The 60,948-nt window shown below is 33.5% G+C and overlaps 3 protein-coding genes and 2 pseudogenes across 10 annotated transcripts; 2 read left to right on the top strand and 3 right to left on the bottom strand.

Annotated features, from left to right (window-relative positions):
- Positions 1-5,457: 5,457 nt before the first annotated feature.
- LOC145961342 (uncharacterized) lies at positions 5,458-19,976 on the bottom strand. Its single transcript, XM_083081436.1, has 3 exons — positions 17,491-19,976; positions 12,307-12,435; positions 5,458-10,969 (listed from the first exon to the last, which is right to left on the bottom strand). The coding sequence occupies exons 1-3, from the start codon at positions 18,299-18,301 to the stop codon at positions 7,452-7,454; spliced, it is 4,458 nt and encodes a 1,485-aa protein (XP_082937562.1). The 5' UTR covers positions 18,302-19,976; the 3' UTR covers positions 5,458-7,451.
- A 6,562-nt stretch (positions 19,977-26,538) lies between these two features.
- Positions 26,539-29,942, bottom strand: LOC145961449 (cdc42 homolog). Of its 7 annotated transcripts, none has more exons than XM_083081629.1 (5): positions 29,788-29,942; positions 28,414-28,603; positions 28,140-28,249; positions 27,867-28,064; positions 26,539-27,706 (listed from the first exon to the last, which is right to left on the bottom strand). In XM_083081629.1, exons 2-5 carry the CDS (start codon positions 28,589-28,591, stop codon positions 27,617-27,619), a joined length of 576 nt encoding a protein of 191 aa, XP_082937755.1. In that variant the 5' UTR covers positions 28,592-28,603; positions 29,788-29,942; the 3' UTR covers positions 26,539-27,616. The 7 variants fall into 7 exon arrangements, with proteins under 7 accessions (XP_082937755.1, XP_082937758.1, XP_082937753.1 ...); XM_083081632.1 differs by having other exon boundaries at positions 29,658-29,799; XM_083081627.1 differs by lacking the exon at positions 29,788-29,942 and adding an exon at positions 29,395-29,781.
- Positions 29,943-43,298: 13,356 nt separating this feature from the next.
- On the top strand, positions 43,299-44,072 carry LOC145961448 (cytochrome b pseudogene; annotated as a pseudogene).
- A 133-nt stretch (positions 44,073-44,205) lies between these two features.
- On the bottom strand, positions 44,206-45,420 carry LOC145962277 (NADH-ubiquinone oxidoreductase chain 1 pseudogene; annotated as a pseudogene).
- A 10,437-nt stretch (positions 45,421-55,857) lies between these two features.
- Positions 55,858-56,781, top strand: LOC145961171 (uncharacterized). Of its 2 annotated transcripts, XM_083081068.1 has the most exons (4): positions 55,858-55,979; positions 56,054-56,352; positions 56,422-56,558; positions 56,628-56,781. In XM_083081068.1, exons 2-4 carry the CDS (start codon positions 56,253-56,255, stop codon positions 56,688-56,690), a joined length of 300 nt encoding a protein of 99 aa, XP_082937194.1. In that variant the 5' UTR covers positions 55,858-55,979; positions 56,054-56,252; the 3' UTR covers positions 56,691-56,781. The 2 variants fall into 2 exon arrangements, with proteins under 2 accessions (XP_082937194.1, XP_082937193.1); XM_083081067.1 differs by having other exon boundaries at positions 56,422-56,781.
- Positions 56,782-60,948: the final 4,167 nt, after the last annotated feature.

The following is a 60,948-nucleotide window of genomic DNA, read 5'->3' as shown; positions in this document are numbered from 1 at the left end:
TGCCATAAGTGAGTATTTCTTATCTAGAAAGGCTGCTGTGATATAGGTACAGAATATGCGGGCCGATCGCTTTCTAGAGTTAAATATATATCTTAATTCTCCGTTATATATCATCAGACACACCCTCGCGCACAGATTGACAGGTTTTTCATACCCCCATTATGCAATATTGTAAAACAATATTTTCCACACGCATTTATAAATCTCGCAATTATAAATCTCGCGCTCGCTAATCAGTCTAAAGATAGAAATCTTACATCAAATCCCAACTATGTTCCGCTTCTCGCAAACGTGAGATGCAGATTGAATAAAATAGTTTTAAAATTGTAATAAGATGCATTGGTGGCAGGAAGGAAATATTTTTAACTCTTTAATACACTTCTGGAATGTTCGAACTTTAAGAGCTTCTTCATTTATTTCATTTGTATTTGAATTTAATCCTTTTGACAACTGTCTTCATATAACTACAAGAATCAATTTTGAAGCTTCTTCTAGAAAAGAGGTCTAAAAGAGAATAACTTTGAGAGGTATTAGAAGAAGATCTTTGAAAGAATTTTTCTTTAAATTAGATTAAAACTTCTAACGCATTAAAGAGTTAATAAACATTACCCGTCAAGCGAAGTGATTCGATGAAAATGATAGCGGATAAATTATAGCGGAAATGTCTCGGTTGTATTCCCTTTTCACATTATCGGCTGATTCCTCCTCTTATAATCGAGTAGAAAATATAATAGTTCTTCCAGTTTTTCATTCAGATATCCGTGCGTGATTATCGTGTTTACGCGGGAAAAAATTCAAGACCGCAAATTCATGCAATATCATATTTCGCGATACAATTTCTAGTATGTATATATATGTAATGCAACTCTGTGGTCTGTCTACATATGTGCTACTTTTCCAGCCAACCGCGAATTCCAATATCGGTCATCTCTCTCGCGCGCTTCTTGTTTTATTAATTAATTAAATACAGGAACAGTCGCGGCTCCAACAATGCGCTCGACGAATCTACCCGATAGATTGAAAACGGATAAAACGAAACTTTTGGCACTTTTTCTATTGCTTCTTGTACATTACAGAATCGCAGTGAACTCTAGTAATCGCTATAATAATGCCATGAGCGACGCGATCGGAGACACGATGAAAAACTTCGCCTTTGGGGATCTTTTAGTGAGTCATATACATGTATGTTCGCTTTACAAAATGTTAACCCTTAATGGTCTCTGCGTTTTATTATACGAAATTCTCCGCAGTCTCTTCGTATCTAAAGTAGCGAGATACTTACGCTTAGATTCTTTTGTGTCGCACAAATACCATTTACACTTTCCTTTACTTTGACGCTTTATTTCTTTGTCTCGCTCCAAAATCGCGCATTACGTTCGTTTCAGATGCATCGAAAGTGCAACGAGTGTTAAATGGACCGTTAAGGATTAAGAGTACTGGATACAAAATAGTAGCCGTTAACATCATCAAACTACGATCGTATAAACGACAGGACTTTTACAAATACGAGATGAAATGACATGGGTACGCCATTCTTCGGGTCTACCGATTATGAGTAGTAGAGAGACATTCAAGGTCTATATCTGTATGCGCTAAGGGGTGAGTTGACATGCATGTTCTTGTGAGTGTGCGCTACGAAAATGTAAATTGTATACTCGATTATGCACTTTTGAGAAAATAATAATCTCGATTTCACAGATTCGAGTTCTTCAGCACACATTCGCGCACTTACAGTTACATACTTAACAATCTTTCTTTGACATAAGAGAGCTAGAGTTTCTAAATAAGTGCCCCTCTCAAGGGCCGATTCATACCTCCGCGTGTATACAATGTTTTCGATAAAACGCTGAAACATCATTATCTTCCTCGTAACTGTGTAATTTCCTAATCAGTTAGTAGTCATTACGATTCCTTCACGTCGCTTTATGCAAAAAAGTGAAATTGTTAAGAATATTTTCAGATAAAATATATTCCGCGTATTGACGGAAATGCGTGCAGTTCTAAATTGTAGGGAGTACAATGATTATCAAATAGCTCGATACATAACACTTATAATTTACTGCTCGATCCATTATCGTATCTAGGGTACGTTTGCATTTGCTTCGAATCAGCTAGTATATAAATATCTGCAACATATCCAATTGTTGCACATACACATCCGGGAAACAAAGATTGTATTAAATATCTCCGTTGGGATTATACATTAAAAGCTATTCTTTGCATTACGCATCCAACATTCGTTATCAAACTCAGAATCGTGATACAAAGCCATCTTTATAAGGAATCGATGCCTTTAAGAGAGTATTACCGTAATATATATCATTTCGTGCGTAAATAGGCGTTCATTTACAGTAAATCTTATATCTTTATAAAATGTCAGAGAATATATATGTATAAATAAATATATATATATATATATATATATATATATAAAGGTCAACAGAGAATATATATAAAAATCTTTTTATAATTAAAGATCTTTAGAGTCAAGTTATAATACAAGTTATATAACAAGTAATAATAGGGTTGATGATAAGATACATTCTACATTCGATGAAACTAAAGCAAGATCTTTGGTGTCATGTCAAGATAAGATCATTGGGAAGAAGCAAGATTGAGAGAGGTATTTCGCGATTACCTGAGGGATTCTACAATATTTCCAGCCGAAAGATTTGATGGATTAAATGCGAGATGCGAAAGAATGATATCTCGAGGGATATTCCTTTGCGTCTTCTTCGCAAAGATTCATTTCGAAAAATTATTCGGAGTAGATAGTAAGCTATGGGGAATATTCTTTTTATTTACTAACACCAATGTAGTTATGACGATTCATAATAGGATTTGAAGAATTTTCTTCAATTCTAGAAAATATTTTTCGTTCAAATTTCTTTCCATGTCACTTGCGTGAAATTAATAATCAATATAAATGTCATAAATAATCGATATATTAAAAGAGCTTTGTTAAAAGAAAATTTATACATTCACTGATGAAAAAGTTGCAAAGAGAACGAAAGCGATGAAAATACAAATTGCAAATGGAAACTGATAATATATTTCTGTGATAGGAATATTTCGATATTTTGAAAAGCTAACTTTATATTCGCGATAGATGTTTCTCTATGAAATTATCCTCTGGAGCAGAACTCGTGACCTGTATTCTCAACTATACTTATCATATTGATTAGTACTCTAAAAGTAGTATTAATACGTAGTAAAAATATCAAGAGCATTAACATTCTAATAATAAGAATATCAAGAGCCGTGTGCCTCCGTATAGGTGTAATCTAAAATCATAAGAGACACGATTTTTTTTTTCTTCGCGACGAAACAAATCGAATTTGCGAGTGACAGAGTTAAAAAAAATATAAAGATAGAATACATTTTTTTTGATATGATTCAACTTTGGCATAAATGTGTAAAGCGTATTGTAGTCGCTATCACACATACAACAATTCATACCCTGTATATAACCCATAATTTAAGTAAAAAGGATCCAGGATTTTGATAAGGCATAGACATAAGACTTACGATAAATGAGCGTACTCGCTGCACACGTCGCATACTGCCTGTACGTCAAATGCTACTAAAAATGAAGTATCTTAATTAAGTAATCAGGTCGATTAATACGATTTATATTGCATTATCGACACGCAACATTTGTTTTACGCAGACACCTACCGTATAATTTATTTATATACCGCCAATGATGTAGAGAGGTCTTTAATACATTTACTCAACCTTTTCTCTCGCGAAAGGTCAGAGCTATTTTCTATAACCGTGAATTTAGTTAAAACGCGTAGAGAATTCATCGATGAAGATAGTTTTATACGTTAAGTCTCCTATATCAACAGAATCGCGATTCAATTTCGCATATCACTTTCCATTTGAATTCTGCGTTACACGAGAATTTTCAGCTGTGTCAACGCTATATTTTCTAACAGAATTAAATTTATTATGTATATATATATATATATATATATATATATATATAATATATATACAAATATACAATATACAGGGTGACCCATTTTAACTTAGGCAGCCAAATAACTCGAAAAATAAGCAAGATAGAGAAAAATGTTTTAGACAAAAGTTGTATGGTTTCGAGGGGGCCATAAGATGGTATCATTGGTTTGACCTTGAAGAGTCATTTGAAGGTCACGTGAAGGTCACTTCAATTTTTTTAAATGGAATACCCTATATATTTTTGTACATTCTTGTAGCTTATTTCGAGAGCTTTCCAAAACACTATAATTAAGTACCTTTCCGTTAAGTACTTTTTGAGTTATGATGCTTGAAATAATTTCTTAATTTTACATAAACCGTAAAATATCTTGTAAAATATTCATTTTTCGATTATCTTACCTTAATACTTTTATGTACAAAATAATGAGAGGAATCAATTGGTGTAAAGAAAACACATAGTTGTTTTTAAGAAAAAATATGTAATTTGCAATTAACAATTCCATATTTTTTCTTAAAAACAACTATGTGTTTTCTTTACACCAATTGATTCCTCTCATTATTTTGTACATAAAAGTATTAAGGTAAGATAATCGAAAAATGAATATTTTACAAGATATTTTACGGTTTATGTAAAATTAAGAAATTATTTCAAGCATCATAACTCAAAAAGTACTTAACGGAAAGGTACTTAATTATAGTGTTTTGGAAAGCTCTCGAAATAAGCTACAAGAATGTACAAAAATATATAGGGTATTCCATTTAAAAAAATTGAAGTGACCTTCACGTGACCTTCAAATGACTCTTCAAGGTCAAACCAATGATACCATCTTATGGCCCCCTCGAAACCATACAACTTTTGTCTAAAACATTTTTCTCTATCTTGCTTATTTTTCGAGTTATTTGGCTGCCTAAGTTAAAATGGGTCACCCTGTATATTATAGATATATCAATTATTATAAATAATAATATAATTTCTAATCTCTTGTGAGATATATTCGTCTTTCTCTTGTTTATCATGTTGCCGTGATAAATAGTCTTTAATTATTAGAATCACCATTTAAACAATACGCGTATTTAATACTCTCGCGCGAGAACAACGAGTCGAAAAGCGGTATCTTTCTTGTCATATCATAACGATCAATATCCTTTAGATGAGAAATTGTACATTGAATCGCACATTCGTCTCATTCCTTCAATGCGGTAGAAATGTTCGATTTGGTTCGTCTCTCCCGTTCTGATGAATTCAATTCCGTAATTGACTTTCAAACGCGTGTTTTACATCTTCAATCCCGTTACTTCAGCCCATTACATTGTAATACATCCCCTGCTTCATTGTGAGACTTTTTTTGGCACGAAGAAAATAAATAACTATCTATCTTGTTCCACAAGTGTGAACGGTATATAGGCCGTGCGATCTTATTTCTCGATCTTAGAGGTACTACTTTATGTATATAGGATATAGGTTTCTCGGAAGTAAATTAGCGAAAGTGGTTACGCTAAAAAATAGATTCGCGTGTCCTTATATATTGTCTATTCGAACTACATAAATGTCGAACTTCGATACGATAGGATGATTTATACGAACGCGCGAGACGGTTGTACTTTCAACGAGTTCTTGAGAGACGCTGACGAGTGTTGCTGAAGAATGAGCACAAATAACCGTAACAAATATTCTGTCTTCTAAACATCGCAGAGTATTTTGTACTTACTCCCTGTGTATATGTACGTCTATTTATAATATTTGCTGTCATTAAGAAATATCAAAGAATTGTTAAACATATTTGTCGCTTCTACTAACTGTAAATATAGATACGCTACGTAATTTTGGTTTCGGTTGACGCGCCGTGTTTGTTGGGATATTCCGTTATATGCGAGAAAGAATCTCGGGCGAACCCCGTCGACGACGCAAAGTGAAGAAATTAACTAATAAAAGTGAATTATATCTTATATTTTTTTTTATCTTTTCTATTCGACATGTATTCTTTTCGTGTGTATCTCTTACATCGTAGACTAATTTTATACTGACTAGAGGCATTGATACGTTTTAATTTGGCATGAAGCGTACAAGAGAAATTCAAGTGAATAGCATCTTCTAAGAGATGAGGTTTTACTACACAAAACACAGAATAAAGCGGAATTTTTTTCTCTCTCTTTTTCTGGAAATATATTCTGGAGTGTGACATATAGACGCTGCCGCGTTTTCTTTAGAAAAATTCTTACGATGTATTTTTCCGCAACGAGTCTTCTCTCTGTCGAGTTTTCCAATTTAATGTTAACGTTTCGCTCGCGTTTTATAAATTATCATCGTAATTCAAAACAAAAAATTAACAATTTCGTCAGATCATAAATGACGATAGTATCTAACAATGATCTACTATCGATCTCTGTCGCGATATCTACAATTCTAGATAAGGGGAATCAATCCTAAAATCACTGATCTTTACGTGAAAATATCTCTACAGTCCTGTAAAAAGTTTGTACAATATTACAACATCGCGACGATAACGAGCGTGTAAAATAATATATAATTTGAACTAACATATTGTATTATATTGCTACGATATCAATATCATGACAATCGATATATGTCAAATAACGTAACAGAAACAATATTGCAGAGCATTAATGCAAGTGCAATATAGCGCAACACATATACATATACATTTTCTCCAATAATATTTTTTTACTACGTTATATATATACATATATATTAGTGAAAAGTTTGCAACGAATATATTTTCGTGCCTAAAGAGCGTTTATGATTTCATTCAGTGTTCATTCTAATAATCCTACGCAGATCCTACATAGGTCTCATCTCACACACACAGTTGCACCTCTTTAAGAAAATATAATTCTTGTACTTCATAAAAGGAAATTAGGCTCTCTAAATGAAGCTCTTTTCGCGTTGTTTTTAATCGTGAAAAAAATGCAAAGGATAAAAGTTAAAAGTGGATAAAAGATAAAATAGAAAGAGAAAAAATAAAGAAAGCGAAATAGAAATCGAAAACCAAATCGAAAAGAAATAAGAAAAAAAATTTTACCCTTGATGAACGTCGCCGTCAAGATGAGTAACTTCCGCTACAATGCGTACAACCGATTGCAGAAGGAGGTGGGAAAAACGAGTCTCTCTCTCTCTCTAGATTATCGCGTATCTCTGTTACATGTAAGCCACTCGTCAAAATCACTCGAGACGTAGCAATGCGATACGAGCCTCTCAAAAGAAAAAACTGATCAATTCTACTTTTTTTTTGTACATTCCTTAATTTTAATACCAGAATTTTAACTCTAGCACACTCATGCTTCAGTACTAAAATTAAGAAATTTATAAAAAATAAAGTTGATCAGTTTGATTTTTAAAAGATTCATGTATAATATTTCTCAGGCGACGCATATTGTAACGACGCTCTAAATCTCCACGAAGTTCTTCAAGTGTCCTTCATCGGACGCATATTTACAATTTCTAGTAATTCCATCGTCGGTTGTCTTCAGACGTTCATGGCATAGTACACTGTGTTCGTATTACTGTTGGGAGTAGACATAAGACCCGAATTGGGATCGACGTAAGAATTGGACATCAGCAGGACGTGCGATGTCGGATTTGCCGAGCTGGACGATTGTTGAAAATCCCGGGTGGACAAGCTGGCGGCGCCCTCGGGAACCCCGCGTTCTGTCACCGCGCATGTGTTAACAGCCCGTGACAGTTGCATCGGCGTCATCGAGGATACGACCGTTGTCGTCGTTGACGTCGAACACATGGGCGGAGTGATATTGCCCGTAGCTGGTTGCGTGCCGTTGTAAGACGTTCCTAGGATCGATTGTTCGCAGCTCTTGTTAGTGATCCCGGTGCATTTGAGAGAAGCGAGGGTGGCCGAGGCGGTAGATGAAGACGACGATAATGCGGACGCCGAGGACGACGAGGACGAGGAGGAGGATGACGACGATGACGAAGAGGATGAGGAAGACGAGAACGATGATGCAGCTGAGACGGTGATCGTCTGCGTTTGTACATCCGCCGCAACGCCGGCGACAACGTTACCGCGTGCCAGATGCGCCGGATATAATGGATAGCCATCCTGATTACTCGCTGGCATGCATCTCGAAGGCGCGATTACCGTATACGAAGGTGGCGACTGTTGCGTCATTACCCGATATGACGCCATTTCACCATGGTGATGCTGATGTTGATGCTGATGATGATGAAATTGCATTGGATGATGCACCGCCGAATGCGGCACGGGGGAGAACGCCATGTTGGGCGATCGAAAGGCTTCCTCGGTCTGATGTGGGTGAATATGTAGGTGCAAAGCTTGTTGGCCGCCCTGCAAAGAGTTTGGACTCGAGACGGATGCAAGTGGCGGTGGTAGTGGAGGAGGGGGTGGTACAGGCGGTGATGTATTCAAATTGGAATGCGACGTGGCGGAACGATTTGCGTTGTAATACAACGCTTGTTGTTGCTGACTCGTCTTATTCAGACGGGGATACGGGTACCGTTCAATGTGGCTGGCATAATTTGGCGAGGAATGCGGCGGTAGGATACGCTGTAGATTCTGATACGTGGGATCCGACATGCCGTTGTATGGTACGAAGTACATAGTGCGATAACACTTGGTGGTGTTGGGCACGGTACCGCCGGGCAGTACGTTGCAATGATAGTTTGCAATCGTTACTGGAGGGTTGCGACGTTGCATCTTTGATAGAGTGTTGGTGTATATCGTGCCCGCGACATCGTCACCGCCGCCTGCGATACGCAACATGCGTGTGTTGGAAAGCTGCTGCTGCTCCTGGAAGTAATGATGACCATTCCTGTGCTCGCCGTACAGATGCGCGGTACCGTCACCGGACGGCGTTCTGATGACGAATTGTCGTGGTACTGCGTTCTCCAGATAGGTCGCATGCTCGGAGACCCCCTGAATGTTGGCCGTGACCGCCGTGCTCTCGGCGATAGTCTGATATATGTCATCGATCTGTCTCTGCATCGTGTTTATACGATTGATCGTGTTCGTGTCTCGCTCGAAGCTTCCCATCGTGGTATACGTGTCAGCGGACATGGAAATCGTTTCATCGGCGGCCAACAGCGATTTGGTGTCAATCTTGTCGCCATTCACGTCGCAATACATCGGCAAATACGTTGAAGTAGGTCTCGTGTCACTAAAGTTAGTGGCACCAACGCAAGATCGCGGCCGATGAGCAATGTCGTTGGTAGTATCATATTGCTGTTTGATGCCCGTCACCGACGGTCGTCGATTAAAACCGTAATCGTTGAGTTCATCGTCATCGTCGTCCTCTTGCTCGTTGTCCGCTTGAGCGTCATGGTTCTTTACGCTTTTGGCATCATAATTTTCGTTGGATGACGTATTCACGGCTTTGTCCTCGGAATGATAGCCGTTAATAAACGCGTAACGGTCTTCCGTCTCGTTATAGCGGCGTTTTATACGTTCCATCCTCGACTTGTCTTGTTCAACAAACGCGAGCAGCTCGTCAGTGGCGTTGTCACCAATATCGGGTCTGCTTCCTATCGGTGTGCACCTTGTCACATCTGGTTGACCGGCGTACTTTTTGTCCTCACCGTTCAAAACCGCCTCTATATCTTCTAAGCTATACGACGAGTCCGAGTTATAGTTTATCGTTTCGCGATTTGCCAGTATTCTGGATTCGTTTCTATAATAATCATCCTGATTATCGGAATTGTTGACGGCGACGCAAGAAAGCGGCGCCAGACTTGCCAACAACTGTTTTCGCACATCCGAGTTCATCTTCGTCAATGGATTCTTGGACTGACATTCCTTGGCGAGGAGACTTCTGCCACCGATCCCGAGATCGGGCAAATTCGGTTGGATATTCTTCTTGTGCGCAAACAGATCCGTGATCTTCCGATAAGTAGACGATTGAGGATTCGGCGGGTTGTCCGTCACTAGCATCGGCATCCCGAGCATCGAATTGTGTCCGTGAGTATTCACAGATGTTATCGTGTTCACCGCAGTCGTCGTCATTGCTGTCGTTGTCGTCATCGTCGTCAAGGAGCTCGATCTTGTCGGCACCATTGTTAAAGAGGCAGTGGTTTCCGTCGAGGCCACGCTCGCCGGCAGCGATTCGCACATAGGCCGTTCCTCGCCCAACGGTGATGTCCGTATCAAGAGATCTCCGCCCTGGTACTTGGCGTCGCCCGTACCTGAGTTGGTATTATCGGAGCTGTCCGTTGTGTCCGTCACGTTTTCATCGTCTTGATCGACGCACGTGAGCTGCCTGATTCGCTCCTCCAACGACAAATTCTTGGGTCGTAGATTCTTCTTGCGTGATATCGTGTTGTACTTGCCGATCAGACTCCGACGCAACGTGTTCCGCTCGATGGATCTCTTGATCGAGTTGGATTCGCATTCCGGCGACTCGTACGAGTCGCTGGGAATTGTTGACTTCACAGCATCGAATAACCGTAGACTTTCGGCGGTGATCAGAAACTTCTGCGCCTCCGCGTCCTGAGAATGTTCCGGGCAAGTCGCTTTGTTGGCAAGCACCGGCGGTGGTGAGATGAACTTTGGGTTAGGAAAAAGTTGTCTCACCGCGGAATTCGGCTTCAGGCTGTTACTGGCAAGGGACACGTTACCCAACTTGAACACGAGGGACAACTCTTTCGCGTCTGGCTCACGTGACTGCTCGCCCATCGCCATCGTCGTTTGATCGTTGATGCGTTCCGCTTCTACTATCGTCTCCCTTTTGTCGTTACCCGTAGGATTTTTAGCGTTCGCGTGTTCGATTTCACGATTCTCTGTGACATCCGAGTCATTACATCGCGGCGCGATCAACTGCTCCGCGTTCTCGTGAACGCCCGTTCCAGGACAAAGCGCCGGATTAAAACCGTTATCCTTCGGGACGTCGTTCTTTTCTTTATCCGTGTCGGATCTTCCATAGCAATCCTTTCGCTCCTCTTCACTAATTTCCCGCACGATACGCCGCTCCGTCACAGTTGTCATCGTTATTGTTTCCACGAGATAACGATGATGCAAATCTACGAACAGAATTACCGTATCGTTTAGATCAAGCAAGAAAAATAAAGAAGGGCGTCGCAAGTTAAAACTTGAAATATTTTCATCAAATATGCGAATAAACGTTACAAGATTTTTATTTCGAAAATTACACGTTGGAGACAGATAAATATATACATGTACGCCGTAATACATGGCTTTTATTTGCTCAAGTTTATTGCCTTCATAAAATAGATAAATAATCGTATTCGACATTTATTTATAATTGATCATTAATTATCATAATCAATAATTATCAAAATAACAAATTGTAACTGTAATTCAACATTATTCTTATTATATGTAATCAGTGTTTTCCATTATCTGGATAAAATTATCTAGATTTTCATCTAGATACGTTTATTATTTATTTTTTCTTTTATCTTTATAATTAAAGTATATATCTTTATCTGTATCTTAAATAAGAAAAGTAAGTATCTTTTATGAAATATCTAATAATAAGATAAAATCATGAAACATCTAAGATAAAATCAGTGCGCACTAAATACAATTTTTGTCAATATCGTTTTTATCAATATTCTCAATCATATACATATCATTACAGGCTAGATATTGTAACATTTGCGTAATCAGTGTAGCACAAGTTAAAAGAGAAGAATATTAACGTGAATCGAAAAATGATTTGAAACGTTCATGTTTAATGCATGTATTGTACCGAAAGCGATTATTTTAAAATATATAATATTTAAAAGAAAAAAGAAGATATTTTCTTTCTTGTCGCGCTTTGCCAATTTTTAATTCTTTAATTATTGTTATTTGAATCAAAGTTTTAATTTTAATTTTAAAATATTTTATACTTTAATATGACATAATTTTATATACAAACTATGACATATCTTGTAAAATATTCTTCTCTTTTAAATTATTTTAAATATTATCTTAAAAATATCTAGACACAAATTTAACTAATTCATCTTTTATCTAGATATAGAAACCGGATAATTTCAAAACCGGAATCATCTTTATCTAATCTGAAATACACGTACATATGTTTTAGCTATTTTATATCTAGATTATTTCAAGTTATTTAAGTGCAACACTGTATGTAATGTAGAAAATTTTTGCAATATGCAGAAATAAATTATTATAAATTATTATTAATTGCGTGAATGTATAATATATAATTAGAATATATAAAAAAGTCTAAGTTTTAAAATATTGTCTAATGATCTCTAATATTACCGAGAAGTAAAAGTGAAGAATAAGTCAATTTTCATTAAAAAATAGTTTGTACAAACAAGTGTTTCTGCAGTAAAGATTCAAATTTCAAGTCACTTTATAAAGTAAGAAAAAAATATACCAGGAAGAGATGTCCGATGCTGTTTATCCAATCTTTCTTGTAAATTTTCTTGACAATCGTCATGCACCATATCCTTGTTATCCTGTGTATCTGGCTTATTCCCATGATCTTTCGTTTGCGATTCGCACTCTAAAACATAAAAAGAAAGATTGCATTCGTATTTTCTAGTTCAAAATTTTCACGATTTTTAGTAAATTTGGGAAACAATATTTTCAATGAATATTTGTTTATATCTTTATTTATATTACAGAGTATGTGTATTGTATATGTATGTAATTATGTATTACAGTTATTAATATATAATTAATATTATATATTAATAGCTGTAATACATAATTATATTATATTAATATGTGTAATAGATAATTATAATAAATATACAGGGTGTCTCTAGTTTTTCCGGACAAACTTTGGGAGCTTATTCTAAATAAAATTCTTATTGAAAATCCATTGAAAATTTATGAAATAGGTAATCTTGAGTAAACACCAAGAGTGTTGTTTGGGACGATAACATGTTATTTGTAATAACTTCGTAATAAAGCGCTTTCAAACAAACTTCATATAACATTTTTTTCTTATTTCAACTTATAGAAGAAGCTCCCAAAGTTTGTCCGGAAAAACCCGGGATACCCTGTATAATTATTATTAGTAGAATAAGTTTTTAAATGGATATCTTATATGGACATTATAAGATTATTTATTAATCTCTATAAAATATATATTTAAAAATATATTTATTAATTTCTATAAAATAATGAATTGATATGTCAAATGTACGTTATCTAACTCACTGATAATCTTTGGGTAATACGTGATCTTCGCAGAATTCCTTACACTATCCGTTAAATCTACCATTTTATGATCATGGACAATGAAGTCGTAGCGTCTGCTACAAATGCCATTTCTGCAATATCTTGTTAAGATCTTAAAGCAGTAAAGTTAGAAACTTTATCTGTTGTTATCAGACATGTTGTATCACGATGTCTTAGTAGATACGCGAAAGAAATATATAGAGTGTGTAAAAAATTGTATATTTTCTGTTAAGAGTTGAAGAATTTGTAAAAAATCTCTTTTGTTTTACGAAAAATGTATTTTTATATTTAAGATCTAAATTAAAATTCATTACTATAAATTTGAAGTAATTTTATCGTGTTCCGAAATAATTCAAATGATCTATAAGTCAAGAAAAATTTGACATATTCAGTCTAACGCATTGCATAATGTAATATTGATCGTATTAATTGTAAACATTATAAGTTTATCAGAGAGTAAAATAATAAATAGTAAAAAATATCTAAAATATTAGATATAATAATATCTAAAAAAAAAAACGATTCTATAATTCTAAAATTCTAAAATTTTTCTAAAATTCTTTTTATTCTTTTTTCTCGATTGCTCAGCTCTCGTTAAAAAATTAAACACAGTTCCAACGGTACTTTTCATGATTAAATATGGCTACAGGGAAACTTTAATTTTTATTTTATATTTAAATTTGATGTACCTATAATATATATACATATAACGTGTTGTATTCTGTGTGTGTATTCTTAGGGTATGGCGACCAAAAGAGTATAAGAGTAATAAATGCAAACCTTAATACGAGAAAAAAAAATCTCCCAAAATTTAATAATAGGATTGTAGTATTTTAAAAGAAATTCTTGAATGTTCAAACTCGAAGACTGAGAATATTTCGATGGTTTTGCTTACGATTGTTTCAAACATGATGGCCATCGATATTAATGTACTTTCAAAGTCGCACTGTGAGCCATTGACAGCTTGCATAACTTGTGCAATTTCTAGTCGAGTACATACTTGCACTAATAATATGCTGACATATATTATCATCTATTGTCGTATTGTCTTCACGATATATCACATTCTTTACAGCAATGCAAGAAAATCAAACTGATTCGTTAAAATTATTAGAATAGATAATTAGATAATTTATTTTTATTCAATCATATCGCAATTTCGTGCATTAAAATTATATAAATAAAAAAAATTTTACATTTTGCTTCATGAATTTCAAACACGAATCATTTAAATTTATAAGAGTAATATTTGCAAACATAGATACAAGGTACTTTGTTCATAACTTTATATTGTAACAAAACGTGTTATGCATTTTGCGTGTTATGTAATTTGTTCTCTAGAATTTTATTACATCATTTTGTGATTTTTGTCACTTTAAAGTGAGGTACGACATGCAAAGAGTGGAAGTTACTCATGAAAACATCAAATAACTGTCTTTTATTTTTGCTTACACACATTCATATATAAACCGCAACCTGTTGCAAATTTAAAATATGAAAATAAAGACTCTTTTGTGCGAATTTTTATATGAGATATTTTACATGATTTTACGAATTTAATATTCATATTGAAATAATTTGTCCATATATCACATCTGTGTGTGATGGCCATGATACTGATGATCATATTTTATATTTTTGCTGAATTTTTTTGCTTTCTCTTGTACGATAATCGAAAAATTTGTAGAACTCAAATACTGTAACGTCTAATGGAAAATTTTGTTTCTCTAGCATAAAGCGCGAGTCGTTTGGTTAGAAATATAAATGCTCTTACCGAGTATCAGGGAAGTACCGGAGTTACGCTACGCCGCGCTTCCGGTGAACGTTGATACGCGAATAAGCCTATACTCTACATCTACATGCATTGGCATTTTGTGATTGCGTTCATAAATCTAATCAAGGCTTTTAATCAATAAATATATGAATTACGCATTTCATTTTATGCAGAATATACTACATAGTTTTGAATTATTTTTCCTTAAAGTTTTCAGATTGATAAAGTTTAGAGATGTCGTTTTTTCAATTAATATATATGGCCTTATTATTTTTTCCCTATTTATTTTTAAAAAATATGAATGTCGAGTAATTATTATTATATTATTATTATAATTATTATTATAATTATTATTATTATAAATTATTATTATTATAATTATCAAATTCAAATATAATGATGAATATTCATAAGTACAGATATTTTTCCTTTTGAAGAGCTCTCTTGATATTTGAAAGAATGCGCATAAAAAATTCTACTATGTTCTTAAATGGCTTACCGAGCGTGGCTAGATTCATGAAAAACAATACCATTATTATATACACATCCTGTGCGGAGGGATATCGTGGGACTGTTTCTCAGTTATGTGTGAGAAAAGAGTTGAACAACGATGCAATTCTCCTAATTTGCACCTTTCCATTAAAGCTGATAGATTTAACTCTTGATATGTGGCATCATAACTTTCATTATGTACAATAATGCAGTGTAAAACATATCATATATTATATATGAATTATATTAGTACATTATATTAAATATGCATATATTGAAATATAATAAGCAACGATACGTTATAGATGCAACGATACGTTATGACTTTGAAATTATTTTTTTTTTACAAATTATTTCACGTGCCTTTATGCTTTTTTCCAATTTTATTAAAAACAGAGATGGATACGACAATTGTTATATTTTTGGGGGTTAAACTGACATTAAAAGAAAAAATAAACATCTGTAATGTATCGAACGTTAAATTTAGTTTGAATTCTATACCATCAAATAACATGCTTTTTAAAACATATTATAATTGGACGATAAAAAAAAATATATTTTTAACCATATCATATATTATCAGTAAATATCAATAGTGATAAAATTATAAACAAGCATATATATTGTGTAAATTAATAGTACGAGTATTTTTAATAAATAATATTAAATTTTTTATTTCTAATATAATAATCATTATGATTTTATGACCAAGATAATTTTCAATAATCGATGAACCGAAAACTGAGGCGATAAAGTATTAAAACAATTCTTGCGCAGAAAATCCAGTTTAATAGGAACTTGGAATAATGTTGCCTGAAATTATTGTATGAATTTTTAATGAGCAGATGTATATAATTTTTACGTAAAATATAACGATACCTGTGATATAAAGGTCAATTGAAACAAAATGCATCTTATTGTTAAATTCGTTATAATTCAATATCAGAGAAAATTAATGTTACGAATATTTCTGGCGAATATTTTACACGGTTGTTAGATAATAACTGTAGAGTTGTTAGATAATAACATAGAGTTTTTTTCCTTCTCTAACTAACGATGTAAAATATGCATCAGAAGTTTTCTGGATATGAAAGTTTCAAATGCGCACTATGGTTTATTACATTATATCAAGCTTTGTACTATGTGACCAGTTACAAAACATTATGAAATTGTTTTTTTCTTTAGTGACAAAAAATATTTATACGTGCTTTTAACTAATAACAAGTTCGATAACTGTTGTATATATGTGATATAGCTGTTCTATATAAATTATTATTATTTTTATATATTATTATTTTAAATATTGTACATATATTACTTCTTTAATATAAAAAAATAAAATGTACAAAATTGACAAAACAAATAACATATTGTTACTTACGAAAAATTAATTATTGATTATAATGACTTAACTTATAATATATGATATGATATATAATATGTAATGATGGTGATTTAGTATATTTCTATTTAATTATTGGAGATAACACTTCCAATCTCCAACCATTCCCTCTTTCTCCGCCATACTTCATAATCTCTATAATCTATCTAAATGAGAATCTGATCGATAAGATCTACCAAACAAATTAGACTCTACGAGAGAAAAATCTACAAAGAATTATTAAAGAATCTATATTCCCATTTCATAGTTGCCTATAATTTTGTCAGTTTCTGCAATTATCCAATTAAAATTATTCTTTATATATAGTTCTTCTTTATATTAAGATATACATACAAAGTAGAATTAATTTAGATACATATATAAAATATATAAAATCTTTCTTTTCTTTAATATAAAAAAATAGAAATATTTTTTTAAATAATATTTATTTATTTATTATATACATATATATAATTTTTTTTCTATTCTATTCTGTTATCTTTAAAAATGAAATATATTTATTCTTGAATTTTACAATATAAAAAGGACAAAAATAGTGTAAGAATAAATATATTTCGTTTTTTAAAGATAACAGAATAGAATAGAAAAAAAATAATATATGGGAAGGAGAGGGGAAGATGCCTTTTCCATGTTTTATCAAGTATTAATCAAGAAAATAAATGAGTTTAAGTTTATTAGCAAGGCTGAGAAAGAACTCGACTCACCCGTTGCTTGTTGCTGATAATAATTGCACTCCGTGCACGTACGGCCATGCTGCTCCGTCTCGTTCGCGATCTCGCTGTTGGAGCACACGTCCTTGTAACCCTCTGGTGGGCTTAACGTTTCCTGTTGCTCGTGCCGCGGTGGCGGCGGTGGTGGCGGAACTACGGTTCCGCTCTCCTCCTGAGAATCCACGGTCTCCTTCGATCGGCGTCCCTTCATCCCATCCTCCGCGTCCGCATTCTTTCGTTCGCTCGCGTTCTTCCCTTCCACCGAGGTCGTCGCCGTCGACGTCGTTGTCATCCTCTCCGTCTTCCCATCAACCTTCTCGACCTCGTCCTCTTCCTCGTCCTCCCGCTCCTCTTCATCGTCCTCTTCCTCCTCGCCGTCATCCGCCTCCTCATCCTCCTCATCGTCGTCCTCCTGCGAGTCCTCACGACCCTGCTGATTCTTTCCGCGGGACCCGCCACGCGCGGCGTTCTCGCACAACGTCTGATCTACCCCTCTCGCCATCTCGCCGTATCTGCCGTTGCCGAGGCCGAAGTGCAGGTTCAATTCCGCCCGGCACTCCTTGCAATTGCCTAGCCGCATGAACTCGTGCTCCTGATAGCAACAGTCGCAGTCCTCCTCGTAATCGGCGCAACACTCCTCCTTGATTAATATGATGTAATCCGCCGCGAAGAACTCATTCAGCTTCTCGTTGATCACGACTCGATGCTTCTGCGACTTGGCTTTCGTCTGGCCCGGTTTCTTCAGTAACGACTTGAGCGTCTTCGTTGCCGGTTCCGCCGGATGTTTGTTTCCGTGTTCTTTCATTATTCGCGGTTTCGTGCGCGTCCGTTCTTTTTTCTCCTTTTAAATTCGTCTCCTTCTCACTCTTTCCTTTTTTTCTCTCTTTACGTATCATTTGCTACACTGGACATGTTATTCTCTTTCTCTCTTTCTATCTTCATGGTATACTTTTTTTTCACAGTCCTTACAGGGGCTCGGCCCTTCCTCTCCAGGACAATATAGTACACGGCTATTCTTCTCTCCTCTCTTTCACGGACTGTCTCTCTCTCTTTCTTTCTTTCTCTCCTCGCTATCCGTCCTTGCCACCGCCACCTGTGTGCCACGGCTTCCTACCTGTCCCTCACGCTTGCTGTTCCCACGGCGGCAGAGCGCGTATACTTTCTTGCGCGGTTAGCGATATCCACCTGTCTCTATACGCCGCCCTTATCGTTCATTGTCTGGCAACCTCGTCGTCGCGTCGACTATCGACGTTCGGCCGTCGTTAAGTGATCCTGCCGTCGAACGGTCGCAACATCCCTCTCCCTCAAGGTGATCGGCGTGTGATCGATGAAACCACCGTGGTAATCACATGCTTCGACCTTCTCCCCGGTTGCCTGGCGACGATCGAGTGACCGATCCAACCTGCCAACGTCGTCGTCGTCGTCGTCGATGCACGTGTTCCCCCGATGGCGAACGATGCTCGCTCGTGTTGCGTGCGCGAGGAAGTCAGTCCGGCGAAGGCCGTGCGCCTATCGATCGAGGTACGCTCGAGTTCCTCTTCATTTCGCGGATAATCGCGCCGTTTCGGTATTCAACGACGAATTGATACGAGGATGAGGACGATCGTTCTCAGCGGAAGCTAGTTACCTTGACAGTGTCGTCTCAAGGTTACTATGATACGTCGTCGTGCGACCGCGACATTCCATTGAGACGTCGCGCGTCGTCCGAGACGAAGGACGAAACCCGCGGGATCCCGTCGCAATTTTTGACAGGAAGATACAAACACGCGAATGAACGAATTAGCGTCGTGGTGCTGACGCGCGTTGTTGCTTTCCTCGACGTGTGAAGAGAAACGTCGTCGTGCGAATTTTTACACCGTCTCGAATCCGCCACGCTCGCTGTCACACTCTCGCAATTATCTTTCTCTTTCTCTCGCGAGGCCTCGTTTCGTACCTTTCACGAATCGTAACGTGCGCGCGTAAGCGCCCGTCCCTCTTTCTCTCTCTCCCTCTCTCTCTCTTTCTCTTTCGCGACGTCCCCGTTTATCGATTTCGCTTGACGAATGTCGAGAGGAGACCGACACGACTCCGCGGTATAGATAGGTGGTCCTTTGCGATCGTCGTTAGGCTACTAGCAATTACAACTCAGCAGCGAGCGCTCCGAGATCTTCCCTCCCTCCGCGAGGAATTACAATTGGGAGTAACGTGGGTTCATCGATGGAATGATCGCGTGCAGTCGCGTCCGCGCGGATCTTGTCGTTATCGTCGTTGTCATCGTCGTTGAGATGATATATGAGATGATATATCCTCTTTTCGCGAGAATATCGTCCCTGTCGCGAAACGAGATGGTTCGCGATGAGACCAACTCCGCGGGAGAAAAGATCAATGAAACGGAGCAGCCTCGTTCGCTCCGGTCGTACGACTAGCGCTCTTTCTGAGAGCGACGTCTGTTAACGTGCGCCGTGCGCGTCGTCCGTGACGCGCCGACCGAGACTACCGTCCGTCGGCGCCGCCGCCGCCGCCACTGCCACCGCCGCCGCCGCCGCCGCCGCCGACGCTACCATCACCGTCTCCACCACTATCGTCGACACTGTCACCGCTGATTGTAGGCGACAGCGACTTTCCATTGGACCCATTTTTTGCACAGCGATCAGACAACAATGTGCAACATTCTTAAACTTATAGCAACTTGTAGAACACTGCCAGATTTTTGTTAAGGATCCAATTAACTTTATTAGACAATTGATGATTTTTAGAAATTTTTTTGGAAGAATATTAGAAATTGATTCTTCTAATGTTTTATATATGTTCTTATTGATGTTTAAACAGTATGTCAGTATTTTTAAATCTTGAATATTTAGCCTTCTTTCAATATCAATAGTAATATATTTTTCAGATACTGAACCTAATTCGAAAACTTAAAAATACTATTTAATATATTTTTTTCTGATCTTCAGAGATGAAAAAATTTCAGTAAAATATCTAATTTTAAAAGAATATTACTTTTTGTTACGTTTCTAAATTTTTTAATGAAAAATAATTCCTAGAGATCATCAATTTTTCACTTACTGCTAGAATAGACTGGACCTTTAATTCAATTATCAGTTTATGGTCATTATCAGTCTTGCAAAATATTGTGAAATTTCTTCACTATACTAAGACTTGAGAAGTACTTAACATATTGATTGATTGGTAGAATGAAAGTTAGATCTAGAATCCTCTACTTACAATCAGAGTAAATAAAAAGAAGAAGAAAAAAAACGACTTACCATTCCACTGATGTCGGCTGATTTGTTGCTGATCTGTCGTAAATTCGCAGGTATATCCATTTTCGAAATAGATCGAAAAATCAAAAAAGAGAGAAAGGCTGATGCTTTACAAGATCTCCGCCAATTTCCCGGCTGTTTCCTTCGCGTCTCTTTTTCTTTCATATACATCAAAATAGAGCAGCAATTTTCTGAGCTCCATCAAAAAACATTCCTTCTTGATCGTAAAACTTACGCATTCCTCAGTAATATTTTTATCTTGATATCAAAATATCTCTCTTTTTCTTGCTTAACTTTTAAAAGTTAATGATCTCGCGGTTTGAAATAAGCGAAAGCTGACAATATATGACTCCTGAATATATGAAAAAATTTCCTTTACAAGATTGAACTGTTTGAAATAAGAGCTTATTATTAGTTAATTTTAAATTTTTGGGGATTTTTCAGGCGTTAATTTCTCTCTTATTACTTATATGCTATCACGTGTGTCTTGTATTTCTCGTTTAAATATAGTTAAGCATTACTTTACATTTTTGCATGATGTATCAAGTTTATAATAAAATACTTTTAAAATATTTTAAAATGATTCCATTTTAGTATGATATATCCTTTTGTCTTAATTATATTTATTAATCATATGCATAATTACATCGCGTCATTATTTATAAGCTGCATGAGAAGGCCTGAGTTCTTGGAAACGTTTATTCTTGCAACTTGAATGTACACATTCTTCTATTTCAAGTACATTTCATCGAATAAATAATCTTTTCTCTATCTGTTTATGATTTTATAATCATTAATAATAGAATACTATAGTTACATAACACTCATTTTTTAGGATTTATTTTTTGTAATTATTCCATAAAGGCATATGAGTAATTCTACATTTCATATACTTTTAAAACAGCTATACTTGAAATTACTGAATATCTAATCTTTATTAACATTAATAATTGTATCACCTGTATCTCTCGCTTGCAACAAATTATATATTATTTTCTCGGTTTCCACTGAACAAACGGGGAGAACGACTTGTAACAATTGTCCGAATAAATTGCAGAATATCCGTGTCAGCTTGTGAATTCTACATAAAAGAACCAGCACGCACGCTCCAATTAACGCTCGGTTTACGTTCCGCTCACTTTAATTGGATTATATCATTCGACAGACAAAAAATTCAGACTAATATGTGCAACCACACTGGAGTTACATAGATATCCATCCAAATTCAAATCAAGCCGTTATTTATTTGATAATAATATTCAAAATCGGATTTATGTTATACAAATATTTCAACGATCAATGCAGATAAATCGGATCATAAAAATTGTAGTGAATTTTTATGGCTGCATTGCTACAACAGTTCATTGTAGTAATAGAATAATGAAATATTTGAACATACATTGTATATGAAAATGAAAAGAAAAAGATAAATATACATATAAGAGTTTTCAAATATAATAATTACCCATACAGTACAGAAGCTTGCATCAACATTGCTGCAATGTTACAATATTGCTCACTGCAGTGTAATGTTGCAGAAATAATGCAGAGACATTATTTTGTAATATTACTCTGGCAATGTTGCAGCAACGTTTTAACATAGCGAAAATGTATAACATGTGTTTCTTTACTAGCCGCTACGCGGCGACACCCAATTTAACTAACTCGTATTCGAATTCATCTAAGATGGATATAAGGTCTACAATGGATTAATGTAATAATTATATTTCTTGTCCTGTGTCAGTTTAATTTCTAATAAACTGACCTGGTTTACTTAATGTTCTGAATCCTAATGAGGGATCTAGATTATTAAACAAATAATTTGTTTAATAATCTGGATCCTTCATTCGGTTTCAGAATATTAAACAGATTTTTCTTAATTGAATGAGTAAATAGGAAATAATTCATTTATTGCACGTATTAAAATATTCTGGTGTCGAATGTATGTAAAATAATTGTATGTATATTATTGAGATAAATATTTAAGAAACATCTAATAAAAAACACTAATAGATGTTTTTTTAAAGGCATTTTTCCTATCTTTTTTAAACTTTTTTTATATTTTCAAAGTTTATTTATTAAATTTAAAACGGTGTCTGCATTTGTAGCAAAACGCGTTTTAATATTACAAATACGTTGCACCGTAACATTGCTACAATCTTACATTGCAATATTCCTAAAAGCGGACATTTTAACGTTGCTGCAATCCCACAACAATGATGCAGCAACATTTTGCAGTGAATTGCAACGTTGCAATATTGCGGTGAAAGATTGCTGCAATGTGTATGCAATCTTTGTGTGCTGTATGAGTACAATTGTGTGTACAAAATTGAGAGATGCCGAAAAGAAATTTATCAAAAAATTCACACACATACTAGCAATTTCTATTATTTTACAAACGTCTTACATCCCATACAGCACAGAAGCTTGCATCAACATTGCTGCAATGTTACAACATTGCACATAGCAGTGTAATGCTGCAGAAATATTGCAGAGACATTATTTTGTAATATTACTTTGGCAATGTTGCAGCAACATTTTAACATAGCGAAAATGTATAACATGTGTTTCTTTACTTGCCGCTATGTGGCGACACCAAACTTAACTAACTCGTATTCGAATTTTCATCTAAAGTGGATATAAGGCCTACAAAGGACTAATGTAGTAATTATATTTTTTGTCTTGTGTCAGTTAAATTTCTGATAAACTGACTTGATTTATTTAATATTCTGAATCCTAATAAGGGATCTAGATTATTAAACAAATAATTTGTTTAATAATCTAGATCCCTCGTTGGGATTCAGAATATTAAACAGATTTTTCTTCATTGAATCGGTAAATGGGAAATAATTCATTTATTGCACGTATTAAAATATTCTGGTACCGAGTGTATGTAAAATAATTGTATGTATATTATTGAGATAAATATTTAATAAGACACATTTGATAAAAAACACCAATAGATATTTTTTTTCAAAGGCGGTAAATGTTTTTTTTCCTATCTTTCTTAAACATTTCTTTATATTTTCAAAGTTTGTTTATTAAATTTAAAACGGTCTGCATTTGCAATAGCAAAACGCGTTTTAATATTGCAAATACGTTGCACCGTAACATTACTACAATCTTACATTGTAATATTTCTGAGGGCGGACATTTCAACGTTGCTGCAAGCTTGCAGTAATGTTGCAGAAACATTTCGCAACTTCTATGCAATATTACAATGTTTCAATGTTAGGTCTATGCAACGTTTTTGCAATCTTTCGGTGCTGTATGGGATATTACAAGTATTTTTGGATACGACATTATATCGAGTTTTTGTTTTTTTGAAAAGAGGAGTACTTTTACATTTACATTGATTGTGAAATATTTCCTATTTAATTTCTATATAATATATTCTAAAAATGAATGAAAAATGAAAAATTACGAATTAATTCGCTAATTACAATACTATAAGAGATGTGTATAAACAGGATTGTATTATTGTATTATTTAATTTTTATTTTTATCACTCGAAAATCAAAAGTGTAATCAAATATCAGTGTAATATACAAAAAAAACCAACTATGATAGAAATATATAAATATTCTTCCTGCTTATATACAGGGTGTGCCATTTTAAGTAATGCAGCTGAATATCTCGAAACCATGGCGGTTTCGGTGAAAATGTTTTAAACAAAAGTTGTATGGTTTTAAGGGAGCCATAAGATGGTGTCATTGGTTTTACCTTGAAAAGTCGTTTGAAAGTCACGTGAAGGTCACCTTCAATTTCTTAAATGGAATCCCCTATTTTTTATTACTTATTCTTGTAGCTTATCTCGAGAGCTTTCCAAAACACTATAATAAAGTATTTCTTCATTGAGTACTTTTCGAGTTATGAGGCTTGAAATAATTTCTTAATTTTACCATAAAATATCAATATTAAACCATAAAATATCTAGTAAAATATTCATTTTTCGATTATCTTACCTTAATACTTTTATGTAAAAAATAATGAGAGGAATCAATTGGTGTAAAGAAAAAACATAGTTGTTTCGAAGAAAAAATATGTAATTTGCAATTAACAATTACATATTTTTTCTTAAAAATAACTATGTATTTTCTTTACACCAATTGATTCCTCTCATTATTTTGTACATAAAAGTATTAAGGTAAGATAATCGAAAAATGAATATTTTACTAGATATTTTATGGTTTATGTAAAATTAAGAAATTATTTCAAGCCTCATAAGTCGAAAAGTACTCAATGAAGAAATACTTTATTATAGTGTTTTGGAAAGCTCTCGAGATAAGCTACAAGAATAAGTAATAAAAAATTGGGGGTTCCATTTAAGAAATTGAAGGTGACCTTCACGTGATCTTCAAACGACTTTTCAAGGTAAAACCAATGACACCATTTTATGGCCCCCTTAAAACCATACCATAATACCAACTTTTGTTTAAAACATTTTCACCGAAACTGCCATGGTGAATATCTCGATATTCAGCTGCATCACTTAAAATGACATACCCTGTATAATAATATAAACAAATACACACGCGCACGCACACGTGCATAATCTTATAAAAATTTTTAGGTACTTATCAAATTAATAATTTTTAACTAATTTTATGTATAATATGATTTATAATTTTGATATGATCATTATTAAACAAGTAATCTCATTAATCTTATTTAGCCTCTAGTATTCTTTCAGAGTAAATTTCTTTGCTCTCATCAAGTAAAAAAAGTTTGATTATTATAAAGGAAATTTTTTTTAGCAAGATGCTAAGAAAATTTTAATTCCGTTAAAATTTTATTCGTAATTTATAGAGAAACTCGTGAAATATCTAATTTCCGGTAAATTGCGATACAATTAATAAAAATGAAAAAAATATATCTACAAAATAATACTAATATTAAACGTGTTAGAATAACTATAGAAATCCTATTTGCATATGCTTCTAAATCTAACTTATTGTTAAAATTCTTCGATCAGATGTATGCGATAAAAAGAGGTTTGTATGGACCTGAACTCACAATTTTCACGATTATTCAATCCGGCTATTGAGTTAAAGATAATATACAGTCGAATAGATAATATACAGTCACAAAATGAATATTATATATTTATACATAGAAAATATATATAGAAAAAAAAGTATTATATATTTAAAACAAAACTTTTAGGCTCTTATGCCATGTCCAGGTTCTTTCGGCTCGTGCAAACTTTTAATATTCAATAGTTTCACAAAGAATCTGGTTATATATTATTGTTATTATTTGTATATATGTGCATATTGTACCAGTAATATAATTATTAATAAGAAATATATAAAGAATCGAAAATTTCTAATATTTAGTATTATATTTCATATTCAAATTGAAAATTGTAATTATATCATCTTATTGTTAGTCTATTTATGTGTTTCCTGAAATATATATATATATATATATATATATATATATATATATAACTAATGGAGATAAAATAAATTTATATCTGCTATGGATTATCTTAACAAAATATTTAACTTAAAGAAATCATAACATATAATGACTTAACTTTTGATAATAATTAAGAAAATAATTAAGAAAAAGAAAATAAAACTATTTTACCTAAAATAAGAGTTTAGAACATTTTACATTTTTATAGAATATATTAGTTAATAACATATTTTTGCTATTCATATTACATGAATTAGATAATTGACATCAATGTTCTTTATACTATAATCACTGTAAAAAAGAGCTGGTAAAATAAAATTATTTTTATATCTCATATATAATTAAATCAGGTGTAATTACAAATGACTAATACTCGATTGCAACATAAAAATATATAAAATATACATTAATCACACACATTAATCAAATACATTAACGCAATTATTTATTTTACTAATATATCGATATGGCCACTAAGAAGATTACAGATCTTATAACAGAACTTTTGTTTAGACACACGCGCGTACGATACTTCTACTACATGATCCTGCACATAATAGTAAGAAACAATTTTTTTTATCTCTTTTCCCTCCCTGTTTCAAAAATGATAATACATGTAAGTTACATCACATTTTATAGTATATTTTTCATTAAATCGCTTATTTTGTGAGTTAGAACGCAAAATTCAAAAATTTGATGAATTATATAAATATATCAATAATTATTTACGTTTGTAGTAAATATATACATTATAGGTACAGATTGCTACAAAAGAATTGCTAAAGAATTAAAAGGCGGGTATATTATTCGCCTAAAAAGATAAAAAACTTTTACTTAATATACAAGATGCATCATAGAGAGAATACATAATACAGAAATCAATAGTATTACATTTTCACATATACGTGTATGTCACATCATAATCTATGAAAGATTATAAATGATAGAAAACATAAATTTCCATTTCTTTATGAAATAGTTGATATATATAAACTAGTAAGAGTTGATATAAACTATTAAAAATGTATATACATATAATGAAATTATATTTTCTTTACAAACGAATAATGTGAATGTCATTATTAAATTTTCAGACATTTTTTTTGTGTTGAGTAGAACATAGGATAGTCGATACATTTGATCACTATAATGCAAATACAGAGATGCGCGGAATGATGTGAAATATATTATTAGAAAATTCATTAAGATGAAGGTAATATGATAATGTTACAATTACAATTTAATAATCATAAAATAAATTCATATGATATATGCCAATGTAGATAAAAATTGCTTTATATTCACGTATATGCCGTCAATGTTGAAAAATACTTATTATATGCCTTAGAATTTAACAATTGTCACTAAACTTTTTGCATGCAATGTATATAAGGAAACTTACAGTCTTCGTCATTGTAGAACTAACAGTTTTATAAAAAAAGTCAAACCTACTACAAAATGGTACATCTTCTTCTTCTAACAGGTTCTGGAGGCTCTAAAGCCGCTAATATTGCCTCGTCAAAGACATTTTTAAGTCCTTTCTAAAATATTAAAAAAGTAGCTTCTGTAGTGAAGAAGAAGAAGAAGAAGAAGAACTATTGAATTCATAGAGCAATGTATAAATATTATAATCTTTAAAACTTTTTTTATGAGTTATCTTTCTGACTATATTGTTTGATACAGAGTAAATAATTATCATACCTGTGTAAGAGCGCTACATTCTACATATTTTACAGCTTTTAATTCCTTAGCAAGCTTTTCCCCTTGTTCATTCGAAATTGCTTTTTGCTTATTCTTTGCAAGCTTTTCAATTGTTGCTGCATCGTCCCGTAAATCAATTTGTGTGCCAACTAACAAAAATGGTGTTTTTTGACAGTGATGTGTTATTTCGGGTACCCACTATTAATACATTAAAATATTAGAGATGAACCATTGGATAGTATTATAATAATCATAATTCGAATCATATTATACCTTTTCTTTAACATTTTCAAATGATGATGGAGATACAACTGAGAAGCAAACAAGAAATACATCAGTTTGTGGATAACTTAATGGACGCAGACGATCATAGTCCTCCTGACCTGTAAAATATTCCAAAACATTAATAAATTATTGCTAATATAATTTTGTTATCTTTCGTACTATTCATATAATAGATATATAATTTAAATATATTATTATATCATTTGAAATAGTTTATTGTAAACAATTAGACTAACATATATACACTAATAATAATATTTACCAGCTGTATCAAATAATCCTAATGTATATGGCTCACCGCCAATCATGACAGTTACTGCATAATTGTCAAATACTGTTGGAACATATTCTGATGGAAATTTATTCGTGGTATATGAGATTAATAAACAAGTTTTACCAACTGCTCCATCTCCCACTACGACACATTTTATTGTCTGCATTTTGACTTCTGTCTGTGAAAAATAAAAATTGTGGAAAAATATTATTTAGATTCAAATAGATTTCAAATATTATATCAAGGATGTAACAATTATTTAGTGACTATATTTATTAATTGTAATAACTTGGTATAATGTATGTCAATGTATAAAATATATATATATATATATATAAAGTAAATAAATAAATATATATATATATATATATAAAATAAATGTGTATGTATATATATATATATATATATAAAATAAATATGTGTGTGTGTGTGTGTGTGTGTGTGTGTGTGTGTGTGTGTATATATATATATATATATATATATATATATATATATATATATATATATATATATATAAATTACAGCTTCTGTGTCAAGTTATTTATTAATCGTGCTATAATCAGCATATATATCACATATAGATATGGATCAAATATATTATTTTAAGGATATTCATTCACATATACAGTGTTAGATGTGTTAAATGTACTCTATCATGATATTGAGTATTACTTTGATATCCTGAGTGAATGCTCGATACAATTATAAGATGCAAATAAAATTTGACATTAGATAATGTAATTTTATTGTAACATTTTTTTTGTCTGGTGAAGAAATAAAAAAAAAACTCAATTCTAGTAAGTATTAGTCATCTTTTTCTCTCATTCTCCAATAGGAACAAGATGATCGATGCCGGTGAAAACAAATTGCGCAATGAATTTAATTGCATATGTATGTATGTACGACAATTGCAGACAGATTATTTCGTGCAAGCATCTTTTACGAACGAATGTCGTAAAACTAGATTACTATACAAGGATCGACGTGCGGGAAAACTCGCTGTTTCATTGACTCAAGAATTCACTCCGATTGTATACGCGTGTCATACACGTATATGTATGTACGTAAGATTTGCGTAATCCTTGCGTTTCGGGTTCGGCTGACATTAAATCTAGCGCGACAGACGGGAAAAACGATCGGAGAGCTTGTTGCAGAGCGGCGTACAAGTGCACTGAAGGCCCATTGTTTTCAGTCGCCATTTTGAGCATTATGTCAAATACACTTCACCGTACGGTGGAATCGTGCGATGGAAATATCGTGCGATGCGAGTAAAAATCTACTAGTCTATTCCATGTCAACGACGGACGTAATCACTTGCTAACGATCTAAACAGGATGTACAAAATTTAAGTTAAACACTCACGCGCAACTGGGCGTCGACACTGGACAACGCTTTATCGTCACGGGGTTTGTGATTATGCTAGATAGACGGAGAATGCGTCGAGTGGAGAGTGCGCGCGCAATTTCAGGCCATTCGCACAGGTTTAATGGGAGATTCACACTCCGATGTTACGATGTATGTACGACGTCCAATATCCAATAATAGAGCTACGATAAAATACCTCTAGCTAGAATTCCTAGAAAACAAACTGTCAAGGTGCCGTCACATGCGGCGTAACTTACGTAAGCGTAACTTGCGTATTCCAGTAATTTTTAATTGAAGTTACGTCATTTTGAAAGTCGGCTTTCACATGGGGCGTATTATGCGGAATGCGTAACAAATACAACCAATTGTAGATTAGATTTTCCGTTGTACACTCTAATGGAAATGCTAAGAAGATTTGCGATTGGTCTTCGTAACCTACGCGTCTCGAAAAGTACGCATCATGGGGAACCGATGCTCTGCATACAAATATGTGTAAAGCGGAATGTGTGCAATATTTATAAAGTTAAAAAGTATATATTTACTTCAATCTTTTTAACTTTAAAACAGTACATGTGTTCTTGAGGTCATGTTAAGGATGATCGGTGATACCACCCAAACAGCACAAGATATCCTCAGGATAATCCTGAATATATCCTAAATATCCTCGGGATATACGCGGGATTTATTCAGGATATGGTATAAAGCCAAACAGCTCAGGATATTTTTTGGATCTCTTAAGCCGGGTCTACATTGGTCGTATCGTAAGGTTGTAAGGTCGTAGTCGTAAAAAATTGACCAATCCCAGTTGAAGTTCAGGAGAATAATCAACTGTGATTGGTCAATTTCTTACGACTACGACCTTACAACCTTACGATACAACCAATGTAGACCCGGCTTTAAGGAAGTCCTGCGAAACTGTAAAGCCAGGTCTACATTGGTCGTATCGTAAGGTTGTAAGGTCGTAGTCGTAAAAAATTGACCAATCCCAGTTGAAGTTCAGGAGAATAATCAACTGTGATTGGTCAATTTCTTACGACTACGGCCTTACAACCTTACGATACGACCAATGTAGATCCGGCTTTAAGGATATCCTTTTGTGTTCCTCATTGCATCCCAAATTAGTTCAGAAAATATGTGATTGATACTATATATATGTTATTTGAAGGATTAATTTAGATTATATCCAGTATATGTTTCAAGGATTATTTAAGAAGAAATTTAAAAAATTATATATGCGTTGCATATATCCACACAGTATGAATGGCTATTTGCCGACTGAATGGCTATTAGTCGACATTTTTTAGTCAACTTGAAGTCGTCTTTTTAAGTCGTCGTTTATTATTGTGGCCTGTTTTTTTGTGTGTGAGTGTATATTTACCAAGTAGCTACCAAAGATATCCAATGGATAAATAAAAATATTCATATACTTCCACGAGTTTTACGCCTCGCCGCTAAGTGGCGAAAAGGAAAACGCTTAACCCGAAAGTGGAATTCATCTAAGACAGTAATATAAGGCCGCGACACAAGTCTCACGAATCACAGCTTATCGATCAAAGAGCGCTATTATAGTCTCATCTCCTCTAGCTTTTGCAAGAAGCTTCAGAGCTCCATGTAATTAACCACAGACAGTTAATTTTTTTTTAATCATATATGTATCTATATACAGAACATTAAATCGATCAAATTTTTGAGAAATGACATTAAAATAAAAATTTAATAGTTAATGGACATGACATTAAATTGACTGAAAATTGACTAAAAATTGATTGAAAATTGACTTATAATCGCCATAAAGTTGACTTCTAAGTCGACTTATTAACTGGCTGACAATCGAGTCATTATAGTCGAGTCATTTGTCGGCTGTTAGTCGACTTTAAGTTGACATTCAATCTGACTTTGAAGTCGACTTTAGACTTTTTCTGCCGACTGACAATCAATTAACAGTCGACTTAGTGCTGTTTGGGTACAAACATATATTTGACATACAGGGTGATTCAAAATAACCCCTGTGTCCCTGAAATGACATATTCTTGAATCAATTCTAAGACGATTTTTCCTTCGGCAAAATTTCGTCCGAAGCTCAATTTTTGAATTATTAAAGGAAGTAGTTAACGTATGACGGGTCGAATACAAGAGGCAGGCAAGGGTGGCGCGATTCACCGTCAGACGCGGGAGCTTACGCGGGGCGCCTGCTGCGATCAGCTGATCGCTATACACATACAGACACACATGCGAACACATACATTCTCTCTCTGTCTGTCTCTGTCTGTCTGTCTGTCTGTCTGTCTGTCTCTCTCTCTCTCTCTCTCTCTCATTCGCTCACTCACCTGTAATTTTTTTTTTTTTTTTACGAGAGGGGAAAATGCATTTTATGCATACCCACCGGTCGATCCAGTGAGTTATGTGGGACTCGAGTACCAAGTCGAATTACCAACTCGGTACTCCCTACCCACTAAAAACCCCTCTCTTTTCACGAATTTCCTTTAACACACTGTCCCTCTGACTTCCCGAGATCTGTTTTCACATAACGTCAAAAAATAGTTATTATTACCTTGTTCGATGACTTTTGATGTATTGCTGTAATTGCTTGAAGGAGAAATGAATTTTCCGATAGATCGTACGTTCTCAAATTTAACGTAGATATCACGTTGCAAAAGACGAGAAATCCACACTAAATTATTAACTGAAAGTTTTTCTTCTTTCATGAACTGTATTCTTTTATTAAACTTTAACGTAATCACATTTATTTACTCACTCGATGAGACGAGAAATTTACTAATGACTCTATCACTAATCACTATTAATCACTGTCGAATAATAATTGTTGGCGATTAAAAATCACTCGATGAAAGAAAAACGCGCGGACACGTTACTACACTACGCGACAATGCGACGATAATTACGACTCGGCGACTGTAAGCAGTTTTTTGTCATGGTAGGTTGCGGTAGGTTAAGGTACTACTGGCGCTATCGAACGCGATCATGTGTTCGATTGAAGAATGCGGTAAACATAATAAACATTTAACATATTAATATTATTATTATCATGAATATGTGTGATATCCATACATCGTATGATATCTATTTAAAAATTAATTAGATTAAATAAGTGTTTTTAAAATATTTATTACTTTTACTATTATCATATAAAATATTAATATTAAATATTTATTTAACTATTTTATTTATTTATTTATTTATTTATCTATTTCACCTATTTATTTTTAACTATTTATCAATAATCGAAAATCGGTCATTGATAATAAATAGTTAAAAATAAATAGATGAAATAGATAAATGAAAAAATATTAATTAATCACGTTTTAAGATATTAATATTATTATTATGTTAAATGTTTATTATGTTTACCGCATTCTTCAATCGAACACATGATCGCGTTCGATAGCGCCAGTAGTACCTTAACCTACCGCAACCTACCATGACAAAAAACTGCTTACAGTCGCCGAGTCGTAATTATCGTCGCATTGTCGCGTCGTGTAGTAACGTGTCCGCGCGTTTTTCTTTCATCGAGTGATTTTTAATCGCCAACAATTATTATTCGACAGTGATTAATAGTGATTAGTGATAGAGTCATTAGTAAATTTCTCGTCTCATCGAGTGAGTAAATAAATGTGATTACGTTAAAGTTTAATAAAAGAATACAGTTCATGAAAGAAGAAAAACTTTCAGTTAATAATTTAGTGTGGATTTCTCGTCTTTTGCAACGTGATATCTACGTTAAATTTGAGAACGTACGATCTATCGGAAAATTCATTTCTCCTTCAAGCAATTACAGCAATACATCAAAAGTCATCGAACAAGGTAATAATAACTATTTTTTGACGTTATGTGAAAACAGATCTCGGGAAGTCAGAGGGACAGTGTGTTAAAGGAAATTCGTGAAAAGAGAGGGGTTTTTAGTGGGTAGGGAGTACCGAGTTGGTAATTCGACTTGGTACTCGAGTCCCACATAACTCACTGGATCGACCGGTGGGTATGCATAAAATGCATTTTCCCCTCTCTCGTAAAAAAAAAAAAAAAATTACAGGTGAGTGAGCGAATGAGAGAGAGAGAGAGAGAGAGAGAGAGAGAGAGAGAGAGAGACAGACAGACAAACAGAGAGAGAATGTATATGTTCGCATGTGTGTCTGTATGTGTATAGCGATCAGTTAATCGCAGCAGGCGCCCCGCGTAAGCTCCCGCGTCTGACGGTGAATCGCGCCATCCTTGCCTGCCTCTTGTATTCGACCCGTCATACGTTAACTACTTCCTTTAATAATTCAAAAACTAAGCTTCGGACGAAATTTTGCCGAAGGAAAAATCGTCTTAGAATTGATTCAAGAATATGTCATTTCAGGGACACAGGGGTTATTTTGAATCACCCTGTATAATTGCCAAATCAAGCAACACGATATAAAATATGGGAAAAAATATGCTAGATATAACTTAAATTAAAATCCTGAAAATAGCATATAAAGCGATATAAAATATGGGAAACGATATAAAATATGGGAAACGATATAAAATATAGCGATATAAAATATGGGAAACGATATAAAATATGGGAAAAAATAAGCTAGATATAACTTAAATTAAAATCCTGAAAATAGCATATAAAGCATATACAGGGTGATTCTAAATAACTTTATGTTTTTGCAAAAACATAATCTTGACCGAATTCTAAGACGATTTTTCCTTTGGCAAAATTTCGTGCAAAGCATAGTTTTTGAATTATTAAGAGAAATATTTCACTTATTACGGGTCGGATATAAGAGGCAGGCAAGGGCGGCGCAACTGACCGTCAGACGCGGGCACTCACGCGGGGCGCCTTCGGCGATCAGCTGGTCGCTATACTATGCACGGACATACATGCGAATACATACATTCTCTTTCTCTTTTTTTCTCTCTCTCTCTCTTCTCTCTCTCTCTCTCTCTCTCTCTCATTCGCTCACTTACCCGTGGTTTTTTTTTTTTTTTACGAGAGGGGAAAATGCATTTTATGCATACTCACCGATCGGTCCGGTGAGTTATGTGAGACTCGAGTACCAAGTCTAATTACCAACTCGGTACTCCCTACCCACTAAAAACCCCTCTCTTTTTACGAATTTCCTCTGGGACACTATCTGACTTCCCAAGATCTCCCGCGAAAAACAGTTAAATATGATTTAAATATGGTTCATATTGCTTATTTATATGAACTAAATTAAACTCAAATAAAAACCAAACGTCAAATTTAAAAGTAATTAAATTTAAATATGTTTTTAATATGCATCGAAATTAAATTTGAATACGTTCTTGCTATTAGATTTAACTTGTCCAGGCATATATATGGATCATATTAATATTTAATAAGCATCTAACCAACCTGAATTTCTAATTTGATTTATATTTGGAAGAAATAAGATTTTAATTAACATACAAATTGAATTTTTATTTTGTTGAAAGTGTTCCCATTATATCCATATTTAATCAAAAATTGAAATGCTTAAGATTTCAATAAACCTGAATTATGTTAGTCTTGTGTTGTAGTTTATTATGTAAGTTCATTAATTGTCATTTGTGTAAAAGTAAATTAAAATGATTTATTTAAGCAGTAATAATATAAAAAAGGAGGATTCTCTTTCCTGGCTCTATAGATAAAAAGGTGTCAATAACATTAATAATACGTAATAATGGTACAAATATTTGCAGAAAGGAAAATGACTCGTCTTGTTTTATGAGACAAGGCTCTTTAAATAACTGTCTGTTATTGTAGCAGTATTATATTTATTATTTATTAGAATAATTACTATATAAAAATAATAGTAATATAAAATACAAACAAAAAAAGTTTATATATTTTAGAACTCATATCAGATTGTATTGGCACAATAAACATCCATGATTGTATTTATATATTCTTTTCATAATGATTTGGATGGTGGCAAACATAGTCACCCTAATTACTTTACACAGTATATTGTTTACTTTAATAGTAGTAATTCTTCTGAATTGTTGAATGGAATAATGTGCGAAACCTTAGTTCTACTTGGGTGATGATAAATAATATTTCTTTGATTTACATTTAGCATCTTAATAACAACATATGAATCATTGTCACGCATTGAAAGAAAAAATTTTATTTCTCCATAGCCACAGAAAAATGATGGTTCGTTGGTGAAAAATTGCACAGTGTAATTATTCGGCTTCTTTTCAGCTGTGTATAGAAGAGATGTAAGAATTTCTCTATTTATTTTGGCACGAGAAAATACACAGATATTCTGGTGGAGTAAGCCATTTTCATGCAGGATATGACGTTCAGCTTCAGATAATTTGATTAAACACTTGTTCATTAATTGAACATGATTATCAGTACTTAAATTTGTAACAATGCATCCCGGTGCATCGTTTCGATTCCCGGCAGAACACCAGCCGGAAGCTGCCGCCCGGCAGAACACCCGCCGGGCAGAGGCAGGGGCGCGGTGCGCCCACCTTTTTAATCCGTTAATCGTTTAATTACGGCCCAGAGCCGTTAAGGTCTCAAATCGGCCGAATACCGCCGATCATAGCCGACGTGGCCCGAACCGCCGACCGGCGAAAACCCGCGTTCGGCGCACAACCCGAACCCCTCCGAACGGGCCCGACCGCCCCGTTTCCGAAAAACCGTTCGGAAGGGGTTATACCGCCGCGCGCCGACGCGGGCAATTAGCCGGTATGAAAAGGGCTCATTTCGGCATCTAATAACCATTCTCCTGATACGCTCTTAGCTGTACGCTACAGAAGCTAAACCTGAGAATTCCTACCGAGCACCAACTACCACGGACGAAAGTTGGAGAGAACTCCGTCTTGGCCGAGTGATCTCGATTCCACGGTGCATCCGCCTAATCCTGCAGCTGGTCCCTCACGGAAGGTGGAGCTCAGAGCCGCCCCGAATCGAGTGCTCTCGACCCAGCTGCAACGCGAATCCCATCCTTCGCGACGCGATCCTGTTCCGCGCATCAGAGTTACCGCAAGCGCAAAGCGCATTCCGTTGTCACGGCCTCCGCCGCTGTCGTTAAAGCGCATCGCGCAGTCATTTATCGCGGCCTCCGCCGCCGCCGTTAAAGCGCAGTCATTTAGTACGGTCTCCGCCGCCGCCATTAAAGCGCATTCACTTATCGCGGCCTCCGCCGCCGCCGCTGACGCGCATTCATTTATCGCGGCCTCCGCCGCCGCCGTAAAGCGCATTCGTTTATCGCAGCCTCCGCCGCTGCCGTTAATGCGTATGCAGTTATCGCGCCCTCCGCCGCCGTTGTTAAAGCGCACCGCCTGAAATAAATCGAACGCCGGCTTTAAGCTAAGCCTCTTGGGAACAAATATTCCCACGAAAGCGACCGTCGATCCCGAGAAACCGAGGATTCTTGGAAACACGGGGATTCCTCGCGGAAAAAGCGTTGCAAAAACACGCGCTGTCTCGCGCGGCGTAAACACGAACAGGTGTTCGAAACCGAGACAGGATCTCGGACGAAATTGCATTCGCGACTTTTACCGATTACCGCGTTAATTGTAACTCAGCGAAATTGCCACACACACACGCATACACACACACACCCACAAGCACCCACTCTGTACATTTATACATTGCATTTATACATCATTACAAATACATACATTTCAGTCACACACATCGCGTATTTTCTTATCAAGAACCTTGCACCAGCGATCTATCCGCAGCACGCAAGACGACCGAAAATACGACCGTTACAAATTTTCTGAAACATTAGACTGAAGTGCAATTTTGTTCCTCAAAATTTGAATACCATAAATTAATTTAATGTTTTTCACAAGCTCTTTCCCAGGATTTTTACTTGCATGAATGCAATGAGCTAGAACATTATAATAACTCAAAAGCAGATGTTGCCCACAGTGGTCCCCACCTTCTTACATATAAAGGAAGATGAATTAATGTATGAACATTATACAAATAATCCTTTTCACGGTACAATTGTCCAATATCTCTTACAAATAGCTTGAGCATGGTCTCTGCTATATCAATATCTGTAGGACTTATCTCTTCTTTTAATAACAAATAGATAGACATTACAAAGAGGGACCAATGTTGAGAGTACACAAATGCCATATATTTGGGAATAATTGGTAATGAATAAAATAGAAGCCAGGAACGGAATTCACTTGCCTTCCACCTACACATATCTGATGTTCCTCGTGGCAGCCTTCCAATAGAAGTAGGAGGTCTAATATTCATTATTATGTTATCAATTTCATCAATATATTCACGAATACACCATAGTCCTGGCACATATATCCATAATATTAGGAAATGACGAACAACTCTTAAACAAACAGAGTGCATATATTCTGCAACTAAGAAGGTAGCTAGATCAAGTCTAGGTACTATTTGTAACAGTGATGGCCCTTTCACTCCTTTTACAGCTTTTCCTTGTTGATAGGCTTCTTGTCCTTGCCTCTTCAAACGTTGTTCTTCTCGAAGTCTTGCAGGCTCTTCTTTGAAAAGAAAACCTCGTCGACGCTGTATGTGTTTTCCTTTTGCTCTTTTAGCTAATTCTTCTGCAGTAAATGTTATCTTCTCAGTCTTCTGCTCATATGTATTGCATGCATATTTTGAATTGTGACTTTTCATATTCAAGAGATCAGCACGAACTAGAGCATCAGCACTCGCTAAAGGAGCCTCAACTGAAGATAATTGTTGAACTTTACTGGTTGGATGACACCATTAAACACCTCCTTTAGCATAAATGGTACACAAGGAGTCAAGAAATGGTCTCATTAAAGTGCTCATTGGTGGTTTACGAAAGTCACACCATATACTACAAACAATTAAGAATGAGAAGCGAAGATGTGGAGGCACTTCACATACTATAAATTGTACAGGATATAAACTTTTTGTAGAACTGTAACTAATAGAAATACCATTGGTTGCCCACATCAAAGTTAAGTGATAGCTACTATTAACTTTAACTCGAGCATATTCACTGCCATCACAAATGTCTCTCAATTTACCATCAGCAGGAGGCTTTTCATTCTGGTATCTATCAATTACATCTGCCAAGTTACAATACTCAAAATAATGTTTAATCTGTTCTTCAATGCTAAACCATAAAAGTATTTACGTTCTCTGCTTCCACAGGCCTCACAAGGTGATGCATCACCATCATTTTCTAAAAATAACAAACATTCACTGCAGTAAGGATATTTTTTCTCTTTAAAAGGAATCTGCTTTTCAACAAATTTTAACAGTTGATGTAAAGATTTTGGCATCTTATTTGGTTGAGGTAAATATTTAACAAAAGTTAAAAAATTATCATAAAGACTCCGTTTGGTTTTCCTATTAGTGTGATAATTTTCCATCAAATCCAGCACAGCTTCGTTAACAGTTTTACTACAACCTTCATACAATTTACAGTTCATTTCACTTTCTTCTTCATCTGATGACATCAAATTACTTTCATCGGAGCTAAGATGATCATCCTCTAAATCTTCCAAGCATTGAATATTTTGAATATTTAGGACACTTTCATTGTCACTGCTGCTCCTTCTGTAACTTCCCTCAGAATGAGCAAAACTGCTCTCACTATCAATCATTGAAGATGATTCCTGCTCCGATGAATGGTGGGCACAATCTAATGAAATGTGAGATGTTCTTCAAAATCCAAAGATGATGGTCCTTGATTATGAAGACCCTGATAACCATCAACGATAAAAAACGATAAAAAAAATTTTTATCGTTTTCAATATGGTTAGTGAATCGTTTATTAACAATACTCTATCAAAAACTCACGTTACAAACTACTTGGGATTCTGTCGGAAATGTCTTATCAACTGCAAATCAGTTTCTATCGTTTTCAATATGGTTAGTGAATCGTTTATTAGCGATACTCTATCAAAAACTCACGTTACAAAATACTAGGGATTCTATCGGAAATGTCTTATCAACTGCAAATCAGTTCCTATCGTTTTTAATATGGTCAGTGTATCGTTTTTTTACGATGCTCAATCAGAAACTCTCGTTACAAAATTTTAAATTCAGTTTGAAATTAAACTGATAAATAGTGATGTCAGAAAGAGGATGCGGCTCACGTGCACACAGAGAATCTGTGTGTGAGCAGCGTCCTCTCTTTCGCATAACTGCTAAGGGAAAAGAATATACTTTAGATCTTACGTTAATACAAATCCTTTATATACATTTTATGATAAATATTGAATACGAGAAAAATTAAGAGTGGTGTCGCCGCGTATCGGCAAATGAAGAAACATGTCGCGCACACGAAAATCGAGTTCTACGCCGCAACTGAAAACGAACTTTAATAATCCCAGTGTCCTTTCACAAACTATAAAAACTAAATAATAAACTATAAATAACTCTAAATTTAATATCCTATAAATTAAATACATAATTATTGAAAGATTTAAAATTATTATTTCAAATATTATCAAAACTACCAATATAAATTTGTATGTAAAAATTAATCCTATAAAAATAATTATACACAAATATATATAAATTATTAAATCAATTATAATTTTACAAAATTTCATATGTAGTTTAATTTAAAACCTTAATTTTGTAAATTAAAAATATTTTTAAAAAATCACATGATAAAAATAAACCCATCAAAAAATACACTATATACACCCAGACCTATATGTCTATATAAATAATTGTAGCCTTTAATTTCCAAAATTAATATTCTTATTATTAAACTATTTTTTGTCTCGAAATAACTTATGATAAAATATTCTATCTCTTATGTTAATTATTTTTTACATATTTTATTAATTCTTATAATCTTATTTTTATTAATAAATATATCCAATCACCCCGTTATAATTATAATTATATTATTAATTTATAGCTCTTTAATTTGCTTAAATACAGGGTGGCCCACATAACTCTTAACAGCTCAATATCTCGAAAACTATGCCATCGATTTTAATGTTCTTGGTCTTAAATTGCATGGATCTGAAGGGCCTTTCTAACTACATAAACGTGAAGTGGCCCCCCCTTCCCCTTTAAGGGGGGGCGGGGGTAACTTTATAATTTTAAATGGAACCCCCTATAAAACGTTATACATTTAGATTCTACAGGAAAAAACAAGTAAATTTTGTCTGAAACATTTTTTTGTCAGATATTTCCATGATGAGATATAACAGTTTGAAGTTTCGACTTGTAGGTACTTACTTGAAGCGCTCGGAAATAGCGTTGTTGAATTATACGCGCTTGAGTTCTTTGCTTATTCGTGAAAAAACAAAAATAATAATATTTACAATTCTTGAGTTTGACTCAATTATCCATGAAAACGTTTTCAGTTTAGAGCTGTTATTCAAGCAGTAACATTGTGATTATGGCTATTTTTGATACAGAAGTGAATATGTTATTAGTGTTAGGTGAATGCCAAAAAAATTATCGGCGTGCAGCAGTGATGTTTTTTGAACGTCATGGGATCGAAAAATCTCATGTAACATTTTATAATTTAGAAAAGCGGCTTCGTGAGCACGGTGAATTGTGTAAAAAAATTCGCAATAAACCTAAACCTGTCACTAATGAAAATAATAGTGTCAATATTCTTGCTGCAATTACATTAAATCCTCATATTAGTCAACGTAAACTTGCACAAACATCACATATCAGTCGTTCTTCAATTCAACGAATTTTGAAACGGCAAAAATATCATCCATATCACTTGATTTTATCACAAGAGCTTTCGATGGCAGACTACGATCACCGCGTAACATTTTGTGAGTGGCTGCAGGGTGTTATGGAAAATGACTTTTTATGCAAAATACTTTTTTCCGATGAGGCTACTTTTATGAATTCAGGACATGTAAATAAACATAATATGCATTATTGGGCCGTTGAAAACCCACATTGGATGTGATCTGTTCCCTTTCAACATCGATGGTCTTTAAATGTTTGGTGTGGCATAATAGGAGATTTTGTGATTGGACCTTATTTTTTTGAAGAAACTGTAACATCTGAAAGTTATTGTGATTTATTAAAAAATCATTTGCCTGCGCTTTTGGAAGATGTGCCACTACACATTAGAAGAGAAATGTGGTTTCAACAAGACGGCGCTCCTCCACATTTTGCAATCATCACCAGACAATTTTTGAATGAAAAATTTGGGAACAAATGGATAGGTCGTGGGGGACCTCGTCAATGGCCTCCTCGATCCCCCGATCTAACACCATTAGATTTCTTCTTATGGGGATATGTAAAGGACAAAGTTATGTTTGAACCGCCGACGACAAAAGAGAATATGAAACAAAGAATACGTGACGCTTGCGCTTCAGTGACTCCCGAAATATTAACAAATGTTAGAACAACTTTGATGTTTCGAGTACATAAATGTTTACAAGTCCGTGGTGGACATTTTGAACATTTAATTTAAAGAACATTTTATTTCTTCACGAATAAGCAAAGAACTCAAGCGCGTATAATTCAACAACGCTATTTCCGAGCGCTTCAAGTAAGTACCTACAAGTCGAAACTTCAAACTGTTATATCTCATCATGGAAATATCTGACAAAAAAATGTTTCAGACAAAATTTACTTGTTTTTTCCTGTAGAATCTAAATATGTAACGTTTTATAGGGGGTTCCATTTAAAATTATAAAGTTACCCCCGCCCCCCCTTAAAGGGGAAGGGGGGGCCACTTCACGTTTATGTAGTTAGAAAGGCCCTTCAGATCCATGCAATTTAAGACCAAGAACTTTAAAATCGATGGCATAGTTTTCGAGATATTGAGCTGTTAAGAGTTATGTGGGCCACCCTGTATATCTATATGAAAGTTAAACTATATCTTATCAATTTTTTTATTTTTAATAATAATTAGAGGACTATTAATTATTTTTCTTTATTTCTCTAGATTAATCTCAAATGAACAATTTAAACTTAAAATTAACTTTTATTTAATTATCCTATTTTTAATCAACATAACCTTTTCCTATTACTTAATAAAATTTAAGCCCTTAAATCTATTTATTTATAAATATAAATTTCATGAAAATTCGCCCATCATAAATATTAATAAATTAAATTTTAACAATATTTTAAATCTTTATGAATATCCAATAAATAATCTAACAACCCTGTCAATATTTTATTTACTTTTCTCCCTTTTTTGCATTATTAAAATATGTTCAATAAAATCTATTTCGCTTCGAAAAATTAATTAATTTTATGAATAAAAATATATCATTTTTTAATAAATCTTAACCCTCTTAAATCTCTACCCTCCCCAATCAATATTTCATATTGATGAAATTTTGGATCATTATTAGGAATATTTTTGAGTATTCAAATTATTAGGGGATTCATACTATCAATGCACTATTGCCCTAATACCAACTACGCATTTAATAGAATCATTCATATCATTCAAAATATTAATATAGGATGATTGATACATAACATTCATATTAATGGGGCCTCTATATTTTTTATTTGTATATATATCCATATTAGACGAGGAATATATTATTACTCATTTAAATTAATTAACACATGAATGGTTGGAATTTCTATTTATATCTTATCCATAGCCACGGCCTTTCTTGGATATGTGTTACCTTGGGGTCAAATATCATTTTGGGGGGCAACAGTCATTACTAATCTAGTATCTACAATCCCCTATATAGGAAATATTATTGTCCAATGAATCTGGGGGGGATTCTCCATTAACAATGCTACTTTAAATCGTTTCTATTCCTTACATTTCATCCTTCCATTTTTAATCTTATTCTTAGTTATTATACATTTATACTTTCTACACCAAACTGGTTCTTCAAACCCATTAGGATTAAATAGTAATTTATTTAAAATTTACTTTCACCCCTACTTTACCCTAAAAGATAATTTTGGCTTTATAATTATATTATTATTATTTATGCTTATTAACTTAGAATACCCCTACATATTCAGAGACCCGGATAACTTCAATGCTGCCAACCCAATAATCACCCCAATCCATATTCAACCTGAGTGATATTTTTTGTTTGCTTATGCCATTTTACGATCAATTCCTAATAAATTAGGGGGAGTTATTGCTCTTCTATCATCAATTATTATTTTATATTTTATCCCCCTAATTAATTCTAAATTAAATTCACTAAATACATACCCCATAAATCAACTTATATATTGAATATATATAAATAACTTTATTTTATTAACATGAGCAGGAGCTCAAATCATCGAGTACCCATACATTATTATTAGACAATTATTATCAATAATATATTTTATTTATTTTTTATTTAATATTATAATATTAAAAATTTGAGATTTAATTCTATTCTATTAAAATTAGTTAATGAGCTTGATTAAAGTTTATATTTTGAAAATATAATAAAGAAATTTAAATTTTCTATTAACTTTAATATAAATATAAATTAATATTAATTCTTTTTAATAAATTAAATCATAATCGCCAACATAAATTTAAACCCTAAGATTAAACATATATATAATAAAACCATGGGTAAAATAATCTTTCAACATAAATATATTAATTCATCATAACGTATTCGGGGTAATAATCCACGTATTATAATAATTATAAAACATATTAAATTAATTATAATAACTGAGTAAATATATGATAATTCTATTATATTTATAAAAATAAATATTATTATTATACTAAAATATATGATTATACCATACTCCCTTAAAAAAATTAAAGTAAATCCCCCCCTAAAATATTCAACATTGAAACCAGATACTAACTCAGATTCTCCCTCAATAAAATCTATGGGACTTCGATTTAATTCTGCCAAAACCCTAATATAAAAAATTAAAAATAAAGGATATAAATAAATAATATACCATATATAATATTGAAAATATATAAAATCTATAAATGAATAACTCTCTCTTATAATCATTAAAATTAAAATAATTAAAATAAATCTAACCTCATACGATAGTATTTGAGACACTGATCGAATTGAACCCATTATTGAATATATGGAATTTGCGGATCAGCCTAAACACACAACAATATACCTTCTCACCGATATAAAAATAATTATCAATAAAAGAGAATAATTTATAAAATAAATATTAGTAAAATAAGGATACAAAATTCATATTATTATTATTATTACAGATATAACTATGGGAGAAAAATAATATAAATTATAGTTTGACTTAAAAATAAAAAATACCTCTTTACTTAATAATTTAATTGCATCTCTAAATGGCTGTATAATCCCCACAAATCCAATTTTATTGGGACCTTTACGATTTTGAATATAACCTAAAATTTTTCGCTCTAATAAGGTCAAAAAAGCCACCCCCACTATAACAATTAAAACTAACAAAACTAATCTTAAAAAATTTAACTTAACATATATCAATATATAATTAATTATTACTTATATATTTATTTAACTCTTATATAATATATATATAATTAAATTCTAAATTTAATACACTAATCTGTCAAAGTAATTAATACTATTTTTAATATTAATCATTACCAAAAAAAATTTTTAAATAATTAGTCCTTTCGTACAAAATTATTTCTATATAATTATAGATAGAATCCGATCTGGCTCACACCGATCTAAACTCAAATCATGTAAAATTTTAATAGTCGAACAGACTAAAATATTAAACTTCTCCATTTAATTTTTATTTTAATTCAACATCGAGGTCGCAATCATTTTTATTAATAAGATCTTTTTAAAAATATTACGCTGTTATCCCTAAGGTAATTAATTTTACCATAAAATTTTAAAAAATTTTATTCATCTTAAAATAAATCATAAATTAATGTTATTTTTTCATCTTAAAGTTAATTAAATTTAATAATCCTCCCAACTAAATATAAAATATAAATTTAATAATAAAATATATTATTTAAAATTTTATATAAAATTCTATAGGGTCTTCTCGTCCCATAATCATATTTTAGCATTCTTACTAAAAATTTAAATTTTTAAATTTATATTAAAGACAGTTTGAATTTCATTTATTCCTTTATACCAGTTCCTAATTAAGAAACAACTGATTATGCTACCTTTGCACAGTCAATATACTGCGGCTATTTAATTTATCATCATGGAGCAGAATTAATCTTATATTATAGACATAAGACCATGTTTTTATTAAACAGGTGAACTTAAAATTAAATCTTTTAATATCTAATCTTATTTGCCTAATTCCTTTAATAAATTTTTAAATTTCACTAACATATTCATATTAATTTTTAATACTAATTTAATCATTCTTACTTTAAAAATTTTATTATTTTAAATATTTTTTTATTTAATTAAATTAAATTATAAATTTTTAGTTAAAAATTTATAAATTATTAAATTATTTGTAAAAAATTCAAATTTTATGAATATTTTTAAAATCATTCTATAAAATTAATTTTAATATAAATTTACAGTTTATCCCGTAAATTTTTAATATATATCACTATTATTATATAAAATTAAACTTTTTATTTATCAATAATCTTAAATTAATTATATATTATATATATATATTTAATTAACCTTTATTACTTATTTATATATTAAAATTAAATTTAATCAAAAAAAAACTAGATATCAAAAAACTTGACTAAAATATCTTCTCTAAATAATCATTTAAAATAATTTTACAACATTAACTCTCATAATTATTTAACTCTTTTTTTTTCGAGATATTTTAAAATCTTAAATTTTTATTTAATTAACTCTGATACCAAAGATACAATAATTTAAATTTACTTATATTAATCTATGTAATAACAATAACTTTTACTTATACCATTCATTTACATTACTTTTTTTATAATATTAATAATTATTTTAATTTAATTACTTTAACTATTTATCTTTTTTATAATTTTAATTAACTTTAAAAATCCATTTCTATTACTCAATATAATTTATATTTATTATTTATTAATTAACCCTTCAATAATTAAAATTTTAATATAAATTAAATTATTAATCTATTCTATGTAAATGAATTATTTTTATTAAACTAAAATTTTAAATTCCTCTAAATACACTTTCCAGTACATTTACTATGTTACGACTTTTCTCATATATTGAAAATGACGGGCAATTTGTACATACTTAAATTATTTATTCAACTTATAAATTTATATAAATTTACTTTTAAATCCACTTTTATTTATAAATTAAATTATAAAAACTAATTATTTAATTAATTGTAACTCATTTAAATTCTTAATTATTCTACATTTTGATTTGATTTATAATTTAATTAAATTTTCTAATTATTCATCTACTAATATAATTTTTCAACAACAATACATAAAATTATAAAATTAAGTTTTTCTACTCGTGGACTATCAATTTAACAAACAAGTTCCTCTAAATATTAAATACCGCCAAATTTTTTATTTTTAATGTTTTACATTTAATAATTAATTAAATTTAATTTAATAAAAATAATAGGGTATCTAATCCTAATTTATAATTAAATTTTTAAAAATTAATATTTTTCTTATTAATTTTTAAATTTATACCTATATTTCACCATAAGTAATTAATCTTAAAATTAATCTTTAATAAATAATATTTATTTTATTAATTAAAAAAATTATTTATTATTTCTAGTTTAACCGCAATTGCTGGCACTAATTTTTATTAATAATCCTAATAATTTTCTATTATTAATTCACATTAATGTATAATTATTTTAAATATTAATTATATTATTATATTAAATTATTTAAATTTAATTAATTAAATTATCTTGAAAAATTATTTATATTTAAATTACTCAAATAAATTTACATAAAAAAATTAACTATTTATCTTTATTATTATTTTTTTATTATTCATTAAATTTTTTTTATATTTAAATACTTATATAAATCTCATTAAAACTTTATTTATTCTCTCAGGCCTCCCCTCCCCCTCAATCATAAAAATTATCACCACATAAAACACGAATCCCAATCTCCCCCTAAATCTCCCCATGCTTAACCAATTCCTCCCATTATTATTGTACAAAATATTAATATTTTTCCCCCAAATCTCCCTTAAAATATTAATTTTTTAAATACACAAATAATTATTATATAGCCCCACCTCTCAAAATTTCAATTTTTTCATATATTTCTATATTACTCCCCCCAATTCCTTAAAATCTCAATTTCTTTTATATACATTTTCTTATATAATTATACCCTTTCCCATTTTTTTAATTTTTTTATATATTTTTTTTTTATATATCCTATTCTTTAAATCTTCAATTTCTTTTCACTCAAATCTCCGCACAATTACACCCCCAATTCCTTAAAATCTCAATTTCTTTTATATACATTTTCTTATATAATTATACCCTTTCCCATTTTTTTAATTTTTTTATATTAATATTTAATTAAATATAATAATTAATTTTAATATTAATGTTAAATACATTAATAAATTTATATATATATATATATATATAAATATTTATTTATTAAACTCCTTAAGGAACGTAAACAAAACGTTATCGAACTCTCCGACAAACATGAATGGAAATATAATTCAATTTATTAATATCTAATATAATTTTTAAAGAACGTAAATGAAATGTCATCAAACTTATTGGCGAATACGAATGAAATGTTTATACTCTACTATATTTATACTGTACCGTTAATATTGCACTTTACATTTTAAATAGGTAATGAACGGATTATTTTCGTTTATTCGCCAGACATTTACTTGTCCGACTTATAAAATCAATTTAATATCTGAAGCTCCTGCATCGAGATCAGAAATTAAATTGAAGTATATTTTTAATCTTATTTGTTACTCTTTGTAAACTTTATATAATTCTCATAACTAAAACTTAAATACGAGAAAGATAGCGCATCGTACGTCGCGTAGCAGTAAACGAACGAACTAACAGATCCTTGCGTGCTCGCGCGAAACTTTGACGTCCTTAAAAATATTTCTTTAAATTATTAAAGTGTATGGAAAGTATTTCATACGTTTTGTGCAGTGTTTAAGCGTTGAAGAAATGTGGATGAAGAGTTTCTAAGTCAATCAATCATTGAAGTGTATAGGAAGCGTATTGGAGTGCTTCGTTCACATTTTATGGAGCGTCCAGAGAAAGATAGGGATGTATGTGGGAGGAGGTCGGACGTGTCTTTACGCCCATTTGATCAACGAGCGACAGAATCTATCCGTGGCAACGGCATTGACGCACATCCTGTGGAGAGAGCATTCACACACTTTTCAGCCTAACGAATAATTGCTAGAAAACAATATTCGCAGACTAGAAAAATATGTGAGGCGCAAGTGGCTGGATCGGGAATCGAACCCGAGTCTTTCGCTTTCCGGGCAACTGCTCTAGACCACTGAGCTATCCAGACCTCACACCTAATGCTGCTTTTTAACACAGTGATATGCGACTCCAGAGCGATGTTGGTATCTTGCTCGATGGATGCAATGCCGATTGCCATGGAGGATCCTTGAAAAGGTCGCTCGCTGACCAAATTTAGGAAGTGTAAATGAAGAGTTTCTAAATGTCAATCATTGAATGTACGGAAAGCGTATTGGAGTGCTTCGTTCACATTTTATGGAGCGTTTAGGAAGTGTAAATGAAGAGTTTCTAAAATGTCAATCATTGAATGTACGGAAAGCGTATTGGAGTGCTTCATTCACATTTTATGGAGCGTTTAGGAAGTGTAAATGAAGAGTTTCTAAAATGTCAATCATTGAATGTACGGAAAGCATATTGGAGTGCTTCGTTCACATTTTATGGAGCGTTTAGGAAGTGTAAATGAAGAGTTCCTAAAATGTCAATCATTGAATGTACGGAAAGTGTATTGGAGTGCTTCGTTCACATTTTATGGAGCGTTTAAGAAGTGTAAATGAAGAGTTCCTAAAATGTCAATCATTGAAGTGTACGGGAAGCGTATTGGAGTGCTTCGTTCACATTTTATGGAGCGTTTAGGAAGTGTAAATGAAGAGTTTCTAAATGTCAATCATTGAAGTGTGTGGGAAGCGTATCGGAGTGCTTCGTTCACATTTTATGGAGCGTTTGGGAAACGTAAAGGAAAACATGAAATATTAAAGCGTAACGGAATGCTTCGTACATACTTTATGGAGCGTTCGAGAAATATGCATGAAGATTTAAAATCGCGAAGAGTTAATGGGAAGTCAATGAAGCTTCTAAGAAGCGTTTATTCTGTTCGTTTACGCTTCTTTGACACTTCGAGAAGCGTTTAATTTTCACCAGGGTATGCGCATGTGCACACTGCGTGGCGCGTCTACAGTTTTCTCTCGTTCGCCAGTGTTATAACAAAGGATTTGTGCAAGTGCAGAATTTGTTATTTGTCGTTTCAATATTTCATTCCGTTTGTAATTTCTGAATAATGTTTGACGAGCTGTGGTTTGTTATTGAAGAAGAATCGGAAAAGTTATTCTCAACAATATCCTATGCCGACGTTATATACGATGAGAAAACAGTTAAAGTAAACGACGAAGTAATTTTCTTTTGGAATAAGAAACAATGTATAGGAATAATTCGTTATATGGATGGTGAGTATTATAATAATAATAATAAAAGTGATCTTTTCTCTGTGACATATACTATCCTCTCACTCATGAAAGAGGTTATGAAAAAGAAAGTTTTATGAACCAAAAAATCTTTACGTTTAAGAATAATATAACGTTTCTGGAATGCAATTTACTGAATTTTTACTGTAGCTTGTCTTTTGCAGAAGACTATGATAAATGTATCCTTGAGGCACAGCGATTAAATGAGACGAGGCGCAAAGAAATGAAAAGTGACAGTTTATTTGATAGTGATCAGCCAAGAAAAGCGGCTATTAAATTCAAAGCCACGCTTGGTCAGAGAGTGAAAAGCAAGAAAACTGCTGATATTACAAATACTGTGGAAAATAATAACAAAAAAGTATGTATAATATTTGCTGTTATGGATTCTGGTTTACTTGATGCTACAAATGCTTCGAAGTGTACTTAAGAGCACAGTCCATACTATGTATCGATGTACATATGTACTTATTGCTCTTGCTGTTAATTAATTCTGTATCAATATTCTAGCATTCTCTAAATGCACAGTTCTGAAAAACATTTATCCTATATATGCTTAAAATAATTTCACGACATTAAGTTTAAAGCTATCTTGACATTTTTCAGTTTTGGATCAATTCCTTAACATATAGTGTTTATATTATTTTGTTTTCTTTATTATCTTAATTATTTTCTTTTATTTTCTGATAAGATTTTGCAAGAAGGAATAAAGAAAATGGAGAACATCTCCTCTCAGAGAATCTTACGAGCTAATTAATCATCTGCATATGTAAAGCCATCTGAGTGTTAAAAAAATTTAACTTGAAAATTGTGAAGGTTCCGATAGACTGTTCTTGTATAGCAATGATAGTTCATATAAGTAATTATTGACTTTGGCTAGCTGTGTAAATATTTTTTAACTTACCAATTAAATTTAAAGCAACAATGTCTCATTCAGTGATAAATATTATAGCTATGTTTTTTTAGTTTGCTTTGTGGTATTCTCAAAATGTCAGCTCAATTATAGAAACTCAAATCAGAATTTTATTATAATGAACGTATATGTTTATTGAACATCTTTTTCATGGAAGATTACTGTTTCTTCTTTTTGCTTATTTCTACTTTAAAGAAACACAAGAAACAGACTTCAATTAATAAATCTTTAAAAAATTACAAGAGAAAGAACATATTTTCTGAATGTGAGAATGATGAGACTGTTGTTGAAGAAGAAAATCTGCGTGGTCAGGAGAAAGAGAATTCAGCCTCATATGCAGTAAGTCCCATATAGTTTCTAACGCGATAATTGTGAAATAGTAATGCATAAATTATATACATTATTTGATTTTCAAGTAGCATGAAAGTTGGGACCATGTCCATTAAACTTTCAAAAGTAATGTCTTCAAAATCTCCTTGCATGATTTTTTTTCCTTTTATTTAAAGGAATGTCCCCCTCTCCCAGATTTGAGGCTGCCAGTGAAAATAGCCTAGTCAAAACGATGTCAATATGTCAAAACTGTCGTTTATGATCACTTTCTCTGTTTTATCTGGCTGGAGGTTGATTGTGAACTTAAAAACTTATTGTTAGTGAAAATTACAAAAATTGAGTGAATTTACTAGAATATTTATAATTTCATTGGTTATACACCTGGTGAATTCGCTCACTTTTGTAATTTTTACTAAATTTTGAAATACACAATTGACCCCCTGGAATACAAGCAAAATTCAGTATTATTTATGTGTAAACATATTTAAATTCATTGATTAATTGTGATTTCGTAGCCAAAAAGTCCATCAATATTGTTTAGACCGAAGAAATCTCGACTTGCATTTTATCCAATCAATGAAAAGCAGCTTAACATGCGATGTAAAGCTGACAGAGCAAAGTTAAATGGTTGGGATTGCTGGGAATGCAGAGAAGTAATTATTAACAGTATAGTTATATATGTAAGATATGAATAAATAAAAAATATAAATAAATATAAATAAAAATATAAATATATATAAATAAATATAAATATTTTTTTCATAAATAAGTAATTCATGATATTTCATTTTTAGTATTATAAGAATTTGTCATTGTCAGATGAAGAATTACAAAAACGGAAGAATCAATGCTCGCGACATCGATACAAATATGAGCGACCAAATACACCAGAAGGTTTAATATTTTATTTTATTATCACTTTTTTATGTTATATATAATAAATATAATCTTTTTAAAGGTTTTTGGGACCCGAGACATTCTCATGCACTTTTTGACAGAATATGTTTCGTCATTCGAATCTGATTCTAAAGGCTTCATTGCAACTCGTGGTACAGTAACATTATCATTGCCATCATTTTGGTCACTTACCCAGTCAGCCAAGTCTGCTCGAACAGATTTTGCCAAAGGCTTGCTACAAATTCTTGTCACCAAAAAGACCACAATTTGCGTACAAGAGTTGCTATTACAAATTTTGATAGCAAATTGGCGGCAAAAACCGAGCAAAGCTTGTTGGCAAAACCTGATAGCAAATTAGCAGCAAAAAGGGAGCAAAGCTTGCTAATATGCTTGACATCAAATTGTCGGCAAAAATCAAGCAAGATCTGCGCGCATGTAATCCAACGGCAAATTGACGACAAATTGTAAGCAAACTTTGCTGACATAATCTGACAGCAAATTGATGGCAAAACCCGAGCAAAGCTTGCTAATATGTTTGACATCAAATTGTCAGCAAAAACCGATCAAGATCTGCGCAGGGAAGTTTAACGGCAAATTGTCAGCAAATTGTGAGCAAACCTTGACATTCCGAAAGCATTTAAATTTAACGTTTACAGATATTTAATTTTTAGTTTCCAATTTTTTCCTTAAATAACTAAGATTATTTATACGTAGAAAAAATTTTTTTTATTTTATTTTATAAATATAATATTAAATTTTAACATTATGACTAATAAAAATTTCGCATTACGCTTTAAATATATGCAAAAAATAACGTATGATATAATAAATATGTAATAAAATAAAATATATAATACATATAATACATATTTTATAAAAATATGCATTATATATGTTATATATATATATATATATACTTTTTGGACAAACATATATATATATATATATATATATATATATACAGTGATGGGAAAAAGTTCCGGAACGGTTAAATAACTTTTGAACGGTTCAAGATAAAGGGCTAAAATTTATATGGGACTGTAATATCGATCGTTTAACGACAAAACCCCTCATCCAGCCCCCAATGGGGGGCAGGGGGCGACGGGGAGGCGAATTTTTGTAATGGCACGGGGGATCGAGTGACGGCTCATTTGAAAGGGTTTTTCAAGACGAATACAACGGATTTTGGAAAAGTTCGCTACGATTTTTTTTCGCGGACTTATGATGATTTAAAAGTAGTCAGTTTGAGCACTTAATACATTAAACACAACACATACGCAGAAGCACACACATCAGAGGGGGTTTGGAGTCAATAAATACCATGGAAATGACGAGCTATGGGGTCCCTGTCTCTGCTGTGACACACACGCACACACACACACACACACACGCACGTGAGAGGCTAGGGGATTACTCACGTTAAACCAACACCCCGAAGGGATCAGTTTCCTGCCACGTCCACGTCGTTGATCCTGGGTGACGCCGAGAGCAGGACACACACACAGTCACATACACACACACACACACACACACTCACACACACGCGCGCTGAGACAATTTTGAATCGATAAAATTCCATGGAAATTTTTATCCCGTCCGTTCGTGGGCTGTCGCAACCGACTACTTTTAAATCATCATAAGTCCGCGAAAAAAAATCGTAGTGAACTTTTCCAAAATCCGTTGTATTCGTCTTGAAAAACCCTTTCAAATGAGCCGTCACTCGACCCCCCGTGCCATTACAAAAATTCGCCCCCCCGTCGCCCCCTGCCCCACATTGGGGGCTGGATGAGGGGTTTTGTCGTTAAACGATCGATATTATAGTCCCATTGAACTCATATAAATTTTAGCCCTTTATCTTGAACCGTTCAAAAGTTATTTAACCGTTCCGGAACTTTTTCCCATCACTGTATATACTTTTTGGACAAACATATATATATATACCCATATGTATATATATAACGGAATTTAAAAAAAATTGCAATATTAAACTTTCGCGCATCGCATATGACAAAAATAATAACAAGACACAATATAAATTATTATATATATACATATATATATATATGTATTATTATTAATTATAGTAAATTATAATATATATATATATATATATATATATATATATATATCCACACAGCACATGATATCATTCGAATATTCTATACTCATACTGTAAATATGCGTTACAGATGTAATATACTGAGAATATTCCTATAACATCTCTTATTGTATATTATTTTTCATATATTCTTAAAATATACTTTGAATATCTCGTATTAGTATATTCTTTCTCGTATATTTTCAGGATACTCTATAATATTGCATATGTTTCTTCATTTTGCCGCTACGCGCGCCACCAAACTCGTACTTAATTTTTGATGAAATGGACATAAAGGACTGATACTAACATGAGTTCCAAAGTTTCTTCTTTTTTTTCTTTTTAGTCAGTTTAATTTATAATAAACTGACTTAATTTAAAATTTTTCATTTGTTTAGTAATCTGGATTCCTTGTTGGGATTCAGAATATTAAACAGATTATTTGAAATTAAAATGAGAAATAGTGTATCTGCGTTTATTGCATTTATTAAAAATATTTCTATTACATATATGAATATACTATATGATATACTATATGAATATATATACATATAATACATACAAGTTCTCAATATCTACATGTGCTTTTAGGGAGAGATATGTGTATTTGAATATAAAAAACTTGTATATGATACAATATTATATTTATAAAATAAAATAAAGTTTTTTCTACGTATAATTAATTTCAATTATTTAAAGAGAAAAAATTAGAAACTAAAAATTAAATATCCATAAAATGGCTTCGGAATGTCAAGGTTTGCTTATAATTTGCCGACAATTTGACGTCAAGCATTAGCAAGCTTTGCTCGAGATTTGCCATCAATTTGCTGTTAGGTTATGTCTGCAAGATTTGCTCACAATTTGTCGCCAATTTGTCGTCAAATCTTGTCAACAAGCTTTGCTCGGGTTTTGCTATCAATTTGCACTCAGGTTTTGTCAGCAAGATTTGCCAGCAAAACACGAGCGTATTGCGGACATAGTTGATGCCAATTTGCTGCCAAGTTTTGATTAAATTTGTCGTCAATTTGCTGGCAATTTGCGCGCAAATTGCTTATTGGGTATTTTTACATCATACTCTTCATCAATTTGATGTCACTTTGACATCATTTTGACTAGGTTGTTTTTACTGGTGCATCTGCCTCTGACTTTATGTAATTTAAATGTTATATGTGGATTTAGTGTCCAAAGAAAAAACCAGAGACTCCATTACAACAAATATAATCATGAATATAATATAAGAATATAATCATAAACGCCTTTGTATTGAGAGCTTACTGTGGCTATATATTCCTGCAGAAAAGACTGAAAAGGAAGAAAGTGACTGTAACAAGTTGCTCTGCAACAAAATCGAAGAGAGAAAAAATATACAGCAGTGACAGTGACAGTGACTCTGCAGAAAATAATGGAGAGCAAAAGATTCACGAGGTAGCTTCAATTCTATGTAGAAATTTCTATCCTCTGTTATTTTTACTGAAAGTTATTATTCACCCATTTGGCAGGATGAAGAAGATGGACACATATCTTTATCCAGTGGATCTGAGGAGGAGATAGATAATATTAAAGATAAACAAGTGAAGAAAGAAAATATTTTTTGCAAAACTACAGTCATTACTGTTATACTATATACACAGTCATTACTATTACTATTATCTCTATCGAATTTTAATTTTTTTACAGGTAGCGGCTCGTTTAGCTGCCATGCTTGATATAAAGGTCCTTACAAAGCTAGCCTCTTTGAATTCATCCATCTCTTTGTCTAAAGAAAACCTTCAGTCATTCTTATTTCCTCAGAATAGAGGTATATATATTTTTCTTTTTTTTGCAATGTCCTTTAATGGACACTTATTACAAAGTTTATATGCCCCAGGTAAGAAGACTTCTGAAGAAGCTATTCACAATAGTGGAGCTAACAATGTACAATTGGCATTGAATCCTGTCACAAAAGAAATTGTATCACCTGAGTATGATGAATCTGGAGCAGGAGCTGGCTCTTCAGGCCTTATTGTTAGTGACCGTCCCAACAAAATTAAACCATTATCTGGATCATATTATGTCAATGATAATATTTTGCAGGCTACAAAATTAACTGTAATAGAAAAAAAGACGATTCCAGAAACTGAATGTAATTTCAGCTGAAACTGGATTTAAAGAACAGGCTGAAAATGGTACAGTTGTGAAGCAGGAAGGCCAGATCAAGAACTCAAACTCAATGTTTTGTACAGATAAAAGCAAGGTGAGATTAAAAAAATCTAATTTGAAAATTTCTTATATTATAACTGCAAGTACACTTTATATATTTTTTGTTCTCAAAGGGAATCCTAATCGGTGATGACGTATACTGCACATCAAAGTTATACAAGACTGCAGAGGCGTCAAACTCTGCTACTAAAGCAGTCACACGTCTATTGGAGGGTGTGTTTACATTGGACTCCCTTCTTCAGTGTACTGTGTCTGGTCTTCTACCAAGAGGTAAGGGTCGCCAACCCTATGCAGACCCAAGTTCTATTAAAAAATTTCTAGAACCTGCTGGAGTAGATGCGATTATTAGTAAGTTTAGAATATATTAAGTTTTATTTATTTGCATTGATGAAAAATATGGTCTTCAGAATTGCTTATAAATACTCTCAATTTTCTAGATAAGGCTCTCGAATGGCAGAAATTCAAACATTGGCGCCCTAAAAAGGATTCTACTCAATTACGGAGTGCCATGGCAGTGCGTCTCTGCGAAATCAGGGAGAGAGAGCAAAAGCGCCAGTCTAATGAATCCAGAGTATAATATCTCTTACAAATATCATGACAAAGGGTTGTTTAGCGATTCTTCCATGCAGTATCGATCTTTAGTTTGATGAAATATATTAATAACTTCTTCGTTTTTATTTTCTTTTGAGCTAGCAAATTGTATTCTAAGTTTTTATGATTATGATAAATATTTTGTGCCACTACATCAGTCTTTTTAGTTAAATCTTTTTGTTGCTAGCAATTAATATTTGTTTTTATATATTCGTGTTGATTACTGCCTATAAAGTGATGCGTTTCATAAATTTTATTAGAAGTTTACTTATCTTTTTTTTAAGTCAAGTTTCTTACTGAGCATAATTTTATGTTTTTACATATATTCTATTTTTTTATATTCAAACTCTACTTATAATGTGATTCTTTAACTATTCAGAAAAAAATGTAGCAAAAACTATTAAAGAATTTTTTTAAATTGTATCTTATAACTCATTCCCTGTTGATACCATTCTCCAATCCCATTATTAACCTAATCAGCAGACAATGTTTTTTAAACGTTTGAAAAACATTGCCTGTTGATTGGGACTGCAATATTTTGGCAATTGCTATACTACAGGGCACCGATCATAACTTTTTCTCTAGGGCGGAAACGTGAAAAGTTCATAACTATCTATTTTTATTGGTGTTGAATAGAAAGAGATTAACTTTTTACTTTTCCCGTTTCCGCCTAGGAGAAATGTTACATGATCGGTGCCCAGGTGCGCGTGCGTGCGCTGCCCTTAATTGCCTTATAGAGAACATATTAAGCCTTATTTTAAATTTAATTAAATTTGAATTAAGATTCGGAGCTTATTAATTTATATATGATTTTAATTAGATTTAATTTAATTTGAATATATTAGCTAATTAAATCCTTATTAAGACTAATTAAATATGAATATCTTGATAATGAAATGATACTAAGAAGTACGTATATATACTTTGCATACTACGAAACATATGTACGAGTATGCATGTCGATTAAGAATATACGACATGTATACATATGTTTTGTAGTATACGAAGTATATATACATTCTAGACATTTTTATTCGACATTCTTATATTCTTAATTAGTTTTATATATAGAACAAATATGAACCATATTAATGCTGTTAATCAGTATTAATTTAAATTAAATAAAATTCAAATGAAGGTTTTATTAAGATCTATATTAAGTTCATATTTAACTGTTTTTCGCGGGCTGTTTTGACACAACGCCAAAGAATAATTATTGTTACCTTGTTCGATGACTTCTGCTAATTATTGCTGTAGTTTCTTGAGAAATAAATATTCCGATAGATCGCACTTTCACTCAAATTATTAAATAGTATTATTTAACGTAGATATCACACGTTACAAAAGACAGAGACATCCACACTAAATAATTAATCGAAAGTTTTTCTTTTTATAGACTGTACTCTTTTGTAAACTTCAACGTAACCACATTTATTCACTCACTCGATAAAACGAGAATTTACTAAACTATCACTATCTCTATCACTAATCACTATCAATCACTGCCGAATAATCACCGTTAGCAATTAAAAATCCCTCGATGAAAGAAATACACGCGGACACACACGTTATTACACAACGCGACGACGCAACAACGCGACAGCGCGACGATATTTATTCGGTAGCAAACAGCTGTAGTTACAGGGCCGGCGTTAGGGGCGTGCGAACGGTGCGTTGCACGCGGCTCCGCGATTTGACCGGCCCCGCGCTATCTAAGCAGTCAAATTCATTATAATGCTAATATTACATGTGTCTCTATCCGACAGCTAATTGAAACAAGCTTATCGTATGACGCATGTATTAGGCCGATATTGTATTTTTCATGCGACAAATGTGTAATAGCAAATATATATAAAATAGATTTCAATGAAAGATAATATAAAAGTTTTAAGTCCAGCATTTTAAATCGTACCCGGCCCCGCTCAGGTTAGAACCGGCCCTGTGTAGTTATGTTAGGTTACGGTAGGTTAAGTTACTACCTCTCCGTGGTGCGCCACCTTGTCGTGGTGGAGAGGCTCGGGTGATCCAACGATCCGCTGAGACAGTACCGAGGGTTCAACCTTCGGGAGGGCCGGCGGGGAGGATCACTCGCTAAGAGCGTACCAGGGCACCCGGCTTTGCCCAGGGGACAGTCTGTCCCTGAAGGGTCAATGAGACCCAATGTCGGTAGGGGAAGGAGACTCCGACTACAAACCCCGGCTGCACGGAGCCGATAGGGGAGGATTTCTATCCTCCCTCCGTGCACATTGCGGGTGCTCCCGCGTGGGATGAGGGTGCTGCTTGGTGGGTGCTCCTGCCACGTAGCGTCCCTCGGGGGGATGTGGGTGCTGTCTCCTTGGAGTCAGCGTCCCACAATGGACGGTTTCTTCCTCTCCAGTCAAGCGGCTGGAAGGGAGGGAGACGGGCCGGTAGTGTCCCGGAACTCCCGGGCCCACCGGGCTGGGCCGTTTCCGAGCCGCTCGGACTTATTCTGAGGTCGGGGTCAGAGCGGCGGAGAGGACCGGTGCGGGTCGTAGTGGGCATAGCCCGGCGACTCTGGATCGGTCCAGCCGTCAGAGCCGCTCGGACGTTTCCGAGGTCGGGGTCTGGCGGCGGGCGAATGGATACCCGGTGGCTGCCGCGACCGTTTCCCCTTCCGAAGCGGCAGTCACCGGGAAGGCGCATGGCCTCGGGTCTAGAGGACCCGGGGCGGGACTTTAGCTGGTCGCCACGGCGGGTAAGGCGGGGTAGGGGAGCGGCTGCCCCGTCCCAACCGTCCGTGGGGCCCCCCGGGTGGCGCCACCCGCTGCGGTGTCCGAGAGGTCGGAGGCTCGGAACCCCTGAAGACCCGTGGAGGCGTCAAAACCTCCACGGGCTAGTAGGGGGCTGGAGGCCCGTGTCGGGGATGCCCACCCCCCAACCTGTGCCATATGCCATCTCCCCGGGGGAACTTGGGGCCCGGTCGCGGGGTGTTGCCGGTCATGTTTCGGGACACTCCGCGGCCGGTGAGGGTATACCCTGGATGGCGGAGCCGCAGCGGGACAGCGGGATGAATTTGCAATGGAGATGACAAATAATAATGAAAACCAAAACAAAAACAAAAATAAAAATAAAAACGATGAATGGGATGAGGCGTGCGATGTTGCACCGCAAGAAAATAAAGAGGTGGGTCTCACCATATCGGCCCCTGGCTCCGAGGCTTCTCGCAGTCACAAGCGAGAGGGTCCGGTAATTACGGACATCACTGGGGTTGATAGGCGAGTGCGAATTGTGAGGCGTCCGGGCCCGGCATGCAAGACCAGGCACAAAGGTGAGATGTCAGAAGGGGAAGGAGACATGGAGCCTCCTACTGGGATTAAAAGACCTTTCTCCCCGGAGGATGTTGAAGAAAAGAAGAGGAGGGCTAGACTCACGATCACGTCGGATAGCGAGGAGGATGCGGATGTGGATGTTACATCGATCCAGGATCCAGGAACCTCATCAAACCCTCCAGGGAGTGGATCCTCTTCCCAAAAGCCCGCCTGTGGGAAAAGTAAGAGGGGTCGGGGCAGGCCGCCTACCACTGGGCAATACGTGGGCCTGCACAGGGCCAAGTTGAAGTTGTTGGAGGATGCGGAAAAGGAGA

This window comes from Camponotus vicinus, unplaced genomic scaffold (genome assembly GCF_025532165.1).
Source record: "Camponotus vicinus isolate PSW18456_S1 unplaced genomic scaffold, iyCamVici1.0 SCAF_11, whole genome shotgun sequence".
Lineage (NCBI taxonomy): Eukaryota > Metazoa > Arthropoda > Insecta > Hymenoptera > Formicidae > Camponotus > Camponotus vicinus.
The sequence above is the reverse complement of the archived record's forward strand: the minus strand, read 5'-3'. Positions and strand labels throughout refer to the sequence as shown.

Coding starts and splice junctions, on each gene's coding strand:
- LOC145961342 (XM_083081436.1), bottom strand. CDS start 18,301: ATGAAAGAACACGGAAACAAACATCCGGCGGAACCGGCAACGAAGACG. Junction 12,436..17,490: donor TTATCAGCAACAAGCAACGG/GTGAGTCGAGTT, acceptor TTTATGTTTTAG/AGTGCGAATCGCAAACGAAA. Junction 10,970..12,306: donor GCATCGGACATCTCTTCCTG/GTATATTTTTTT, acceptor TTCTGTTCGTAG/ATTTGCATCATCGTTATCTC.
- LOC145961449 (XM_083081626.1), bottom strand. CDS start 29,633: ATGCTCAAAATGGCGACTGAAAACAATGGGCCTTCAGTGCACTTGTAC. Junction 28,604..29,489: donor AAGGATTACGCAAATCTTAC/GTACATACATAT, acceptor TATTTTTCACAG/ACAGAAGTCAAAATGCAGAC. Junction 27,707..27,866: donor AATGTAGCGCTCTTACACAG/GTATGATAATTA, acceptor TTAATATTTTAG/AAAGGACTTAAAAATGTCTT.
- LOC145961171 (XM_083081067.1), top strand. CDS start 56,253: ATGCTTGATATAAAGGTCCTTACAAAGCTAGCCTCTTTGAATTCATCC. Junction 56,353..56,421: donor CTTATTTCCTCAGAATAGAG/GTATATATATTT, acceptor TATATGCCCCAG/GTAAGAAGACTTCTGAAGAA.